Source organism: Patiria miniata, unplaced genomic scaffold, assembly GCF_015706575.1.
Source record: "Patiria miniata isolate m_02_andy unplaced genomic scaffold, ASM1570657v1 HiC_scaffold_7, whole genome shotgun sequence".
NCBI lineage: Eukaryota > Metazoa > Echinodermata > Asteroidea > Valvatida > Asterinidae > Patiria > Patiria miniata.
The window spans coordinates 42,451,881-42,512,828 of NW_024037074.1; the positions used below are offsets into that span (position 1 = coordinate 42,451,881).

Here is a 60,948-nt window from a genome sequence, read left to right on the forward strand (position 1 = left end):
CCCCCCCCCCCGTAGAACCGCGCCTGCTGTAGGGTTCGAGCTCTTCCGTGCCTTGCCAAGTATCACTTCTTTTTTTTATTATAGCGCGCATGTATTTGAGGTCGAGTAAGTTCATGTATGTATGTCAACTCTGCATTATATTTTGCGTTCCTGTTTTTTTTTATTCTGTTTTGAACAATTTTGTTATTTTATTGAACATATTTTTGTCTCTTTTTATCTCTGAGCTACAGTCCCCACATGGCTGTACCCTCCCCTGGTATCCAGCTGCCCCGGTCAATATTGTCATCTCCAGCTGTCACCTCTGCGCAATGAGAGACAACATTGGCCGGTGGCCGGGGGGACGGAAGGCCCAGCAAACTTTGGCCGGATTGTAGGCATATTTGCAAAGATTCAAGAGTGGACAAGAAAGTGCGTCACATAAGGGCTTAAAAAAGCCAGTGTACGGGTATACAAAACAATCATGAGTACAAAACAGCAAGACAGAGAATGACAAGCCAAAAATAGTCAACATTTAATCGTAAAACTGAAACTAATAATCTGCACTCAAAAGTCCCGGCCATTGAAGCCAAATATTGCACTTTTTCTTGGATAATGTTCTAAATACATGGGCTTGACGAAGTTCGTACAAGATTGGAATTGACTATGGTTTTACTAGATGCAATTCTGTATGCACAGAAATAAATATTACATATGGATAAGTGAAAAAAATAACGTTTTTAATATTTAACCCAACGAATAACAAATAACTTTTGAACAATTGTAAATTAGCCTAGCTTGTGGCGAAATAACACAATGAAAGTATGAAAAGAAACAAACGAAACCACAAAAAACAGACCCTGGAAGACTCCAAACTTGCAATAAAAATGTATGTATGGTAAACGTCACTCAAATCCCGCTTTATAGTTCCAATAATGTACCCCGAAAATATCAGAATTATCTGATTTCAGACAGTCATTATTTTGTTTAAATAATAACGGCATATTTTTTCTCAACAAAACATAAAGCCTGCGGCTCTTATAATGCAACACAAGGTTCGTATGCAAATTTTCTTTCATGTGCTTTTGTAATAGGACCTCAAAAACCTGCGAGAATTTACAAGAATGCAGCTCATCCGGGCACCACGTAGATTATGACCTACAACGTGTATATAACAACCTATTTTTGCATTTATTTTGTGTCCTGACTGGACCAATCCAATTGAGGGCAATAAATGGGTATTTCGAACGAAAAGAAAGTTACTGTATTACAATTTACGACATGATTGAAAACGTTGCGAATTGATGACTCTTACAAAATTAAAGTTGTTGACCTCAACTTCTCAATCAATCATGCGGACAACAAGTGGGTGAATTCAAACCCAGGAAACTGTGCCTAGACTAGCCAGTGTTTTGTACCAAGACGTTAACATACCAAGTGAACGTGGACTGGCGAGACTTGCACAGTCTATTCTTTTGCTATACATCTTGTGCCGTATAGCGCCAATACTGGGTATAGTCATGGGCGGATCCGGCACACTTTTGGGGGTTTTTTTTTGGGGGGGGGCCAAACAAATTTTTGGTCCCCGAAAAACTGGGTCCCAAAAATTACGGCGTGGGGTTCGGGGCCCGCTTTAGGACCCCCAAAATTCTGGCTACTAGATGCTTTGTGGTGCGATCTGAGGCTTTTTCTGACCTGACCACTTTAACCAAATCTTTTGGAGGAAACAATGGTGGTGTACGCAGTGCCTGCCTTTATTGCGACGCAACTTTAAAAAAAAATGGTTTCGTTTTTGGGGAAGGGGGGCCATGGCCCCCGTTGCCCCCTCTCTCGATCTGCCGTTTGGTATAGTCTGACACTAGGAGGCACTATTCAAAAAAGCATGTTTGCCAGAAAATTACACAAGAATTCTTTTTGAATGACAGGAGAATCCTAATTTTACGGTTCGTTTGCTGACTGAGAGTTTACATGCAGAGTAACCCCCTTTCGCTACCCTGACGATGGAACTTATGAAATCTCAAAAACAGGAACCTAAATGCATCTTGATGATACCCTGTTCGAACAAATTTACCAAGGTCTTGAACTCCGTGTCAAAACTGTGTAATGATTTCTTTCCTTTGATGTTATTGTGGTAGTGGTAGGGAACCTCACTTCCGTTGATTGCTGTCTCGTACGGCCAGAAACCGAAGACATTGACTTGATCACAGACATCGAAGAGGGATAAGATCAAGTACAAACCTGTTGGGCAGAATTGGAACAGAACACCGTTTTATTGCTAATACATGAAGTCATCTATTTTTTGAGAAAAGGGAGGGAAATTAAAGATCTTTTGAAGGGATTGTGAAGATTTACCTTGGGGGAAAAAATTAAGGCCTCACTGTGAATAGCATAAGTAATTGATAACGTATTCGGAAAGTTCACCCCTCTTTGCCAAGTTGAGATCCAAGAGGATATCTGGAATGCTGCTTACTGGGTTTTACAGCTACCTTCATGGAAGATTCCTTAAATTTGTGTTCTCAGGCAAAACCTCTAACTCATCACATATCAATTGATAAGTCCCGCAAGGCTTGATACTTGGTCCACTTTTGTCCTCTGTCTTCATTCATGATCTCGTTGATGTCTGTGAAAATGAGACGTACCTTTATGCCAATGACTCAATGCAGCCTCTTTGCACATAATGAGATCAACCACTGAAAGTGACCAAATGTCAGCCAACCTGAACAGAGACCTTGAAATGATGAAATCTTGGGCGGGTGCCTGGATGGCAACATTCCAACCAACAAAGTGCAAAGATGATGATATCTAGAAAGAGTTCATCTACCCCTGATTTGTACTATGGAAACTGCAAGCTGGCAGGAAAGAATAAGCTTGAGATCCTTGGTGTTAAATACCATTGAAAGCAAGCTGGTATGCATCTCCACAGTCTCCAAGAAAGCTGCTCCAAGTCCCGGACACTGCGGAAAGTTGCAAACAAATTGGACATCAAGGGTAGGCCGGGGCCACTGTCTATAAAGCGCGGGTGCGTAGCATCATTGAGTATGCCTGTTTAAACTGGATGAATACTTCACAGCCCATCCCCAGCCAACTCGTTTCCATTCAAAGAAAGGCTCTCAAAATTATTGGGTTTGATGAAGCCATTGCTCTTGAGAAGTTTGCTATAACTAGATTACATCACAGGAGACAGTTGATGTAGCTACAGTGTTGTACAGAAAGCACACCAGCCATAGCCCTTCAGATCTTCGAGCTATGCTACCACCACTTTACAAAAGGCGGCGTGCTACACGATCTAGCGCATCCATTCTGGCTCTTGTCATCTCCTTGCCTGATGCCAAAACTTACACCCTGGACAGAAGCATCCTGCAAAGAGCAATCAGAATTTGTGGTTGGGGGCACTTCTGATAGTGGTGTCCAATCTTTCAAGGGTCGCGTTCAAAAGCATCTTCTGTCAACTGCCTCTTCTTATTAAACATGTACCAAGTGCGCTGCTCGCTAGGCACGGTTGTTAGTAGGTAGGATAGATACCTGACTTACTAGAGCACTTGTTAATTATGTTCTGGCTGGACATGTACCCTATTCTGCGGGAGAACAGTGCATTAAGATCAGAATATGTTGTCTCTCTGTAGGGTTAGTCTGTAGGGTTCGAGCTCTTCCATGCCTTGCCAAGTATCATTTCTTTTATAACAGCGTGCATTGTATTTGAGGTCAAGTAAGTTCATACATGTATGTCACCTCTGCATCATATTTTTCGTTCCTGTTTTTTGCTTCTGTTTTAAACAATTTTGTAATTTTATTGTACATATTTTCGTCTATTTTTTTCTCTGAGCTACAGTGAACCATTTGATTGACCCATCAGATGACCTCTTCAGTCAATAACTGATGTGGCTGATGTTCACAGTTGCATATATATATTTGTTTAAATGTAATACAGATTCGCTACAGAGCCACCAGGATATCACCACAGTAAGCGCTAAACTGATTCAGAGGGAAAGCATTTACTTTGGTGCATTTCTCAAATCATTAATTATTATTGATATTGTGGCAAATGGAAAGCTCGAGAATTAATTCATTGTCCACACTGCGTTCAAGATGAAATTGTCAGTAGTTGGTCATTCCACTGAGGTCGTGGGTCAAGTAAAGAAAGGGAAAGATGCTGGTGACGGGCCGATCGTCTTTCCTTTTATTGCCCAATACAGGAATGTCACTAGCTCGCGAATTTCTCTCAAGAAATCCCAAGATTCTTGGCAGAATTTCTTTTCCGATATCACTCACAAATCCACGACATTATGATTTTAAAAAAACCACTGTCTCCCCGATTTTTAATCAACACGAGCAACTTTGCAATATCTTGCAAACAAAATTGCTGTATGTTTTGTCCCTTCTGGGCCACCATACTTACCCGTCGTTGGCCAGGCATACGACATTGCCATCTTTCGCCAAAGATTGGTGACAGAGAGGTAGTGTTCAGGATGCCCAAGTAGCGGCTGGACCATCTTGGAATCGAAGGCAGCAGCAGCGGTTAACTGTATGACAGGAAAGAATCCCGAAACACCAAACGCTGGTAGCCACAGTTTGCTGCCGTTGAACTGTTTAAGAACGGCGCCGAATTGCGAACGGTCGGCTTGCGTCTTTAACCCATTCAACCTGAAACAGAAAGGAGATTATCTGATAAAAGGGTTATCAGGAGATAACACAGGAGGTTTTTGTGTGCGAATAGAAGAAAGGGACGTGATGTTACTCTTGTGTCACCAACCATAGATACAGCCTAATTTTTGGAATTTGTGGCAAATTTTACAACAATGTTATTGTTGAGAACTTCAATACGTCAGCTTGCAAAGGAAACTTACATGGATCTTACATAGGTAGGATTCAAGGTGGTAAAATTTGTCTTGCTTCCAACGTCTGCCTCAAATCCCTCCACCGGGGCGACGTTGAACCTGCAGAAGATTCCATTGCATATCTTCAAAGTCATCTGTTTAAGCAATATGTACAGCATCTTCACAAGAAAGGCGTATGCACCGACAGGTAGGAGTCTTACCAAACGAATTTTTGATTTTTGCTCTCGGATGAGCGGCACAATGCAACAGTTACAAAAAGAAAACATCTCTCGAACGCAAAATTTCATCTTTCAAGATATCGATTGAGATCAAGAGGCGAACCGGCACACCAACCACGGCAAGCTCAGTAATCAAGTGGTGATGGCATCTTTACTTGGAGGTCGTGTGTTCGAGTCCCACCCGGCATCTGAAGTAAGTAACTAACTCTAAAGGAGAAATATGGTTCATAAAAGAAGCATTAAACTTGATGTTTTGGTTATTATGCTCTAACCGTCATCGGCAAAATGCAAAACCACTCGATACAGACAGGAGACTTCTTTAAGAGACGAAGAAGATCTAAGATGGATCGGTTGAAGAAAGAATACATCTTACCTGAAGACACTCTCCGATCTGTCGATCTCTTTGCCACACCCAGATCCTCTCAGGATGCCGCTTGATCCTACCACGCTGCATCGCTGAAACTGCCCTGATCTAAAGCTCGCATCCTTAGGAAAACAAACACAATCGTTCCAATTATACAGATCACAATACATGGGGAAAAAAAACACTTTCACGGGAAAACATTTCTCATTTTTTTAAATTCGGGTTGATAATGCAGATCCACTTACCTTTGGCAAGTGATTCCACAGGGCTTGAGAAATGTTGCGAGTGGCGCCAGCCATGTAAAAGCGCATCTCTTTTCCCACTTGGACGTTATTCTTAGTCAGCGAGAAAACATCGAGGTTCCCTGCTTTTCCCAACTCACTTCGAATGTCGAACCTAGGAGTGAAAACAAAACACATACTATAGGGGTATGCCCAGAATAGCAAGTGATCATGGTCTCTGTCCTGAAATGCGTATTTATATAGAGTACACGTATCCACCGGTATTATTGGTGCTCAAGGCGCTACATCATTATTACCCAGCTCCTTGACTAATGAAACATTCCAAAGACAATATCAGCTCCCTGGTATGGGGAGTATACAGCTCGATGCTGCCATTTCAACGCAAAGCAGCTAAACTCAACCACAATAGCCATCTCTGTCCTCACAGGTAAACACTTGCTCCTGGGTTGAGAGAAACAAAGAGTGACAAAGTGTCTTGCCCAAGGGCACACGCACTCCAGACCGCGATGCCATGCACGGCTTCCTAAATATTGAGCTGTTAGACAAACCAAAAACAAACAAAATCAAGGACATAGGCCTACATGAAAACCAAGACATAAGATTATGATGGAATACTTTAATTTCTTAGGCTATTTTGTGAGATTACCTGAATTCACGTTTTTTCTTCGCACTTGGTTTCCAGCCCCGGCCTTGTTCTATTATTCCTTTGAGGTGACGGAAAAACTCTGTAGCGTTGTTGCTGTAATTATGGCGGTATTTCTCAACAAAGGTTCTGAAACAAAAAGAAAACCAACAAAATCCATCAGAATATTGATTAACTGAAGATTTCGCCTTTTGCCGTTGAAACCAGGCTGCCCTTCAACATCTTGTGCAATACACATCTTTTGAATGTCATCCTTAAATATTGATACTCACACTAATGTCCAATTTAGCTTTGCGTTACAAGTCTCTGAGTTGCGTGTTTTAGGACTTAAATTTTTAATTTTCTTATTTTGTGCTATTAAAGACAGAGATATCATTATTTTTGAGGAAGAAGCCTCTTAGTTCCATATCTATTTGAAGCACAAAACGGAAGAATTCTCGTTTTTATCGCGATTAATTCTCTGTTGTGTGCATGTTTGTTCCTTTGTTGATTTTGTATTGGACACATGACAGCCGGTCGACCAAAATTTTTATAAAAATGTCGTTAGAAAGATATAGGATGTTCGATTCGCAAACAGAAAATGCCTCCACTTCAAGGGGTAATGGATTGGGTGCACAAGTATACGCCCTCAGCGGTACCAAAAAGGGAATTGACTGACGCTTAACGACGCAACGGACACAAAACGGTCTAAAAGCGCATAAAGAGCCCGAAAGTTGATTCCTGGTGGCACGCTTCCGGACTCTAACAGAAAAATTGACGTGTAGAAGTCGGAGTTTTAAAATCTGTTTTGATACATTGATTTCTTAAGATAATCGCCCTCGGAAAAGGCCTTTGTGAAATTGTTACAAGCATCTCAAATTATGAAAACTAACCAATTGCACTTTGTGAAAGAGAAATGTCGTGCAAAAGAATTGACCGTTCACTTCCGAAAATCTAAAATCCAGGTGGACTAGTGGAACTCAGAGCAGTCGATCGTACAAAGATGAAAATTTATGAAATAATTTTGTAGCTGTCATTGGGTAAAAACTGAAACTTAAATAGGAGACTAAAATCATGTGTCCCGGGACACACAATTTTTTTGAATAAACTTGAAGGACTTTTTCACATTTACAAACAAATCTAAAATGACCGTTGATAAGAACTGTATTCTAGAAAGCCTGACTAAATCTAGAATCCATCGGATGTAGGTAGGTAACTCTTCGCGTCGTTATAATTTTCGTTCTCACGCAAGTACGCGACGTAAAAACAAACGTGATCGAACAAGGAGACCTAGGTAGGAAAATCCGGATGTGAAAGGTGGTAAGAAAAATTCGTTTTTACCCATCTCCAACTAATTTCTCATCATTTTTTTCCTGTGGAATGCCAAGATAAAATTCTAACATGAATGTTTTTCGGTGGTGATTACGGTTTAAAATCATTCTCTCACAAATTTAGCGAGAGAAAGAAAGGGCAACTCCGTGTAAAATGACCATAGAAGGGTCGCGGAGGGGTCCGGAAGCTCAAAGACAAAATGGCGCACTCTCAGGTTCTGTTGGAAGGCAGACGCCTGACGTCATTTTGCCGGCTTACGTTCGCCCAGTGCCATGCGAATTCGCCAAAGCTTGTGCCGAGGAGGACTATAATCACCAGTCTGTTTACCCCTCATTCCCATCCGCCGAATACTTATAGGAAACGTCAGAGGTTCAGTCATTAAATTTGGAGCATGTGCTTTAACGGAAACACAATTAGAAATGCGTCCAATTCTGCTGATAATCCACATTTCAAATATAGTTTGGCCTTCAAAATCTTTCTCTATTTGGGCCAGGTGTCTGATCTGTATAGTGAGAGGACCATAATCAGCGGCGAGGCCGGGGGGGGGGGGGCGTGGGGCATATGGCGCACTCCCCTTCTAAAAAAATTGTCCGCCCCCCCCCCCAGTTCCCAACCCACTATACAGTTGTTAGTCAAAGAGACCACGGTTAACGGGTTTAACAGAAATTGCCCCCCCCCCCACTGTAACATCTAGCCCCCCCCCCCCCCCATTGGTGAAAACCCTATGAGTCATTTCTTTCGTATGGCAATCATCTTGGAGGGCAGGAGATGCTTCGTAATTATCATCGAAGGGAGATGTAACTATAACTTTATCCTTCGTTTCGGATTTTTTTTTGGGGGGGGGGGAAGATCAATATCATGAATTGCCCAAGACATGTGAACTGTGACTTAATGATAAAAAAATACACTACACAAGATCCATAAATGTTTCTAAAATAGCCTAATATAATCGCACCTCTTGGTCCTTGCTGTTGTCCAGTTAGCTGGTGTCCTCGTCGATTCCACATGCATGCTTACATGCTCCTTGGACTCCATATGCTGTGAATCTTGAAGTCTGCTAAAAGTAACAAGTGCTTCTTGTGTTAGTCGGAGCCCAAATACACCGATAAATCAATAAATCTCTCTTAATAAAAATAACTCAGGTTTTAAAGACACTTGCAAAAGTGCACTCAAATGTGGGAAGGTACTTGACGAGTGGAGTAGTACTGTAGATAATCGTCCAAAATGGAGAAAACTTGTAAATAATACATGTCAAAGTATAAATGACAAAAGACTTCAGCAAAACAAGAAGAAAAGAGCCAGAAGGCACATGAAGAAAGAATCTATGTTGAAACCCGTTTCGGGCAGATAGGCGATATATATTAACACAAGGGTTCAACCATTGCTGCATATGGATTTACTCCAACAATTGGAGAATGAAATAAGATATTTTTGTGTGAATCAGTCACATGTCACTACTGGTTACCCTTATCCGAATATATAGAACTCTCCTACTGTACGTATATTAATATTCTTAAAGTATTACTCTACTCTGCTCCAATCGGATCAGAAAAGGAATCAAAAGGCGACACGTGGAGACGAATTTCAAATTGGCAATTCCCATGGTGGCAGGGTATACGTGTAGGCGTAGAAGTCTGATTGGTTGAAAATCAGGGGAATATTCATATTCATATTATACCTTACAGTTTAGTCGTATTTGCACGTGCACGGTACTTAATTGTTCCGTGTGTGGTGAATGCATTAGTATATGCAACTCTCTTTCAAGGGCGGATCCAGGGGGGGCCAAAGGGGGCCATGCCCCCCCCCCCCCAAAACGAAATCAATTTTTTTTCTTTTTTTATGTGACATCGCAATAACGGCAGGCAATGAGTACACCACCATCTTTTCCTCAAAAAAAAACACCATTGGTTAAAGTGGTCAGAAATTGCCTCAGATCGCACCACAGAGCATCTAGAATCCAAAAAAAATTCGGGGCCCTTAAGCGGGCCCCGAACCCCACGCCGTAATTTTTTTGACCCACTTTTTGACATCGCAATAAAGGCAGGCAAATGAGTACACCACCATCTTTTCCTCAAAAAAAACATTGGTTAAAGTGGTCAGAAATCGCCTCAGATCACACCACAGAGCATCTAGAATCCAAATTTTTTTCGGGGCCCTTAAGCGGGCCCCGAACCCCACGCTGTAATTTTTTTGACCCACTTTTTGGGGGGAACCAAATTTTTTTTTGGCCCCCCCCAAAATTGTGTTCTGGATCCGCCCTTGCTCTCTTTATTGATATAGTTGCCAGAGACACTTTCGAATTCTGCGAAAATCGAAGATCATCACCACAAAAAGGGCACATTTAATAGTAGCCTGTTGCCATTTTGCAAAAGGGTGGTTCCGCGCAAAGATTATCGTTGTGATTTTTAAATCAGGATGTGGGAATCAGACCTATGCAAGTCCTGCATATAATTTGCATATATTCACTGCTAGCTACCTGTCCCTACATTCGAAGTCCGAAGGACAATTGAGGGACCGGGAACCAGTCTATTCCCCAAAATAGAGTACACCACCAAGCGTCTGTCTCCGTTTATAAGAAACCAGGGCTCCGTTTCATGGAGGTGCTTAGCCCATTTTATATGCTTAGCACGAATCAGCTGCGATCCATAACATTTAATTGCATGCAACCTTGTATTACTTAGCAAATCTTTTCTGTGGTTGGTAAATTAATGTGTATTGTGTTGCTCCATGTGACTGTGACCCCATCCACAGAAGAAAAAAAACCTCAACTAAAAACCCATAAACGTAAAAATACCGACTACTTATATTTCTGTATCTCTTTTCTCGTGAATTATTGATACATACTTACATATTAATATTAGATTTTGCCCTTCTGCCTCGACCCTCTGCTTTCTAGTGCAGATGTCTTTAATACCACTCGACCACCGACCTTGCGGGATCGGTTGGCTGGTTCGAATCTGATGTACATGGAGCATAACTAGCAGTGGGTGCCGCAATTAAACTATTCAAAAGATGGAATTTGCGTCTGGGTGATGTAAATCAATAGTAGGTTTTGCCCGTCAACGACGATTCACGTTGGCTTCTTCGTTGGCCCTTTAACCGGCATAGGCTGCTGTGTAATCTGAATCGTACAGAGTTTAACCCTAAAAGGGCCGGGTTATTTCGACCATCTCTCAGCCGGGGGGGGGCGGAATCCCTAAGATCTCGGCCATCGAGTGACAAACAATTTTGAAACTCCGTACATACATAGAACAACTCATCATGAACATTCCCAAGAAATTTTATGACTATAGGTTAAAGGGTTTTGCAATTATGGCTCATTAATTATTCATATGTACGAATGGTAATTCTGCTCTGTGTACACGACGTATATGGGAACATTCAGTTTTCACGGCGCCGTAGCGCCGGAATTTTTTTTCATGTTTTTGGTATTAAAAAGATGCGCAAGGCTCGAGGCTAAAAAGTCATAACAGTTTGGGTCGCGAATTTCTTTTTTAAAGCTATCGCGGAAAAAGTCGGGGGGGGGGAGGATTCTTCTCCCGGCCCTTTTAGGGTTAATGGGCTAATTGATGCGTGAGATGTAAAATGCCAAAATTTCCCACATTGGACGATATAGTTGGATTACATTAAACTCAATTAAAGTTGTTTTTATAATATGTTTTTAAAAACCCGTGACAGCTGCTTATCGAAATCGATCGTTCTTGCATCGCAGGTACACAAATCGGTTGCATAGGCGGGCTTCTATCGCACGCTGTTTCGTGAAATAGGCCCAGGTGGTATCTTGTTGATATAGCATTTTGTTTGTACACGGTGTCGTTTCCGTAGTGTAACTGCACTAGAAACCTACCTATTATTATTTCTATTTTACCACATCTTCTCCTTGCATGATAACTGTTATAATTGTTGGTTTTAATGGGGAAAGTAATAAATTCAATAATTATATTTCAATTTCAGTTTGCAATTTAAAGCAGGAATCCAGTTTCAATAATACCTGCAGTTAGTGTTTGCAGTTTTACGCTGGAGCGAAAGCCACTCACTGCTGTCTGACTAACAACAGACCCAAGGGCGGATCCAGGGGGGGGGGGCCAAAGGGGGCCATGGCCCCCCCCCCCCCCAAAAAAAAACGAAACCATTTTTTTTATTTTTTATGTGACATCGCAATAAAGGCAGGCAATGAGTACACCAACATCTTTTCCTCAAAAAACATTGGTTAAAGTGGTCAGAAATTGCCTCAGATCGCACCACAGAGCATCTAGAATCCTAAAAAAATTCGGGGCCCTTAAGCGGGCCCCGAACCCCACGCCGTAATTTTTTTGACCCACTTTTTGGGGGGACCAAAAAATTTTTGGCCCCCCCCCCCAAAAAAATTGTGTTCTGGATCCGCCCTTGAACGGACCACGTGTTCTGTGACGTCATACCAAGCGGGCAACCGACGGGCAGCCCAAACATTAAGCACCTTCTGCATGTGATTTTGTCCACGTTAAACAGTTTATGTCATCACTTTCACACCAATCACATTTCAAGAGATATACATGCAGTGCAGAAGAGAACGGGTTTAATTGGCATCACGTGACCACAACATCCAATTTGTAAATAAATATAACAACGGTCTATATAACTGAGTCATTGAGTGTACTGAGATAAAGTCATGCGACACTGCGAGTCCAGCAAGCCCAGTGTGTAACGATGCACTCGTGTCACAGTGGTTGATCATAAAATGTACCGTTGCACTTAGGGGTACACCCCAGTAGGCCAACAATCCGTCCGCCGAGTTCATGAATAAAAGCTATACAATCAAATATTCTATATTAGAGAGTTCTGAGAGCCATGGAATTGGGGAATTGAAGACATATGGCCATGGGCGTCGCGAGGGGGGGGCAAGGGGGGGCACTTGCCCCCCCCCCCTGGAAAAGCAAAAAAAAAAAAAAAAAAAAAAAGGAAGAAAAAAAAGGAAAAGAAAAAAAAAGAAAAAAAGGCGCGAAGACAAAGTGGTGTAAATTTAATGAGTTGGGGGGGGCAAAATGTCCCTGCCCCCCTCTAAAACCGATAAATCGAGAATGTGTTGAGAAATACAAGCATTTTTTGGCAAAAATTTTTTTGCCCCCCTCTAGAAAAAATCCTGGCGACGCCCATGCATATGGCAATGCACCTTTGGCCCGGACTTGAGGTTTCCAATTCCGAACATTTTGGATGCAATTGGACCCGAAAGTGGCGCTATTTAGCCATGTTGTGGAGGGATCGTTTTTCAAGAAGGCTACTTTTCCGTTTGCGAAACACTCGATCGTTTTAGGGGTCGTCTTCTTTTGGTGACAATTTCTATGAAAAAAGGCAATGGACAACCCACCAGAAATTGAAAAGGAAATGAAAGTTGACATGTTGATCATCATTTTTTTGTGCGGCATAAACATCTGTGGACTGTATTTTTAAATGAATTGAACTAAACGAAAGTATTGGCATTTAGCACTGGTGTCTATGGGAATTTTTATGCAGATTGCGCTAACCCTTAATCCATATCCCCGCTGGGCCGGGGTTAGCTCCTTCCGGGAGTTTGATATTTAATTTCCAGGAAACGATGTAGCGTCATCTGTCATCGAATTAAATTGTGAATTCTGCTGGTTAACAGTCGCATCGTAATTAATGCATAATGATATGTCAGCATTTTGTTCTTCACTTTGTCACCGAGGCAGTAGATCAACGAAGTGTTATGACTCTGTTGCAGCGCGGTACGGCATGGCGGCCCACGAACACAACGAACAGATAGACAATTTGTAGACAGATTTCCAGCACAAAACCAACTATCTTAAATTAAAACAACACAAACAATTTGACGACTTATTCTGATACAACTTCGTGGGCCCGAACAACCCGGCGTTCGGCACGTTGAGGGACACAGACACCGCTTGCCCGGAGCCAAGCCCTTAGTATCACAAAAGTAATTAGTGTTATAACCAAATATTTTAAAGCCTGAGCGAACTCGCATTATTACTCGCAAAAATGTGGGCCGTTGCAGGTAGCGCCGTAACAGGAGAAATAATGCAAATATACCGGAAAACCTCATGTAGAAATCGAGGTTATGGGAAATATTTAACATAAGACTCCAAAGATAATTAGGGATAACAATTTTATTTACGCATTCCTATTATTGCTTCATTTCTTTATGCCTTTCATTTTAATCAATATGAATATGAAAACGTACTGGTACATCAACAGCAATGTTCCCTATCCATCGCAGTACCCTTAATGTCCCCACCCCCTATAGGCTTTGTTTCCCACTTTTCCCCATTGTCTATCGCTCACTCGGCCTAACGAAGAAAACAACGATTCCGTTCTGATATTTACTTTTCAAGTACAAGAGCACGGGTTGTTTTCTCCCGATTATTTCTTAGTTTTTCTATTAAAGGCTTGTGGTGAAGGTATCAAAGTGTACTCCTTCCCATGTGAGTTTTAGTCTGCGATAGGCCTATTGGTTCTACAATGTCCGTGAACAATGAGGAAGAGTTTGGTTTATCATTGATGTCTGTAAACTTCTTATTGGTATCCCCGATTATGGCTTCGATTTCTACTAAATTTCCATTTTCATTTCTGCTTCATCTCTCTGAATGGAACACGGACCATCTTACCTCGATGTGTTACGATGAGAAGAGGATGTATTCACCATGGGTTGAGTAGGTCTACCGTTAGCTAGTCTCAACTCCTGACTGTAGACATGTTCCTGCCTGGTCTGAGTTGCGTGAAAACCGCCCAGAAAAAACAAAATGGTAGCAGCGAACGAAACCACAGATATCAGAAAAGCAAGTCCGCAGATACGACTCCGCGATGTCCGACTGCACCGGAAAATCCATCGCGAGAAGCCGCAATATCTACCCGTGCTGTCGGCGAGTACCATCCATCTCGCCATCGCTACTGTCGGGAATCGGTGACTTTCAACCGTCATATACCAGAATAACTTGGTGAAGGTTTGTTTTATCCTAACGTACACGGACTGGATGAGGTAATACACGTCGGTCGATACTGAAACTGATAGTAAATAGAATTTCCTGACATGGATATTTGCTCTGGAATAACGTTCACGACTCCAGTTGGATCCCTTTTCAAATTTGCGTTTCGTATTAACTGCAAGGGCGGATCCAGGGGGGGGGGGCCAAAGGGGGCCATGGCCCCCCCCCCCCCCCAAAACGAAACCAATTTTTTTTTTTTTTAATGTGACATCGCAATAAAGGCAGGCAATGAGTACACCACCATCTTTTCCTCAAAAAAAATGGTTAAAGTGGTCAGAAATTGCCTCAGATCGCACCACAGAGCATCTAGAATCCAAAAAATTTTCGGGGCCCTCACGGGCCCCGAACCCCACCCCGTAATTTTTTAGACCCACTTTTTTGGGGGGGACCAAAATTTTTTTTGGCCCCCCAAAAAATTGTGTTCTGGATCCGCCCTTGATTAACTGAGGGCAAGTTCGAGCTATATAGTTAACTATATAGCTATATAGTTAACCAGTGGTTAACTAGTGGTTGGTTCGTGACGTACCTAGCGCATGCGCACTATAGTTGAATTGCGGACGGCTCTAACGACTCTAGTCGAACTATTGGCCTGTCAACGACCGTCAGAAAATGGCGGTCGCGCAATTATTCAACACTAAGTCTTGTCGTTTCTCTTTATTTACAAAATAATAGTGATTGTATATAGTTTAGGACTCCTTACATAATCGTCAATATTATTGTACAATGGTGACAAAAGTGACATAATCGTAAACCAACATGGAAAAAAGTTGAAAATTAAATTGAGCGTTTCGACCCCGTTAAACTGCGCTGTTAAGGCATGGCCCAAAAATGGCGCCCGCGTTGTGCAGAAATTAAATTCGAAAAAGACCACACATGATTTCTTCATTTCGCAAACACTCGGAGGCCATTCGGCTTATGTTCCAAATACAGGGTGAGTAAAAATGTCGGGACCATTGTTTTATTGAAGTTCTGCATGTAGCACTTTTAAAATCTTGGAGAGGAAAGCCCAAGTCGGAAGCTTTTTTTTAGAACAAGAATCATTCAAATCACTCATGTACTTTTCAAGAACACAACCACCGCTTTAAAGTTCTGTCCACGGATCACAAAAAAAGTGTGCGTTCTTTCAGCAAAACGAAAACAATTCACACACATCCCTCTGTGATTTGTTTTCGTTTTGCTTAGAGAACACTGAACAAGTCTGCAGATACGACTCCGCGATGTCCGACTACATGCACGGAAAATCCTAGCCTTTAGTCAAGTCCCACGCGCCTATAACCGGACCATCCAGACACGTAACGCACCCCGGATGCTGGCACGTAAAAAGACAAGCATTTCCAATTTGCTCATATTAATATGAAATATGATACTGCATGTTGTCTTGATAAGATCGTAACAGTTTGATTTCAAAAATCGTGTTTTCGTAACTCACGCCGTGCTCGCGCTGCTACGAATTGACTCTGTTTTTACCCCAGACACCGCATACAAAAACAAACGCTAATGTGTAACGCATATCCAGGCACCAGACTGTTCCTCATTTGCATACGTGTTCAAAAATCTTGCACATGCAAATGATCCAATACCAGGGTGAGAGAGCAGGTAGTGGTGGGCGCGTACTGCTCGACACCCTGGGGACGAGGTTGGTGAGGGCCTTAACTATCTCGTGAAACTAATCACTTATTCATTTATTCACGTTATACAAATCAAGCAATATAAACCAATCATTTAACGGTGGTTTGCGGTTACCAGCAACAGCACGCGCGCCATGGCGCGCGTGCTGTCTGGCGCCAGACGACGGCTGATTTACGTTAGTAATTAACGTTAGTAAAAGTTCACAATTTATTTTTATTTTTTTTCAGATTTTTTAAAAGTTAAACATTTTCCGAAAATTTTGCCCAAAGTTTTTTGGCCACAGAAAAAAAATGGGGGGGGGGGGACTATTTTGACGTTGGTGGCGCCACTGACACCCCTATATGCTACTCGAAAAAAGGCCACGTACAAATCACCAAGGTCAAATCGTGGGAACTAAAACAAAATTGACAACCTCTTGGAGGGGGGGGGGGGCTCAAGCCCATCGAGCGCCACGATACTGCAGCGTGGGGAATTCGCTCGTATACCCACCTCCCTAAAAACAGGGCACTGGATGAGGTTCGCTCGTACCCCCGCCCTGCAAACAGGCCGATGGGATACGCTGCTGAGCAACCTCGTCTCCAGTGCTTACTATATTTCCAACCTCGTTTCCAATAAGCCCTGGATAGGAATATATCGTCCTGTATCCTGATTCGATACCGCAATTTGCTAGAACAACATGTACATGTAATGGATTTATATCGTGTAGTTGGTGTAGTTATTTCCAACGTGTATTACGTGTTTTCACGTCACGTTAATTGTAATTTTAACGTCCCACGCCTCAAAAATACTCCTTTCTTTTCCAGTTTGCTCATATCAATAGGAAATGTGATATTGCGTATTGGCGGGCCAGATTGTAACATTTTAACATCCCCCCAAAAAACGTGTTTTCATAACTCACGGCGCCACGACTTGATGTTGTTTTTACCCCAGACACCACATACAAAATCAAACGCTAATGTACCGCACAGCAAGGCACCAGACTATTCCTCATTTGCATACGTGTTCAAAAATCTTGCACATGCAAATGATCCAATACCAGGGTGAGAGAGCAGGTAGTGGTGGGTGCGTACTGCTCGACACCTTTGGGACGAGGTTGGCTGATGAGCTTCACAGAATCTTGTGAAGGAAGTGGGGATGGCATTCTGGGTAACTTATCATGACCTAAGTATAAAGCATCTGGCTGCAGCTGTTTCAGACCGCAGTAATGCTATCAAATGCTATCCGAAAACTTTCCCATAGAAACGCACACATTCCGTACCGAATGTGATTTCTTTTTCATTGCGGACCATGTGGACAAATTTTAGCGTCGCATTGCATGCAATTTATTGACCCAGCGTGAATCATAATAGAGCTGTATTATACAGCTCTATGTCGTGAATTTGAAACGGAGCCCGCGCAAGTGACGAGAATCGAAAATTTACAAAACAAATACATATGTTTTACAGATTTTCCTATATAATTGTGCTTTTCAACAAAAAAAAATTTATTAATGGGGATATAAAATAAGAGTGATGACTCAGTTTTAACGACCGTTTAAAACCTTGCAGGGTCGTGGCCGTGGTGACTTATTAAGTGTAGGTCACAGGTCTCGCAAAATCTTTCCAATCAAAGCGTCAATTCATCTGCGTATCCCCCAGCGTCCTGTTTGCGGGGCGGGGTACGAGCAAATGGATGAGGCAGTAACCTGCCCACAATGCTTTGCGCGCCAATGCTTCTGTCACAAAATTTTATGAAAGAGATTAGCCCTTCCCAGCGCCCTGATTGAGGGGTGGGTACGAGCGAACGAGGGATGGTTAATCGTCCTCGACCCCACAATGATTCGACATTTAAAGACCAGATTAAAGACTGATTTGTGGTCATAAATTCGCTGCAGAATCCATAGATGTAAAGGAGATGAGTACATCGATTTAAAATCACACAGCTTCTCTTCAGTCCTCTTCTAGTTTAATTATTTAAAAAAAACTTTACTTTATACACGCGTTGGTAACGTTCTTCTGAATTGTGACATCTGCAAACCTTCTTTTCTTTAAATGAATTCTACGACAAATAATCTTTAAAATCTTACGACAAGTTATGTCGTTTTTATTGCCCTTCTCCTCAAGCTTATATTAGTAACAGATGTTAAGTTTATTAAAATAAAATCATACACGGTGTCGTTATTTAGGGGTTAGGGGTTTGCTGTGGTTATGTTTTGCTTCGGTTCATTGTTGTTTCAGTAAATGACAGTAAGAAAACTTTATGCACAAATAAGCAGAATTGGGGTCTACAATTCGGACAGAAAAACCCCAATCTGAAGAGCGTGTTGATAAAGTGACATCACAGCAACAGCGACCTCAATTGTCAGGAAAAGCATGAGATATATTAAATGTTTTAAAAAGTGCACTTTGCAAAAACAAATACATAAAGGGATATACCTCATTTTTTTTGTTATATATTTCTGAGGAAAGACATTTACCACAATATGTTTCAGTATAAAATTAATTTCATTGACTCTTTAAACATGCACCTTATGGCCCAACAACCATTTTAAGTTAAAAAAATAATGCAAGTGAGACTTGCGCAATCCCCCTGGCATGCTGGCAGTGTTGATAAAGTCCCTCATCAAAATGGAAGACTTCTGTTGTTTTAGTAATAGTGACCTTGACCTTTGACCTGTCGGCCCCTAAAGCAATATGCTTAAGACTACCAAGAACAATCCACAAACCAAATTTCAAGTTCCTAAGTAAAGTATTCCTCAAGTTACCTCATTGACAAGATTTCTGTTGTTTTAGCAATATAGTTACCTTGACCTTTGAACTGCCGGCCCCAAAAGCAATAGGCCTTTTAGGACTAGCAAGAATAGGACTACCAAGAACAACCCACACAACCAAATTTCAAGTTCCTAAGTAAAGTATTTCTCAAGTTATCGCGTTGACACTTTGTTTCAGGAATAGTGACCTTGACCTTTGACCTGCAGGCACCAAAATCAATAGACTTCTTTAGACTATCAAGAACAATCTACAAACCAAATTTCAAGTTCCTAGGTAAAGTATGTCTCATAACACACACAGACACACACACACGTTTGTTTTACAAACGCTATGTGGACATTCCTTTGTTTTCGTGTAGTTAAGAAAACTCGGTACAAAAAAATAACTGTGAAAACTGTTTCAACCCCAATTTAGTTTTTTTTTATTTCCTTGAATGTTTCTCTTCATTCTGCGACTGATAACCCTAACCCGAAAATGTCTCTAAACCTGTTTTCCAATGAGGGCGAAACGTTATGTGGACACAACCTGCATTATGTGGACATCTTTTGTTCAAATGTCGACATTGTGACTGTAAGACAGACTCACACACACACGTTTGTTTATGGTGTAAATCGAGGATTTTCTTTTGTTCCTCTTCCCTTTTTAGCTGTTTCGGTGACACACCGAAACAGCTCTTGTTTTCGTTAAGATTTTTTTTTTCTTTTTTTTTTTTTTTTTAGCTGTTTCGGTGTACACACCGAAACAGCTCTTGTTTCTGTTATTAGCTGTTTCGGTGACACACCGAAACAGCTCTTGTTTTCGTTAAGATTTTTTTTTTTCTTTTTCTTTTTTTTTTTTTTTTTTTTCTCCTTTTTCAGACTTTTTCTCCATAGGTTTAACACACGTTTCTTCTACAAGTCCACTTTGCCACTTTTTTAAATCCGATTGATTTCAGACTTGGTACATACTTAGACCACCACCCATAGATGGTCCTAGAAGAAATTTGTGATCATGACGTCATCAGGTGTCAGGTTACATCAAATTAAAGATGCATTTTTCCCCATATGTTTTGTACACGTTTTAAAACACACCAGTTTGGCATCTTCGTAAATCCGATCGACTTTAAACTTAATTCATACTTAGACCACCACCCACAGATGGTTCTAGACGAAATTCGTGATCGTGACGTCATCAAGTGTCAGGTTACGTCACATTAAAGATGCATTTTTCCCCATAGGGTTTGTACATGTATTAAAACGCTCCATTTCGGCACTTTCGTAAATCCGATCGACGTTACACTTGGTACACACTTAGACCACCACCCACAGATGGTCCAAGAAGAAAATTTGTGATCGTGGCGTCATCAGGTGTTCGGTTACGTCACATTAAAGATGCGTTTTTCCCCATATGTTTTGTACACGTTTTAAAACACTCCACTTTGGCACCTTCGTAAATCCGATCGACCTCAGTCTTGATACATTTTTAGACCACCACCCAAAGATGGTCCTAGAAGAAATGCGCGATCGTGACGTCATCAGGTGTTGGGTTACATCACATTAAAGATGCATTTTTCCCCATAGGGTTTGTACACGTTTTAAAACACTCTACTTTGGCACTTTTGTAAATTATGCGATCGACGTTAGACCTGGTCCACACTTAGACTACCACCAACAGATGGTCCTAGAAGAAATTCGTGATCGTACCAATGCCGAGATGGGTTATAGATGAAAATTCATGTGATGTCATCATCAAATGTCATGTGACGTCCCTTAAAGGGGCATTTTGTTCTTTATAGGCCTATATTTACAGACCTATATGTTCGATTTGGTTATAACTTGACATGTACGTATAATGTGCTGTTATAGATGACATTTTTAGTGACTTCACTGATTGTTCATCACGTGCACAGAGTATTTTGAATATCCGAAACAGCTTGTGTTTGTCCACAAACACATCTCTAGTTTTTTTTTTTCTCTTTTATTTTTCAGACTTTTTTCTCATAGGATAACACGTGTTTTCGTTCTACAAGTCACTTTTGGCTTTTTTTCAAATCCGATCGACTTCAAACCTGGCACACACTTAGACCACCATCTGAAGATGTGTCCCGAAACTTTTCGTCATGCTGACGTCATCACGTGATTTATTATAGAATTTTGAATATTTAATTTTTCCCATAGACTTTGTACACAGAAATTAAAAAAAAAATGTCAATTTTCAGAGGGCATTTTCGACTCTTTGCCAGTAATTCATTTACACCAATCTTTGTCCAAGCAAAGACTCTAATTCAAACAACATTGTGTAATGATGACGTCATGATGACGTCATCCGGTGTTTATTTATAGGCAATTAAATTGTGACAATTTTAATATTTAAGAATGCATAAGAAATCAACCGTACGCGTCCGCAGCATTCTGTTGCCAGCAAGTGGTAGAGTAGGTTGAGGTCTTTATTTCATTCAGTGTGCGTAAAATCACGTGACCCTTGCTTCCGGTCGAAAAAGGCCAAAACCGGAAGTGGCTTATTATTTAAAAGTGGTAATAGATATGAACTTGCTTTTAACTGTGTTAGTCTCTTGGCTAATAGTATTCTTCAAATCATCTACCGATGACGTCATGCAATCTTCGAGCGCCCTCTAGCGACAGGTTGAAAATTTTCAAAAATGTATTTTGAATAGATGTCTGTGGCGAAGTTTGTCGGAATCGCCTAAATATTGGTGTATATGATGACCTTGACCCATTTAAGATGTGTGCGAAGTTTAAGGTGTATGACGTCATCAGACCGGAAGTTATAATGAAAAAACCCTTTTTCCTTAAAAAATTCCTGAAAAATCAACCATGGCAGTTTTTATATTAGTTTTTACTATAATTGTCTATTTAAGGGTAGGTCTAAAATATTTCAAAGCTTCGAGGCAATAAGCAAACTCGGACATGCCCTGCGCACGCTTAAAACTTCAGGTTGACAATAACTCTGCTTTAAAACATGCACAGTCCACAATGTACATGTACATGCACGTACGTTGTACATATCGTATGTCAGTCAGCCCGCGCGCAGCGCACGTGTTGCTGAGGTCAAATCCTGTCCACAGTGACCGTTTCAGCCGATGTCCGGCTAACGTTTTCATGCATAGTCAGGGACGTAGGATAGACACTTTTTGTATAGAATACGCATGTACATGTTCATTCGACCTGGATGAAACTCCTTTTACGGCAGTCATTAATAAAACGGTCGAAACAGCTCAGTGTTTGTCCACAAACACATTTCTAGTTAGCTGTTTCGGTAACACACCGAAACAGCTCTTGTTTTCGTTAAGATTTTTTTTTTTCTTTTTCTTTTTTTTTTTTTTTTTTTTTTTTTTTTTTTTCTCCTTTTTCAGACTTTTTCTCCATAGGTTTAACACACGTTTCTTCTACCAGTCCACTTTGCCACTTTTTAAAATCCGATTGATTTCAGACTTGGTACATACTTAGACCACCACCCACAGATGGTCCTAGAAGAAATTTGTGATCGTGACGTCATCAGGTGTCAGGTTACGTCACATTAAAGATGCATTTCTCCCCATATGTTTTGTACACGTTTTAAAACACTCCAGTTTGTCATCTTCGTAAATCCGATCGACTTTTAACTTAATTCATACATAGACCACCACCCAGAGATGGACCTAGAAGAAATTCGTGATCGTGACGTCATCAAGTGTCAGGTTACGTCACATTAAAGATGCATTTTTCCCCATAGGGTTTGTACATGTTTTTAAACACTCCATTTCGGCACTTTCGTAAATCCGATCAACCTTACACTTGGTACACACTTAGGCCATCACCCACAAGTGGTCCTTGAAGAAATTTGTGATCGTGACGTCATCAGGTGTCACGTTACTTTACATTAAAGATGCACATTTTCCCCATAGGTTTTGTACACGTTTTAAAACGCTCCACTTTGGCACTTTCGTAAATTTGATCGACTTTATACTTGGTACACACTGAGACCACTACCCATAGATGGTCCTAGAAGAAAGTCGTCATCGTGGCGTCATGAGGTGTCAGGTTACATCACATTAAAGATGCATTGTTTCCCTATTGGTTTTGTATACGTTTTTCTTTAAACTAAACTTCGGAAATACAAGTCTGATTGGGTTAAAACTTGGTATGCATATTCACATGGATGTGTTATAGATAGAAATTGAAGTGACATCATCATCAAATGTCATGTGAAGTCCCTTAAAGGGGCATTTTATTCTTTTATAGGTCTATATCTACAGAACTAAAATGTTCGATTTGGTTGTAACTTGAGATGTACATATATTATAATGTGCTGTTATAGATGACATTGATAGTGACGTCACTGATTGTTCATCCCGTGCTGAGAGTTTTTCAAATATCCGAAACAGCTTGTGTTTGTCCACAAACACATTTCTAGTTTTTTCTTTTTTTTTTCTCCTTTTTCAGACTTTTTCTCCATAGGTTTAACACACGTTTTTTCTACAAGTCCACTTTGCCACTTTTTTAAATCCGATTGATTTCAGACTTGGTACATACTTAGACCACCACCCATAGATGGTCCTAGAAGAAATTTGTGATCATGACGTCATCAGGTGTCAGGTTACATCAAATTAAAGATGTATTTTTCCCCATATGTTTTGTACACGTTTTAAAACACACCAGTTTGGCATCTTCGTAAATCCGATCGACTTAAAACTTAATTCATACTTAGACCACCACCCACAGATGGTTCTAGACGAAATTCGTGATCGTGACGTCATCAAGTGTCAGGTTACGTCACATTAAAGATGCATTTTTCCCCATAGGGTTTGTACATGTATTAAAACGCTCCATTTCGGCACTTTCGTAAATCCGATCGACGTTACACTTGGTACACACTTAGACCACCACCCACAGATGGTCCAAGAGGAAAATTTGTGATCGTGGCGTCATCAGGTGTTCGGTTACGTCACATTAAAGATGCGTTTTTCCCCATATGTTTTGTACACGTTTTAAAACACTGCACTTTGGCACCTTCGTAAATCCAATCGACCTCAGTCTTGATACATTTTTAGACCACCACCCAAAGATGGTCCTAGAAGAAATGCGCGATCGTGACGTCATCAGGTGTTGGGTTACATCACATTAAAGATGCATTTTTCCCCATAGGGTTTGTACACGTTTTAAAACACTCTACTTTGGCACTTTTGTAAATTATGCGATCGACGTTAGACCTGGTACACACTTAGACTACCACCTACAGATGGTCCTAGAAGAAATTCGTGATCGTACCAATGCCGAGATGGGTTATAGATGAAAATTCATGTGATGTCATCATCAAATGTCATGTGACGTCCCTTAAAGGGGCATTTTGTTCTTCATAGGCCTATATTTACAGACCTATATGTTCGATTGGTTATAACTTGACATGTACGTATAATGTGCTGTTATAGATGACATTTTTAGTGACGTCACTGATTGTTCATCACGTGCACAGAGTATTTTGAATATCCGAAACAGCTTGTGTTTGTCCACAAACACATCTCTAGTCATTTGTTTGCTACTAACTTTTTCGCAACAGCTCTCATTAGTTTTGTACACGTTTTCTAATCGAGGTCGTCCTCGATTTGGTTCCTGTCCTCAATTCATCGATGATGTTGTACGTGTGTGTCCTCGATTTACACCATAAACAAACGCACACACACAGAAGGAATACGCTATCGCAATATCCCCCTCCGGCTTAAAAAATGTTACGTCGTCGGTCATAACGCAGCAGCGCAGAAAATTACTTCTTATATGTGTATACATACCACAATTTCAACAATAAATGTTTTCGGAAGAAAGTCATAAATAGCAATATAAATTATTTTCGAGAGAACCAACAAAGGCAAAATATATTTTGCTTGTGAATTATCACAAACAGGAACCTAACTTCATATTTATTATACCCTGTTCATAGAGACTAACCAAACTTTTGAACTCCGTGTCAAAATCGTGGACGTCGTGCCTTCCTGTGATGTTATTGTGGTAATGGTAAGGGACTTGACTTCCGTTGATTGCTGTCTCGTACGGCCAGAAACCGAAGACATTGATTTGATCACAGGCATCGAAGAGGGATAAGATCAAGTACAGACCTGCGAAATGGGAATTAAAAAAATTGAAAAAATTATGCGAGTCGAGAACTTGTTCATCCTTGAATCTTAAATTGTAAAGGTTGGTCCATGCGAAGTGGCATGCCTCATCCCAGTATGATAGAGCAATTAGGGCACGCATTCAATCCTATCACGAAGGCCCCCTTCAATGGCAAATGCATCGTGCTAGCTATTGTTCAGATAATCCATCACATGGCAGTTGTTTTGTAAAAAGCGTGCACGATGGTTTCTTAATTGAAGGGGTCTATCGAGTGTACAGTGGTCGCGCCCAGATTCGTTGGGGGAACACGGATTGCAGTTTAAAACTTTCCATAATAAAACACATACAAGCAAGTGCATTGTTTTGTCTTGAAAGTCCCTCAAATTCTTAGGCCAAATTGGTTTTTGTTTTAGCTGCGGAGGAGCCCAACCAATCGTCGTGTCTCTCCTTTAGTTAGTTTCTTAGTAAGCAAAAAACGTTGACATTGTCTATTTCGACCAATTTCAACCGAACTTTGTCAAACTATCAGTAGCCCAGCCCCAACATGTCACATGGCCAAACTGGGGTCAAAGGTCATCATGCGGTCAATGTCAAATAAGCTCAAATGATAAAAGTAGCGCTGTCAGCATGTTGGCCTTGTCAAACATTGAAAAATGTCCCAGGTGACCTCTTCGTCTGACCTACCATTATGAGGTCAAAGGTCAAAGTAGGTTACATGGCACAATCACGTGACTCATGCATTGGCACAATCACGTGACTCATGCATGAACACAAATTCGTTGGCCGGCAGCTTCTGATATGTTTGCTCGGTTTCATCCTGGTGATTACACGAAGGGATAAAGATCGCAAGAAAGTCAATAATATTATTTGTTACCTGTTGTGGGCCATGTGCGTTCATTCATTGCAGTCTTCCGCCAGAGTTTGGACACGGAGAGAAAGTGTTCAGGATGCCCAAGTACCGGCCTGACCAGCTTAGAATTAAAGGCAGTTCGTGACATTCTGGTTATGACTGCAGTGTTGTCAAAGACAGCAAAAGCAGGCAGCCACAATTGACTGCCTTTGAACTGTTTGAGAATGGCGCCGAATTGATCAACGTCCTTCCTTAACTTCAAGTTGTTCAATCTGTCACAGAAATGGAATGGAAATACAGTATAATGGGCGCGGTTTCTTTCGAATTCAAACGTAATATTTGAAAACGTTCAAACAGTTTTCTTTCAGTCAAATACACACAATTTAAAGACAGTCCAATTGTGCTTTTCACGCAAGGCAACTATTGGACATACAACACTATAGTGCCATGCTGAGCTCACTGCAACATACATGCAGTATTAGTAGTGTGTAGGGTCTTGAAAGGACAAGACAAATGAATTGTATGCATAATGCACAAAAACAATAGACTCATTCGCATATCAATGAAACTAATTACCATATCAATGGATTATGTTAGCATAATAAAAGAGCGCATTGGCGTATTTAAGTTTTATCGGACAAAGAATGGGTCTGAAAATTTTATTGGACAAAGGGGGGACCCACCCCCTAGATGGAATATCGGACAGAGGAAGACTTGAACTGGAATATTGGACAAAGGAAGACTTGAAATGGAATATTGGACAAAGGAAGACTTGAAATAGAATATCGGACAAAGGGGGGACCCACCCCCTAGATGGAATATCGGACAGAGGAAGGCTTGAACCGGAATATTGGACAAAGGGGGGACCCACCCTCTGGATGGAATATCGGACAAAGGAAGATTTGAACTGGAATATTGGACAAAGGGGGAGACTTGAACTGGAAATCGGACAAAGGGGGGACCCACCCCCCTAGATGGAATGTCGGACAGAGGAAGACTTGAAGTGGAATATCGGACAAAAAGGGAGACGCTGGATGGAATATGGGACAAAGACGAGTGTTAAACGTTTGAAATGACCAAGAGTATCATTTGTATTCATTCAAGCAGTGTGCTAACAGTGAATAAAACAAAACAAAAATGGAGGCCACACCAACAGAGCACCAATTAAGCCAACTCGCTGGAAATCTTGTGAAAAAAAGAGTTTTTCTCTGGGGGAAATGGAGAGTGTGAACGACCTTGGGAGAAGCCAATGATGAATCTCGGTCTTTCAAGAGCCGCTATGTGTAGACATTTAGAGCAGATTTTGTGAATGGGGGCAATGTTTTAACGCACTCAGAGAGTGGAATGGACGCGAATATAAAAATGCCACAATTGAACGATTATTGAACGCCTGTCGAGTTTGCAGTCTTGATCATAACCTTCGATTTTTTGCTGCAGTGAACCATAACCCCCCCCCAAAAAAAAAAAAACACACACGTTAATCAGACCATCAGACACAGATTTCAATCTCTTTTTTGGAAATGTGTGGCCCTGAAAAGGGCCGGTTGTTGTTTTTTTTATACAGTAAAACTGAATGAACTCCTTTACTGTTTGTGGTAGCTCGAGGGCTGCCACAGAAGAATGTACAACATCGCTACGACGAAACGCCAAGTAGGCTGACATAGACATGCTGGTAGCTAAACTGCCACGGGCAGCCTCGGCCGCTAAGCCCTTCATTGTTGTCAGGTGGAACAGGTACTGGCTGTGTGGTCGTAACCATGGCATTCGTACGGGTAGGGCCCTTGCGTAGTGCATGGCGGTGGACACTGAGATGCGACGTCCGTGCTCAAGCCACTCTTCTCTCTGGAGTGTTTAACGATGTCTCGTTGAACTGCCATCGGTGCTCCTCAAGCAGTTCCACGGGTTCCAAGCAGTTCCGCGGAGTTCGTCAAGAAGATGAACAGCGTCCCCCACAGTGTAATCTTTAATGATGGATAATACCTATTTATTCACTGTTAGCACACTGCTTTGAATGAATACAAATGATACTCTTTGTCATTCCAAACGTTTAACACTCGTTTTTGTCCCATATTCCATCCAGCGTCTCCGGTTTTGTCCGATATTCCACTTCAAGTCTTCCTCTGTCCAACATTCCATCTAGGGGGGTGGGTCCACCCTTTGTCCGATATTCCACTTCAAGTCTTCCTCTGTCCGCTATTCCATCTAGGGGGTGGGCTCCCCCCTTTGTCCAATATTCGAGTTCAAATCCTCCTCTGTCCGATATTCCATCTAGGGGGTGCCCCCCCCCCTTGTCCGATATTCCATTTCAAGTCTCCCCTTTGTCCAATATTCCTGTTCAAATCTTCCTCTGTCCGATATTCCATCTAGGGGGTGGGGCCCCTGTCACAGCTGATTCTGATTAAACATAACTTTTCTAACTATTTTAAGTTTCCACAGCAGGACCATGATTGTCGTTGCACATTCTACAGTTAATCTGTTGTAATCTTAACTTAATCCTCTACACTGGCCAGTAGACTTTTGTTGTTCAGCCTGGGCTTGGTGCTGGAATTTAGTTGGCGTGCTTGAGTGCTTTCCAGTATGCGGTACATGTGGGTGTTGGCTGATTATAAGATGGAGCAAAGTGGGTGTGTGTGAGTATTGCTATACATGCTGTTGTTGGGTTAGCACTGTGTTTTGGAGTGCATGCTGGCGTAGCCATTTTTGGCAGCTTGTGCCGTCCCTCGGCCATCAGCATAGAAGTTTCAGTTCTGTGAGGTTCTTGGGAGTGGCTCGGACAAGCATAGGTCAGGGTGACAATTGGACAATCGTAAGTTACATTTCCTTTTGTTTTTTCTCCATTATTGCTTGAATTATTGGTTATTGAGTATTGGTTGTTGTTGCTTGAACAAGCCTTGAAATATGTGAATATAATTTCTTTGGAGAAAATACTGGCATCGAGTTGGTTAATTACTTTATTTATAGATGGTCCTTATATGGATGTACTGAAGTTGATGTACTTGTGATGTACTACCTGGCCCTACTGAAGTTGATGTACTTGTGATGTACTACCTGGCCCTACTAAGTGGTGAATTCTGAGGGTTGGTTCCATGACCGCCGACGTACAACGCCATGTCCCTCTGACTGGATTGGCCCATCTCTGACCTAGACGATGAGAGCGGGATACCTACCGCAGATTTGACAAGCCCTATCAGCAAAACTTCAACAGCATATTGATTTAGAATTGTATAATTTCTTAATAATACTTTTTGCACTTCGATCACCTGATATATTTACGCACATTTTGAGTGTACCATTTCTCATATGAATTAATAATTTGATGCAACTATTTGCCTGGATATTAAGATCATTATTTTGTGCATATACTCTGGTGTATTGCTGCACAGGTGCTGTTGTTTGGATGTACATGTATAATTTGTGAAAATTGTGTATTGATGTAACCTGTGGTGTCCAGCTACATGTAGCAGCTAGTGTTCTTTGACTTAAAAGGAATGGAGATTGTTGAATTGGTTTAGTTTAATATTTGTGAGAAAACCCCGAGAATTGTCATTCTATGTGATTTTGATTGAAACGTTGAATTGGATATTGAATTGTAGGTTTTGAATAGGAAAGTTTTAGGCAGCCAGTGATGTTTAGGTGAACATAGAACGGATTGTTAATAGTGTGGATTTATGGATTGAATTGTTTATAGTGTGGATTTATTATCCAGGTTGTTCATAGTGCAGATTTATTGATTGAATTGTTAATAGTATGGATTTATTGCTAGGCACGTAAATATAGATACTAGATGCTGATATTGACCGTAGATATTTGATTGTAGATATTGAATTGGAAGTTTGAATCGGTCAGTTGTATTTGCTGTGAACAACGGAAATTAGACTGCTAGATATTTTAAACAGTGAAATTTCTTACCTGCTATAATTCCATTGCATAAACTGAATTGATATTTTGAGGTGGTTTTATTTGTACCTATAAGCTGACTATTAATACGAGTTCATAACGAAGATTGCCCCTGGACATTTCTGAACGTACGATTTTGATGTTGTGTAAATTTGTCAAATAAATTTGTAAGAGTAATTTGTAAATATAAAGGATAGTTCATTTGTCTTATTGTGAGAGTCCCGGCAAATGTTACAGCCCCCCTTTGTCCAATAGAATTTTCAGACCCATCCTTTGTCCGATAAAACTTACCCGAGAAAATGCGCTCTTTAACTATGCTAACATAATCCATTGATATGGTAATTGGTTTCATTGATATGCAATGAGTCTATTGCTTTGTGCATTATGCATACGATTCTTTTGTCTTGTCTTATCAAAACCCTACACACTGCTTGTATTTAAACTTAAAACAAAATGGGGTGACATTCCTAAAAAGAATGTAGTCACTCGGAGCAAAAGAAGTAAAGGTTGGGCTTTTCCCCCAAATCCTTGATCTGTGCCTCATATGGTACATGCTTACAAACTTGGAAAACAACAAACGTACTTGGAAATTACAAAAGAAGGATTCAAGGTGGTCAAGTTTGTCTTGCTTCCAACGTCTGCCTCAAATCCCTCCACCGGGGCGATGTTGAACCTGCAGAAGATGAATGTTGTTATAATAATTCTGCAAATTTTTGTAGCATTGCTTGATCATGGGCTTCTAAAGCAGTGGCGCACCCAAGGAGGCGGGGTGAGGGGGGGGGGGCTTGAAATCCCCCCCCCCCCCAAGAGGTTGGCATTTTGTATTATTTTTTTTTCTAGTCCCACGATTTTACCATGGTGATATATCTGTGGCCTATTTTCACGTAGTATAATAGGGGTGTAAATGGCGCCACCAACGTAAAAATAGTTCTCCCCCAAAAACAAAAACAAATTCAAAACAATTTTTTTCTGGGGCCACAAATTTTGGGCAACATTTTTTTTTTAAATATTCAAATGTCAAAAAGCTCAATCTAAATCCTGGGTGCAAAACTGCTCTAAAACATGAACTTTCAATTTTTAAAAAGGTCCGTGCTTTTAATATGTAAGAACGAATGTCTACAGTTATTATATTGTAGGATAGAGGGTAAAACCTCTTTAATTCTGATTTTTTTAGTTCTATAAATTTTTATATAATTCATCACAGTCACTATAAAGTGATATTTTAAATATTGAGGAAGAACTGCAATGTCCCGCTTATTGCTTTTGTTAATCGAGTCACAGTTCGATCCATCGAACGATCCATATTGCGAAAAAAGTTCATAATTTGTGCTAGTTTGTGCCACGCATGTTCTGCTAGTGCTAGGGAGTCTAATCGATGTTAGGTCAGTAAATTGGCTCAATCAAAAGACTTGTGTATATGAAGTTATTAAGTGGCCTCCCTCATTCAAGTCAGCAAAAAGCATTACAGCTCCGGTATCTTTGACTGTGCGAAGGTTCGTTTCTTTGAATGAATTTTAAAGATATCAGTAACTAAACTCGATTCAAACGAGTAGGTTACAGTCTTTTCTGAGTCTCCTTCATGATATTTCAAATCCATCAAGAGGTTTGAGGGGATTTTGCAGGACCCACTTAATTTGTTCAAATCGGGCTTAAGTTGATGCCCGTGAATGAAATAACGGGACACTGATTTGGGCAACGCATTGGTGGATTTCGGAGGTAAAAAGAAGGTTGCTATGGCAGCAATGTCCAAAGGGAACGGCTGAATGACGTGTTGTGGGTGAAATGACGTCATGTGGGTGAAATGACGTCGTGTGGTTCAGTCTTGCTACGAGGCACACCCGGAATGACTAATCCTGGTGTTTCTCTCGTTCTTCTTTCCGAGCAAACCCTACCTGAAGACACTCTGCGATCTGTCGATCTCTTTGCCACACCCAGATCCTCTCAGGATGCCGCTTGATCCTACCACGCTGCAGCTCTGAAACTGCCCTGATTTAAATATCACATCCTTGGAATTGGGGGAAAAGAAACAATTATCTCAACGATATCAGGATATACAAAAAAAGAATTCGCACTCGTTTCAGTGGCGGAACGGGGGGGGGGGCGATGCAAACTCAATTCAGCCGCTGAGTTATGTAAAAAAAAAATGGGTAAAAAAAAACAATAAATGGAATGCTAAACTGCCTAAATTCATACTAAAACTGCCTTAGAATGCCGGAGAAAGCATCATATATTTTAAACTTTACCGGGAGCGTATGCGCTGGACCCCCATAAAATGCATGCCTTCACTCAAGCCCATTCAACCCCCCCCCCCCCCCCCCACCGAAAGCTAGATTCGCCCCTGCGTTCTCATTAGAATGTACTCTTATTGGTCTTCGTACTCGCAAGAAAAAGAATATCTGTACTCAGACATCATAATGTATATGCTCACATCATAATGTGAACATATTTGTGACCCACCCAACAAACAGAGCCATCAACCGTGTGAGTTGCACGCCCTTACAAAATCTACGACACTGTCTGAACCGGAAAACCTCAGATCATTATGGTAAATGATTTGCGACCGACCGAACAAAATGAGCCATCTACTGTGAGAGTTGCAAGCCCCGACAAAATAATCTAACACAATGAAACTGTCAGTTTTTCCATCACTTAATGTTCCCTATGCACGAGGATGTTAAACCGAGTGATTTTCGAAATAAGGAGCTGAGATTTTCAAGCGTACATGTTTATGAAAAATTGAAGTGGAATGTCCTCCTCGTTCAGTGGGCCCCATTATAAACTGGGTACAGTGTACTTTGATTTGTATTGTTTCAAACGCTCAAAACCTCAGTTTATTTCTCCAAGCATGCATCAAGGTAACTTAGAAATTAAATAATTCGTTTCTAATTTGGCCTACATTTGGGATGTTTTGCCAGAGGATGGAAGAAATCTTTCGAGGTTTTCCAGACATGTAAAAGCCCAACTTTTCTCCGCGTGGGGTGTTCTTTTTCGTCACAATGAAATTGTCCATACTGCCATTTTCCCCCAGCCCATGGCGAATGTCATCCCTATTGGGGAAAAATGGAACAAACAAGTAAATTGAGCTGAGGAAAACAGCTAACCCTAACAGTAAGTTCGATATACATTTCTAAGTTAATTTTTGCATACGGATGCTAATTTGAATCTTCACAATTTGTCCTAATCTTTACCAATGCCAGTGTTTATTAGGAGCAATGAATAACTCTAAAATAATATTAAAATACTGAAATTCTGAAGGTCATTTTCTAGAAATCAATTAGTGGTTTAAAACGGACATTGTGTATGTTTTCAGCCATTTAACTTCAACTTTGGTACATGACATGTTTTAGATTTCTTTCTATAATTCTGATGCAGTGAACGATAGTTTGTGCAATTTCCTTGACATTCTGTGTATAAGATTACCTGAATTGCTGTGTTCTACTTGTATGCGGTTTCCATTCCTGTTTGACAATTTCTTCTAGACGACTGAAAAACTCCTTCGTGTCGTTGACATAATGATGGCGGAATTTCTCAGAAAAGTTCCTGGATAATGTGCATTTGAATATCAACCAAACTCACAAGTGAAAGCAATTATTAATCTTGTACTGATTTCAATATTGGCCGTTTTGAACTCTCTGAAAAAAATTAGTTTTGGTTAGTTTGAGGTGGGAACCAACCTTCCCTGCTTCAACCAGTGGCGGCGCCAGACTCTATTTTTTTTGGGGGGGGGAGGAACATTGGTGCAAATTTTTTTTTTTTGGGGGGGGGGAGTCAAATTCTGGTTTTGTGTGCACAAAACCATCATTTTACTATATACTTTCAACTATAGTTCTGATATACAGCGAAGGAAATAAACATAATTAATCCCTATGTAGAAAACGTGTAGGGGGGCCCCACCCCACCACCACTACCACTACCGTAGCGCCGCCGCTGGCAACAACTGCATTTTTTTCGGCCCGCAAATAATTTAAAATTGGAGAAGTATTTTTTGTAATTAAACATGGGCCGATTTGTCCGTCTTATGTCTCATTCAAAAGTGAAACGTAAACAAATCTACAGGGTGGTCCCCAAAAAAAGGATACCCACATTTGACAGCAATTTTCACCTATTTTTAAAAATTATTTTTAACTGTCGATTAGTGGCTTTTAAAGTACTGGCCTTTAAGCAAATGTGACGAAAAATTCGTTGCATTTGCACATATTGTCGTTGAGCTATGCTAATTTGAACATTCCATGTGCGAAACCTGTTTGTCCATGGAGGTATACATTCCCTTCGCGAGACTGAGCTCAGCTATCGGAGCTTTATTTGAAAGGGCATGACATTTGATTGTTATGTTATGTAACGTTATGCAACAATGAACTTAAGCCGACAGCTCATTGAGTAGATGATCTTAACACTGACATGAATAATTGGACAGCTTCAAAAAAAGTTACCATGGCAAAATATATTTTGGTGGGAAGGTTTTTTTTAATTTTTATGAACTACGAAAACGTCAAATTTACATAGAATAACCCGTGGACAATACTGATTTTGGTGACTTGGATTCAAATTAGCATAATATCACTATTTTTGCGACTTTTACCAAGTTTTTTTTCACCATGCATAGTTAAAGGCCTATACTTTACTACTATGTGAAAAAAATATTGAAAATAAGTTCATTAAGTAGGTGAAAATTGCTGTCAAATGTGGGTGTCCTCTTTTTTTAACCACCCTGTACCTTCCGGGGTTAACCTCGAACATAACTAGGACAGCCCATTGTTACCACAGCACATATTTTATACACGGTTGATATATTTTCTCCTAGTTCGATTACCATAAACTTTTCAAAATATGGGCTTCAGAGGTATTTCTGTATTGGGATGGCGTGCATTTTCGCTATAGGGTAGGGAGTGGATGCTCACTAATGTTTTCATGCAACCAAATGTTCTCTAAATGTAATGAAACCGTGACGGCACTTCTATTTCAAGTACCCGGAAGTATTCAGAGTGGGTTATCACAATGTTGGCCTGCATGTCGACATCTGTTTCAGCTGAGGCCTGCAAAAAATTCGGTTTGTTATTAAATAACTTTTCGTATTTCCAATACCGACACCTGTTCACACAATGCCACATTTTGGCCGCTGGCATATCCTGTTGTCGTATCTCGTTATAGTCGTTTTAATTGACTTCGTGGACAACAAGGAATTTTAGATGACTCCATTCGATGCTTGGATTATTAAGGGCACAACAGTCAACTGCTTATTTACTGCGCCTCCATCCATCAAAAATGAGGAAAATCGACTCAAATAGAATTGAGAATCTCTCATTTTTCTGCTCGTTTCTAAAGCTTGTCAATGGAGTCACCCGGCCTAATTCCCGCCCACAAAGTCAAAAAGGTTTGAACTGTGTAGTTCCGAAACAACCCTCGACATTCATGACAGTTGGTCAATTGTTATGTGACCTTTAAAAAAAGACATAACAGATGTTCAGAAGGATATTGGGGTTATAAACATTTTGTAATCATGTACCTCTGTGTGACTGCTGGTGTGCCTGTGGGAGCTGGGCTGCTGGCTGGTTCCTCCTTGGATTCTCCGTTTCTGCTTAAATTCTGCCCCTCGGTTGGATCGTGCCTCGCAAGCACATCTTGGAGTCTGTCGAAAGAGATTGACGTACAGCGTGAAATGACAGAATGTGTTATGAATAATGCAGAGGTGTAGCAGACACCACGCAGTCCTGAAACCATCGATGGAGACCAAGGCCGACACGAACTTGGACAGTTCCAAGACCGAGACCGTAGTCCCCCACAGTATTTTGTAGACTGCGCCCTTTTCCATTCGAGCGCCCTTTTTCACCAGCGTTTAACCCCCCCCCCCCCATAATTGTAAAGAGAGCCCCCTTTTTTAACAAGTGCCTTCTTTTTTTCTTTTTTAAACAAGTGCCCTTATTTAACCAGCGGCCTAATCATACAGGAGCCCTTTTTGGAAATTCGCGCGACGGCCGACAATTGTGCAGCCCTGAAAAGCGCCATCTATTGCCCGATAGTGTGCATGATCGTCCGGTTTCAACAGCGCCCCCATTGGAAGATGGTACCAGCCGCAGTCCCAGTTTTTGAGGATTTAAAGAAAGCATAGTTTTTTTTGTATGTAGGTCACATAGATATTTGCACAAGAATGTTAAAAGTGTGTGACTTCATGATTACTTCATCAAAAATGCATTAAAAGCATATCAGGGAAGGTCCTATCGTCATGATATTGGTGGGAAGCTAGATGAAATCAATATGTAAAATCCGAAGTGACATCAACATTACGACATTAACTAATTTGTATTATTTTATAACTGTTGGCCACTAGCTCAATATTACTTTTCTTGAACATTGAAGAAAAAACCAATTATCATTTACATGACTGCGCACTGGCAAAGAAAGCATAAAGTCACATTTCTAGTTATTCTTTCTTCTTCTTTTTGTTCCCTGGCTAATCCCAACAACATTTTTGGCATTAATCTTTGTCATACATCATTAAAAGTAAGCATATGCATATGCCTCATAGCATAATTGTGTTCCGAAGGGTGACGTCAACATGACGTCATCATGGGTCACGTTATGTTACGTTAAAGATTAATATATTTAATGAGAGACCTGAACTTGACGTTTGCGGGAATTGATAGAATAATCAAGGATCTTCATTTCATCTCTGAGTGCTTAATCACGTGACCCTTCCTTCCTTTCCTAACAGGAAGTGCCTTATAATTTGAAAGTAGAAAAAAGATGTTAACTTGCTTTCAACAATGTTAGACTCTGGCTAGGTTCTACTTCCCCCCCCCCCAAAAAAAAAACCCGGTGACGAAATAAAATGTTAGAGCGCCCTCAAGCGGCAGGTTGAAAAATGTTTAAAACGAATTTTCAGTTGATGTGTGTGGCGAAGTTTGCTGAAATCACTTTATAATTGATGTATGTAATCAGATTCATCCTAAAAACACGTTGACGGGGAGAAAGATTGATGACGTCACCCTACCGGAAGTTACAATGAAAAGACCTTTAAATTAAGAAATTGCAGACAAATCAACCGCAAGATATATTATCCAGATTTTTGCTTCAAATAGCATAGTTAGCATAGCTCTCAAGCTTTTTGGTAATGACGTCACGATGACGTCATCAAGCATCAGATTAAATGCAACCAAAGATTTGTAGATTTACTCTTTGAGAATCAATATAAAATCAACTGTGAGAGATCTGAATTTGTTTTCATGGGAATTGAGAGAATAATCTAGGTCTCGATTTGGATATTACGTGCGAAATCACCGGACCCTTCCTTCCGGTTGAAAACGTAAGTGCCTTGTAATTTCAAATTGGTAAGAGAAGTGGACTAACTTTCAACGATGTTAGTCTGTGGCAAGTGTGGGTTTTACAAATATCTCAAGAACCACACGTCCTATTCGATTGAAACGTTGTACATGCATAGTCAGGGACGTGTTGATAAAAAGAACATAATGCGAAAAAGTCCTATGTTCGGTTGCGAACAGACATAGATCTCTAGTTTCATGTCATTGTGTTGTATTGTATTTGTAATGCATTGTAATTATTTGTACATGTGTGTATAATCATTAGTTGTGTATGCAGGCCCCAATGGAAACCAGTTATAAACTGTTTGGGGTAAAGAAAATAAATAAATAAATAAGTTGTCATGATGCCAGCTGACACAACATACAAAATGAAACAGTTGCAGCGTTTAAAGAAGGGGTATGAAACATTACAAAGCGGGCGAGAAATATTCTCTGTCTTTTTTTAACGCAAAAAAAAAAAACCAAATAATTTTTAGCTGTGTGTTGGATGAACTCAAGCGATAAGGACTCGTGCAACCTTAGACGATTTGTACATTGATGTTATTTCACTAGCAACTTGTGCACCACCTGTACAAATTGATGGAGAATGCTTTTAGAAGAATCATGATTGCAGATCCTATTTTGTGAAGCACATTTCTTTCATGTGGGTATTATTACCGTATTGTTATCCCTCTATCAATTACAATGGTGTAGTACTCGTACTCGTACTCGTACTGGTACTCGAGAACTTTTTTCCGTACTCGTACTCGTATTTGTACTCATGGAAATGTACTCGTACTCGTACTTGCAAGAAAACATGTCCTGTACTCGTACTCGTACTTATGCTCGCACTCATGGCACAGTACTCGTACTGGTACTCGAGTACTTTTTTTCCGTACTCGTACTCGTATTTGTACTCTTGAAAATGTACTCGTAATCGTACTTGCAAGAAAAAAATGTCCTGTACTCGTACTCGTACTCGTACTTACACTCGTACTCATGTCAAAGTACTCGTACTCGTACTTACACTCGTACCCATGTCAAAGTACTCGTACTCGTACTCATGGAAAAGTACTTGTACTCGTACTCATGGAAACAACTTTTAAAAAATACAGTACATAATAAAAATTGGGGAAAAGTGGACTTGAATGAAGCATAGATGAAGGCATGTTCAGCACACAGTCATTATCTCAACTGTGCACATCTACATAGTTAATAGCTCAATGCTGAATACAGTCCACCAGTACAGCGCTGCATTTTAGTGTATGAACAATGAGTTAATAGCCTGTAAAACCACACTTCTCGACATCTGTATACACAGAACTGTACTTTGTACAGAACTAAGTATGTACATTGCACATGACCTTCTTGAAGTGCAACAAACATGTTTAAGGACAAACTGACATGTGCTCCAAAGTGAACGTTATGTTTGTTAAATCATTCTCAATCCGGGGAGTTAGTAACAGAATCTGTAAGATTGAAATTGTTTTGGATGTGAAACAGGCTCACCCCTCCCCCTCCCCCGTTTGCCAATGAGTTAATTTTTTGTTCATTCACGTTCAGTTACAAATAAAAACATTACAAAACAAACTTTTTTGATTGTCGAAAGCTCAGAAATATTAGTGATTGACTCCTGACCAGCAAGATAAAACATTTAATGGTTTGTTTGGAAAATTAATGACTCATTGAAATCATAAACTACATGTATTAGAAAGCAAGTTTCAGCACCAACCGTCAGTAAATCATATTACTTCGAATCTTATCTCACGCTTGTCCTGAAACACTTGTTTTGGAATGCATGACACCAGTCATATCAAACTGTTTCATGGCCCCACTTGTTCCAGTTCTACTCTGTATGAAATACACGTGGCTACACTTCAGGGTTTAATAAGTTTTCCAACGTGTTAAAGTTGTTTGGGTTTAACAAAGGGTTCGCCTTCGTGTTACGTTCATGAACTATCTTGCTTTTTTCTTTTATGTCTGAAAATAATAGGGAATGATATTTGTACCCATGGAAATGTACTCGTTCTCGTATTCGTGGAAAAGCACCCGTACTCGTACTCATGGAAAAGTACTCGTACTCGTGAAATTGTACTCGTATTCGCACTCGTACTCATGAAAAGGTACTCGACTACAACATTACAGTGTTAGTCAATTCCCGGGCGCGGTTATCAATTCATCGGGACAAAAATGACCCCACCTTGCTTCACAAAATAGGCCCTAGAACAAAAACCACAGGACCGAATCGGGCGATCTTGGTTTTATTTTTCTTCTAAAAAGATTATCCATGTATTGGTATATGTGGTTTGAGTCTCAGGGTAGTGGAAGTACATGTGTACTGCCATTCAGTGTTTGTTTGTTTGTTGGGGTGTTTGTTTGTTTGTTTGTTTGGTGTTTTTTTTGGGGGGGGGGAGACCACTCTGTATAACATAAGCGGCGATCCGGGGTATATTCCTTCCCAATATCACCCCCTCCCCCCACCAGCTCCATCAAATTTATTTCGAGAAGGGGTTGCCTTTGCATGGGGAACGTATGTCTCAACGTCATTCTTTTCTGTTCGGTGTTGGATAGTTGCACCTTCAGCATTATACCTTAACTTGTCATCATGTAGCACAGAAATTAAAAGAGCCACAACTTTGTGCAGAGATTGCAAAGTGAAATGACTGCCAGTCGCATTTATATTGTCCCGTATTTAAAATATATCCGGTTCGTAAGTGTAACGTCGTTTCAACTGAAACCACGCCGCCCACTACACATGGAGAACGAGTAGCATTAAAAATCAATGGAACCAATGGAACCCAAAGTAGTGCGAAGTGGCTTAATTGTTTAGCCAATGGCCGCTAGTAATCATGCCGGTACGTGGCAAACATACAAACTGGCATCTGTTGCGCACCTAGGGTCAACTTCGGGAAGGGAGGGCGGACTTCAAGGGAGAAAATTTTCAAGATTTCAAGGGGGCACGGACATACGCTGTGCCCCCCCCCCCTCCCCCTCGTAGTTACGCCACAGATTGATGTTCTTTTACACTTAACATGTTTACCTTGAAGTGTTGTAATGATGAGTGGTGCCATCCACACTCGGTTGCGGCCAATCTGCAATCCTCAAATCGTGGACATTGACATTCTCCGGCTCTGTCTCAATCGTATGGATATGACCCAGTAAGCCAAGCATGGTAAAGGCGAACGAAATCAAACTCATCAGTAAAACAAGTCTGCAAATACGACTCCGTAGGCGTAGTGCCTTACTACACCGCATTGAACTCCACCGCGAGAAGCTGTTTTCGCTGGTGCCACCGGCGCGCTGCGCCCATCTCGCCGGCGACATCGACACCGTCCGAGACCCGTGCCTTGCGACCGTCATTTCATCCAGAAATCTGTTGCTGTATTTTTACTGTTTACATAATTCATCAGTTAACTGATTACTACACCGCCTCGACCATAGATTTGTTCTTTACGACTACGCATTTCATATAGTCATGGTTGAGCGGATTATACCATGCAGGTAGGATTGGACCACCTCGGACAGTAAACGACTGTGCATAAACTTCGCCATTTTGTGGTATTAGGCTATTCAGCAATCCAGTCACGGTGCAGCAGTTAAAGACGCGACGCATTCAATTTTTTCACAAACAACTCTCGGCAAAAGAATGACAAAAGCTTTCATGGCTTGTGTGACGTGAGGGTTTTTTATTATGCGACAGTTTTATTCTATAAAGGCACAACCTTGGATGCAAATCGTACACGCAATGTCCTGTTGACGATTCGGATTTAATTACTGATTGTGAGCGGCATGCAAGGCATAGGCTGTGCGCTCGGACGGAAGTTGAGATTAAATCGTATGCATGACCCACTAATCTTTGGCGATAAAACAAGAGAGAAATTCGTTCAGTTTTTCAACAGTAATTTTGTTGACTGTTAAAGTCCACTATAGGTTTTCTCGGCTATTTTATAACGTATCTCATTCAAATTAACCAACTCTAACACTTGATTTCGTCCCTGAAATATTTCACACGCTTTTACCCCAAAAGCAATTTGGTCATTTATCATTTACTTTACTTTACTTTACTTTACTTTATTCCACCTCATGGTACATGTAATGCAGAAATATAAATATAATTCTTCAAAATAATTAGAAATAATGTATAAGTATTAATACCAAGAGATGCAGGGGACCCACAAAAAAGCAAGCTTGTCGAGTGCGAGTCCCATGAACAACAAAAACAATAACACATTTAACAAGGTACATAATAACAACAAAAAAGACTCCGTATAAGGCCCCCCCCCCCCCCCAAAAAAAGGTCTCCGGTTTCTGGTATGCGCGCGCGTCGCCGTAGCCATGCGCGTCGGCATAATTTAAAAAAAAAAATTTCAATGTGAGATGATGTCTCAAACCGCCAAACTCACTGGTTTGACTGGAATCCTGCTGCACAATTTTAACGTGTTTTTTTTAAAGGGGTCACGATCGAGTATAAGCTTTATGTGGCCACCATGGGCGTCGCGAGGGGGGGGGGGGCAAGGGGGGGCACTTGCCCCCCCCCCCCCCTGGAAAAGCAAAAAAAAAAAAGCAAAAAAAAGAAAAAAAAAAGAGGCGCGAAGACAAAGTGGTGTAAATTTAATGAGTTGGGGGGGGGGGCAAAATGTCCCTGCCCCCCCTAAAACTGATAAATCGAAAATGTGTTGAGAAATACAAGCATTTCTTGGCAAAAAATTGTTTTGCCCCCCTCTAGAAAAATCCTGGCGCACGCCCATGGTGGCCACTCTGGGCTCCCATACATTTTGCACTAAATTTAGTCGGTCATCATTTGCAGTCATCAGCCGACATTTGAAGGGGAAAAAAGTCAACAACAAAAAGCCGCGTCGCCGCACCACTTTTGGGGCAAGCTCCATACCAGAAACCGGAGACTTTTTTGCCTAAACATAGACAATACGAAAATGTAAATGACAGGGACAATATTATTTAAGTTTGCTCACCCTCTTTGAACACTTGGTCGAGAATATTGGGGACGTCTCTATAGTACGAATACCATTGGTCTGACGTTCCATTGGTCCAAAGTCCCATTGGTCCGACGTCCCATTGGTCTGACGTCCCATTGGTCCGACGTCCCATTGGTCTGAAGTCCCATTGGTCCGAAGTCCCATTGGTTCGAAGTCCCATTGGTCAGAAGTCTCATTGGTCCGACGCCCCATAGGATTAGGGTTAGGGTCCATCAACCTGAACCAGTGGAACAATACATTATTATGTTTCTTCGGACCAATGGGACTTCGGACTATCGAGACGTAACCGAGAATATTCATCATTACTGCTCAAATGTTTCTAAGCATGCCGACGGAATATAGCAGCACTCGAATTCGTCTTATCTGCCGTCTTATCTGCTCTACATTCCATTGGTATATAAACGTCCCATTGGTCCGAAGTCCCATTGGTCCGAAGTACCATTGGTCCGAAGTCCCATTGGTCCGAAGTCCCATTGGTCCGAAGCCCCATTGGTCCGAAGTCCCATTGGTTCGAAGTCCCATTGGTCAGAAGTCTCATTGGTCCGACGCCCCATAGGATTAGGGTTAGGGTCCATCAACCTGAACCAGTGGAACAATACATTATTATGTTTCTTCGGACCAATGGGACTTCGGACTATCGAGACGTAACCGAGAATATTCATCATTACTGCTCAAATGTTTCTAAGCATGCCGACGGAATATAGCAGCACTCGAATTCGTCTTATCTGCCGTGCGGTTGCGAAGGGCGATTTCTAAAGGTTACGTAACAATTTATTTTGAATGAAACTGCATGCACATGTTCACGTTGGCGGGCGAAATCTTTGAAAATTAATTTCTCCCGTTGGAACTTGGAAGACCGTATCTTCATGGAACTTTCAGGGTTAATTCCCTTATAATGATCCAAATATGTGCTAAAAATCATTCTGACATGTTCATTACTTTTCGTTGAAATTGGAAAAGTTGAAAAAAAAAAAATTAAAAGTTGTAACACTGGTGTTTGCAACATATGTCAATCTTTTCAAGCATCACGAATATTAATAAGGTTCTTAAATCCATTATGGATATGCAGTGAAAAAAATTGTAGAAAAGCCTCCTTCACGAGTTATTAATTGATAAATATCACCCTCTTTGCCGGCTTCCATTGGTCGATACCAAGACCCACGCCAAGTCACGCCGAATGACGCTAATGAATATGCTAACTATTATGCGCTCCGCCATTGTGTTGCCGGGCCGATATCGGTCAACCATAGCGCCTATGGCGCTATATGATCTTTGCTGAAAACCATGCACGTGGGTTTGGTCGGGAAAAAATCCTAGTCGAAATTTTCTTTGGAGATAGTTTAAGGTATAACACAAGCGTTTGCAACAAAATTAAGCTAAAATTTGGAATATACTTATAGGTGAAATAAGTATTCAAATACTCTTGAAATAGCAACTTTCGGAAATTCCTAGGAATTGATATAAATACATAGATTTTGGGATTTTTTCCAGACTTGAAGGTCAGCTTTACCAGTAAGCAGTATTGAGGTTTCGGCATCGATGACGGCGATTTGTTTCACTGACATGAAGTTTAGAATTTCTTCTTCCATTATAACTTAAACAATTCAATCATACTGAACATATTTCCTGAGAAACAAAACGTTCAAAGGGCAATGATTTTTGGGAGGCATGAATTTCACTGCTCTGTAACTTAAAGCGTCTAAGTACGTAATCGGATTAACTTTGCTTACCAACGGGCTGCCCGCTTCGCCTTCGCAACCATAGTCATGGCTGTTATATCGATCAAGTTGTGTGAAGTAAATTAGTCTGGTGTGTGCTTGAGCTTTTCCTTGTGTCCCCAATTAAGCACAATTTGGCATATTAGCTCGCATGATTTTATTGGATCAAGTAGAGTATTGAACTCAAAGAACAGTTACCAACAAGCAGTGGCGTACGCAGGATTTTTTCAAGGGGGGCGTTTCAAACTTGGATGTCATCATTTATGACGCTAGAAATGAAGATGGTAAATTGTGTTGGCGCCCGAAATAAAAATAGTATCAGTGGGCTAAACTTAACGCTAAAATAAAAGTCGGGAGTTTGTGTTGGCGCCAAACATAGTAAATCGAAAAAAAAAAACATGTTCTGTGTCTTATGATGAACATATGAGTAAAGGGGTCAATGTGGGCAGTCCCCTCCCTCAACAGCATTTAAACAAAAAAAAGAAGAAATTCAAGACAAAAAGTGACACGGGCTGCGGAAGTGCTAGGATCTGGCTAAAATTACTCAGCTTCGTCCCCTGGATCTCATGATTCTCATCCGTTGGGAATCTAATTCTTTGTGTAAACCGCCCCCACCCCTAAGGCCAAACACCAGATACAGGATACAAATGCGCTCTGGTCACAGGGGCGGATTCAGACTGCCATTTGCCGGGGGGGGGCCTAGAATTGTAATGAAGGGTCCAGGACCTGCGAGCGCGCAGCGCGAAGCCCCTATACGGCGTGGGGTCCTGGGCCCGCTTAAGGGCCCCGGGAAAAAATTGGATCGTAGATGCTCTGTGGTGCAATCTGAGGCGTTTCCTGGCCACTTTTCCCCTGATTTTTCCCCTGATGTTTCAAATACATATAGGCCTATGTACTCTTGCTCTTATAAAGTGTCTTCTGTATTCAAAGCTTAAAGTTGAGAACATGCACATAATTTGTAATTGTTCCGCGCTCGGTCACATAACTCTCTTTTCCCTCCATATTTTTACATGGCAAAGGGGGGTGTTTAACAGCCAAAACACCCCCTTGCGTACGCGCCTGCCAACAAGTATAGATTACAGACATCAACAAAACAAAATAAGCTTAAATAAACAAACGAAAAGAGTAAGTGTTAAACTGAAAGAAAGAAATGTCAAAAGCCACGAATCGATAAATTCTTAAATCCCCTTTGTTTGGAAAATCTACTGATTCACAATTGCTTATTAGGCTACACCCATCTTATCCACTAATTCTCATATCACAGCAGGAGTGCTACAAGGCGACATCCTAGCACCCTTCCTGTTTATCATCGTTCTCGACTATGCCTTGGGTAGAGCCATCAATGGCAGAGAGTATCACTCCGAGAATATCGAGAAGGCAACCAGCGGTCACTGAAACGGATCTCGACTTTGCTGATGACATCGCGCTGATGTCTGATCTAGTCGAGCAGGCGCAAGTACTCCTACACCTTGTAGAAGCAGAGTGCTTGAAGGTAGGACTCGGGCTCAACGCAGAGAAAACTGAGTATTTCACCTACAACACGCCCGACCGAACACACTCCATTGAAGACGCTGGAGGGTAGAGAGCTGAATGAGGTCCCCGACTTTAAGTACCTTGGCGCATTGATCAATATTCTAGTGACCAGGACATCAAGGTCAGGAAAGGAAAGGCATGGAGGGCACTGGCTGACATGAAGAAAGTGTGGAGCTCCACCATTAGCCGCAACGTAAAAATCTCTTTCTTCTTGGCAACCATCGAGTCAGTGCTTCTGATGGCCGCGAAACATGGACTCTATAACTCCTACGATGGAGAAGTCGTTCAATGGATGCTACATACGCATGCTCCGAGTGGCGCTCAATGTATCCTGGGAGGACCACGTAACCAATGACGACCTATATGGCGACCTCCCTAGGGTCGGAGACAAAATCGCAGCCAGTCGGATGCAGTAATTAGCAGGCCACTGTTACCGGCACCCGGAGTTGGAGGCACACAAAGTCATTCTCTGGAAACCAACCCGCGGACACAGGAGACGAGGAAGATCGAAAATGTCTTACACCGGGGTGCTGCAAAAGAGTGTTACTTTTCTTCGAGTTTCGAGTTTCGAGTTAAGTTTTCGAGTTTCGAGTTAAGTTTTCGAGTTTCGAGTTAAGTTTTCAAGTTTCGAGTTGACTTTTCGAGTTTCGAGTTGACTTTTCGAGTTTCGAGTTAAGTTTTCGAGTTTCGAGTTGACTTTTCGAATCAGGGCCCTTGCAGTTTCTCCCATTCCATACATAGTTTACATGTAGATGTAAATTAATGGGCCCAACACATTATTTTAACACTAAAATGTTACACAATTCAAAAATACATGTTGCTGCTTAATTTCATTTACTGTCCTATAAATGGAGAGTTAGGGGAAACTTTGAAGCTCTTCCACTGTTCCTTCATCCCCTCCCTTTGAGCACACTGCAGCAACAGAATAGAAATATCCCTAAGGCAATAACCTAGTGGCCAAGCACCTGTGTTTGGAAAAGTGTTAATCAGTGTCAGCATGGAGCTATCTTTATTTATATTCTCACAAATCAGGGGAAAACTTAATCAGCATTCTTCAAGAACCTTACTTTAAACAGAAAAAAAGGCTTTACTGACTTGCAAATATTAACTTTGCATGTGACTAGGCCTATAAAAACTGTCAATTTTTAATCATGAACTTTTAATTGTCTCGCTAACCTGACAAACAGATTTAGCCATGTGTATGAACTCCATGGTGGAATATAAACACATTTAATCTTGTAATCAGTGGACAAGAGCCAGCTGCTTTTGGCATGAAGGAAAGTAGAGAGGTCAACATCCTTTCATAAAACTCAATTAGGGGAAATGAAGAGTAACCTTGTAAAGTGTTCAAAAATATATAACACTTTTTGGATAATTTAACTTTTAAAAACTCTAACCATTTTAAAGCAAACTTGCACAGATTGAGCTTGATAAATCAAGTGCGAGTATATAGCTCCAACTTTAGCTGGTGCTTAATCAACTTTAATTCATGCAGTTATTTATGTTATGCTGTATGGTATTGAATTAAAGGTAATTATGCCTACATGTACACAAACATCCCCAGTAAAGAAAGTTGACACTCATTGGAGGTGTCATAATTTTGAATGTGATTGGGGACGTCATTTATACACCTGTGGGGAATCATATCAGCTGCATTTTGATACCTTGTTTGCTACCAAAGACTTTAAATTTTTCAAGATTGACTACGGTTTGTGACAAATTATGCAGTTTAAAAAGTTGCAAATTTAAAGAGTATGCGAGTTGAGAAGAAATTGCTGCGTGACAATGTGACACTGCCCAAAACGAACAGCAAGGAATATCTATCGCACAGTGCTTGCCTGCATGACAGCATGTGAAATCGAATAACCCCGCTTTGTACAGGCACTGTACAGTCCATATGGGGACAATTACAGGCATTTATTTTGGGTTACGCTGAGGAATTTCTCCAAGCGTATCTCTTAAATTGCAACTTTTTAAATTGCATCGTTGGTCATAAACTGTTGTCAATCTTGGACCATTTGCTGTCTTTGGTAGCAAACGGGGTATCAAAATCTGATAAAATTACACAAAGATGCTTTGTTCATTGTATTGAATTAATATCATGTAAGCATAGAGCAAGGTATATTTAATTAACTTGTATGCATTCCAATGAGCCTAATTGTGTGCTACATGTGCACATGTACAATGTACACCAAGATATGGTCCCTTATTTAACACTACAACTGCAAAATACATGTATAGGTATGGGGTGCTGCTTAATTTTACGTCCATGATTAACGGAGAGGGAAAACTTTGAAGCTTCTACTGTTTCTTCATCCTTTGAGCACACTGCAGTGCAAAGAATAGAAAAATCCCTAAGACATTTACCTAGTGGCCAAGCACTTTTGATTTCCAGTGTTTAGAAAATAATATTGATCATGGAACTACATGTACAGGTACATGTATCTTTATTTATACTCTCACAAGTCAGGTGAAAAATCAATTGGTGTTTTTGAAGAATCTCACTGTAAAACAAAAAAGGCTTTTATTACTGAGTTGTGCAAATGTAAGCCTTGAAACTGTTATATTTTTTATTATGAAGATTTAATTATTGTAATTGCTTATTTTAACCATGTGTATGACTATTAACTCAGTGGTGGATAAACCATGCCTACTCTTACCTCCATGGATAAATCTTGTAACCAGAGCTAGAAGTACAAGAGCCAGCTGCTTTGGGCATTAAGTAGAGAGGTCAACTCGAAACTCGAAAAGTCAACTCGAAACTCGAAAAGTCAACTCGAAACTCGAAAAGTCAACTCGAAACTCGAAAACTTAACTCGAAACTCGAAAAGTCAACTCGAAACTCGAAAAGTCAACTCGAAACTCGAAAAGTCAACTCGAAACTCGAAAAATGAACTCGAAACTCGAAAAGTCAACTCGAAACTCGAAAAGTCAACTCGAAACTCGAAAAGTCAACTCGAAACTCGAAAAGTCAACTCGAAACTCGAAAACTTAACTCGAAACTCGAAAATCCAACTCGAAACTCGAAAAGTTAACTCGAAACTCGAAACTCGAAAAGTTGACTCGAAACTCGAAAACTTAACTCGAAACTCGAAAACTTAACTCGAAACTCGAAAAGTCAACTCGAAACTCGAAAACTTAACTCGAAACTCGAAAAGTCAACTCGAAACTCGAAACTCGAAAAGTCAACTCGAAACTCGAGAAGTCAACTCGAAACTCGAAAACTTAACTCGAAACTCGAAAATCCAACTCGAAACTCGAAAAGTTAACTCGAAACTCGAAAAGTTGACTCGAAACTCGAAAACTTAACTCGAAACTCGAAAACTTAACTCGAAACTCGAAAAGTCAACTCGAAACTCGAAAACTTAACTCGAAACTCGAAAAGTCAACTCGAAACTCGAAACTCGAAGAAAAGAAACCCTCGCTGCAAAAGGACACCGGTGTAGAATCGACAGACGAACTGGCCACCCTGCAAGATCGAATTACTTCGAAAAGCCATACTCGAGCCCGCCTGTGGGCGACCGAGTGAGTGAGTGTAGACAACCCACTTCCAATACTGTAAACGATACAAAACAGTCATCTCCGGGCCCACCTTTCGCGCAGCACCCGTTAGTACTATGAACGAATTCCCGAAAATCGTCTTGTCGTTATATAGCTACAGTCTAACCGGAATGATCCTCCAAAGAGATCCTATACGCCTTTTGTGGAGAGCAACTCATCGGAAGACTCTGGTCCTTACTTATGCGTGGAGCTCCAAAACACACTGAATTGGAAATAGAATAATAAAACACAGCTTGCTGCAGCCGAAGCCCAGAAAGTCATGGGAGTCATCAGGCGGAATGTGTGGAGCTGCCCAGAAGATGTAAAATCCACGGCATAGGGGCCTACCTATCTCAGGTGCGTCCGCACCTGGAGTATGATATGACTGCGTGGGACCCACACACAGAGTGTAACGTCAAAATACTGGACAGAGTCCAAAGACAGTCAGCAATATTCTGCGCAAAGAATTACAGTAGGGAAGGGGCCGTATCATAAGTCCGACGCCTCATAGGTCCGACGCCTCATAAGTCCGAAATTTCGGACTTATGAGGCGTCGGACCTATGAGGCATAACATTTATTTATTCCGCCTCATAGGTCCGACGCCTCATAAGTCCGACGCCTCATAAGTCCGACGTCGGAAAAACGAGGCGTTTATTTGTCGGACTTACGAGGCGTCGGAGCTATGGCGTCAGAGCTATGAGGCATCGGACTTATGAGGCGTCGGAGCTAAAAGGCGTCAGACGTATGGGCCTTTATTTGGTTAGGGGATGCGATTTTGTCGGACCTATGAGGCGTCGGACTTATGACGGACCCTGTAGGCACGGGGGGGAACAGTCACTGGAATCCTGGAGCACCTCAAGTGGGGAGACCCGAAAGAGCGTCGGAAGACTATCAATGCTCTACAAAATCAAGCACGAACTGGTTGCCATATCACAAGGAGAGCACCTCACCTTAAACACAAGAAATACCAGGGGGCACCAACACACTTTTACAAATGACATGCAACCAAGGAAGCCTACTGGAACTCTTTCTTCCCGAGAACCATTACAGAATGGAACAATAATTAAGTTGCCAGCCAACGTCATCAACTCTAGGACACATTCAAGGATAGTGCATCCAATCATGGACAACTAAAAAAGGCAATTTACTAAGGTCATCTCCACACCCATGCGAATTAATATAAGGTCAAACGTTGGTGTGATCCTTGAGTGAATTTTACCGTTTCAAATAACCAGAACCAGAACCAGAGTGGATTGTACTCTTTGTAATTGCCAAATTGCCTTTCGTTCCAAGTCTATGAGGCGCCCTTTATGACTTTATTGCGGAACAAATAAATATAGGATGAAACAAATAAATAGAGGACGTAACAAGCTTCGTTCTATTTATGTTGCAACTCTTCGTCCTATATTTATTTGTTTCGTCCCATATTTATCTGTTTCATCCTATATTGTTTTTGTTCCGTCCTATATTTATTTGTTTCGTCTATATTAACGGGTTCGTAGTCCTACTGTATTTATTTGTGTCGTCCTATATTTATGTTTCACAATGAAGTCGTAAAGGAAGCCTCATACAAGTCGCGAAACGGGGGACAAACTCGCCTATGCTGAATCAACAATGGAGTAAATTTAATGGAGAGAAGTTTGCAAAAGGTGGGGGGGGGGGGCCGCTGGGGGGGGGGGGCCTGGAACATTTCATGGGGGGGGGGGGGGCGTCATGTAGATCAGTGATAATTTTTTTAGAAACTCAAAATCTCAGTGGGGGGGGGGGGGCGACAGCCCCCCCCCCCCCCCTGACGTCCCCCCCCCCCCACCCCCCGTGGCTACGCCACTGCATGGGGGGATGAAGGGGGGAGCAACATTTGATAGTCGCATAGGTAATTGGCGACGGTCTTAATGATTAGTTGGCCTCGCTTTTTATAGAAGAAAATGTCCTCAGATTTACTTCTCACTTTAATAATGTGACTTTCTATATTCTATTTAGTGTAACCTGTTTCAAAAATACAAACAAAAGAACTAAATCTTCAAGCACGTTTGATGAGTTTGCTCTTTATTGTAGAAGCCGCCATCAACTTAACAATAACCGACTTGGGGCAAGTCTATGCCTAAGCTATCCCAGAAACCCTTTGTGATGATGTCATTCAGAGGATCGGGAAATTCCCGTAGCAGTTGATGCTGCGTTATTGATGATTGTGTGTTGTGGCGTTGTTTGCAGATGGTAAGATTACTAAGAAGTGAGAAATTACGTAGCGATTTAGTCTTTACAAACCTGGGAATGGTGCAGTATATAGCTGCTGTTTATCTCTGCACTGTTAGACATCGTATTAAGTATCTTACATGGGAAAAATGGCACGAAACATATGTGGATCAATGAACATGAGTAGTCTATTAAAAGTACTAAGTACTTAGCTGGAGTTACCCAGCCCTGAGTTTTATCATTGGGTAGACAACCCAATGATAAAACTCAGGGCTGGGTAACTCCAGCTACTAAGTACTAGTACGGCCCTAGTTATAGTCTATGGGCGATAGTGTGTCTACGGGCCCGGTTCCTAAGGGAACAAAATCCACTTTTAAATTATTTGACCTACATTGTATCATTATCAAACTAGTTGGCGACATTAAGAACATGCAGGTATGTCATACCACTCATAGATTATAGATAAAGGGCAGGGTTTTGAATTTTTGAGGGAAATTTGGGCATGTTGTTGGGGGTAAAATAACAATGGCAAAACGCAACACGACAAAACGCAACACGAAAATAAAGATGGCGATCACCGCGTGATGTCCATGACGTACCGTGAAGGCGCAAGGCGCACTGAATCGCACGGCACCAACCATAAACCGCGTAGGAAAATCGTAATTTTTAGATAGTGGATATTTTGCCGGAGGTAATGACGGCAACTAACGTTTACTAAAGGTTTGCCGGCGGCAATCCATATCAACAGAGGGCACCATTATAAGAAGTATTAAATCCCACCAAAAATTGAGTAGCACGTTTGGTGTAGTAGATAAGCAACAGCTTTAGTGGGCGGGACGACCCGGGTTCGATCCTGATCCCTGCCACATTTTAAAGGTTTTTTTTCTCATCCCCAAATAAATAAGAATATTCTTCTTTTATTATTTTAACATGTCTTGAACATTTTATTGCAGAGTATTACATTTTCTTTTTCAGATTTGTGGCTCTGGAGGATTTTTTTTTAAGGGAAATAAAGTCCGAAATTATAAAATGGTCTGAATCCCATCTTGTGAATACGAGGTTACAACGATCATATTGACATGGAGCCATACTAAAATTTGTCACCGGAAAATGTTTTTAAGTAAAAAAAAAACAGTAACTGCGCATGTTCAGTGCATATCCAGCAAACTAACGTTTACTAAAGGTTTGCCGTCTCCGGCAAAATATCCACTGCATAATTTTTACCCCAAGAAACTGTTCAAAAGGTTGAAAAGGTCATTTTTGAGTAATAAAAAACACTCTTGACTCTAATTTGATCAAAATTTATACAGGGGCCCTACACTACACGATCGCCAGGCTATGGCCTGTACTGGAGTAGTCTTCGGTCAAGGTGCCAGTGATCGATAGTGGACAGTGCATTGTGCGCCCTCTAATGGCGCAACAATTAGACCAGCATGCATGCTCGCACTATAGCATCTTGGCCATTTCGTATCAGCGGTTTAACTGTTTCTTTACTATCTCCGTAGGCTTTCCTACGGACCAATCAGCGATCGAGAAATAGTTAGAAGGCTCGCCTGCCGGTTGTAAACATACACATCCCATGCTACTTTATCGGGAACCATTCAACGGTCGAGATACTGCGGTGATGATGCACGGAGCTATAGTACAGACGGTCTAATTGACTCAAAATGGCCATGCCCCCATTGCTACGAAATGACCAAGACGTTAGGCCAAAAAAAAAAGTCTCCGGTTTCTGGTATGGAGCTTGCCCAAAAAGTGGTGCGGCGACACGGCTTTTTTTTTTTTTTACCCGACTTTTTTGCTTCAAATGTCGGCTGATGACTGCAAATGGTGCCCGACTAAACTTAGTACAAATAGGCCTATATGGGATTGGGAGTCCAGAGAGGCCACATAAAGCTTATTCTCGACCATAACTCCATCTAAAAACACGTTAAAAATGTGCAGCAGCAGGATTCCAGTCAAACCAGTGAGTTTGGCGGTTTTGAGACATCATCTTTCATTGAAAAAAAACTTTTTCATTTTGCCGACGCGCATGGCTACAGCGACGCGCGCGCACACCAGAAACCGGAGACTTTTTTTTTTGGCCTTAGTGAGAGAATGTTAAAAATCAATTATGCAAAGGCGCTACAGAACATTGCAACTATCGCTCTTGATCACTGACGTCTTGGGTCAAGACTAGCACTGGAGTAGACTCTGCATGCATGCAGAGTACTCCAATGCGGGCCATAGACTAGGGCTAGTCCGCCACATACATGATCATGTGTTAAAATTGTTCGGATATGTTGGATCTATAGTGCATATTTGCACAACCGTAGTCACATGAGTGTTAGGTCGGTATTGTGTAGTTTAGGACACCTTTTTCTTTTTTAAGTTCTTACAGTGTTTTTATCGTTCCAAAGTGACTTTTGCAACCTCAAGCAATCTTCTTTAAGCTCTATAATAAGCCTGGTTTCATAATTTTTAACTGTGGTTCGGTTGCAAATGTGACTTTTTTACTTGTCGTGCTTGTCTGAACTGAGACCCGTGAACGTTACACGCCACGTTCACAGGTCTAGTCTGAACTGTGCGCATCATCGCAGTCCAGCAAAGTCACGGTGCCCTGCAGCCTGCACTGAACATGCTGAAGCCATTGTTATTTTGCATGATTTCGCATTGTCATGATTGTGCGTTTATCGTCGTGTTTTACCCCGTAATTTCGCTCCAAAATCAAAACACTGCCCTCTCTCCACCAAATTAATCCTGCTTCATGATGTCGTCAGCTATTTAGGTGAGTCCAAAAACTAAAAAAGTGTATTTTCGTTCTCTTATACTCTTCTTTTCTTTTTTATAGTCATAGGAACGGGATCCTAAACTACACAATCGCCAGTTATAGGCCAACTTTACTCACACCATGGAGGTACGTGCGTGCTCATCTGCTCATTGTCATAGATTACCGAGCAGAACAATGTTTGAGTAGTGATTTGTATCAAATTGTATGAAGCCTTTACCAGTGGTGTGCATTTATCCCGGGTACCCGTAAAAGAAACCCATCCACAAAATTCAAATCCCGGAAGTTGTCTGAAGGGCTTTGTGGCTTTGCAGTGTGAACTGCAACTTTTGCGAGCGTCAACTGTTGCCTATTAAAATGCACATAAACATGAAATCTGTTTTGGTTTTTCACTCAGCCAGGTTTTCATTTTAAAAAAATCCCCACAAATGGCATTCAAAAACTTATCAATTGTCTTTGTAGTTACTAAGTAATTTGTAAAGTTAATTACGGGTACCCGATCCCAAAATCTGGAACCGGTTCCTGACATCAGTGGTCGGGTACACGGATACCCGGTTCTGATGCACAGCCCTAGCATAAACTATAGGATTACTGAGGCATGCCCTATAAAGATGAGATGTTCAGAAACCTGTCAGCATAACACTTGAGTCAGATAGAAATGTGTTTAAAGAGAGACTTCAATTTGGTATGGTTGCAGTTGTTCATATAAACATACTTTGAAAACCAGTGAAAGACTGGATAACTTGGTGGTGATGTATCATCTTGTCTTGTATGGCTTCAATTTTATTAAAGGGAATATACATCATTTGCTTTTGCTGTAATTTTCAGAAATGGATGGAATTGGGGGGTTGGAAATATATAGCAAATATAGTTACACTGACTTTTTTGAGGTTTTGGGTTCGAAAATGCTATAAAAACCAAGAAAAACAATCATTTTCCTGTAGTCTGGTTCCCTGACTCCATTTAAGAAGAAACAGAGCAGTTTACATATATTGGGGAATTGTAAGGTCAGGGAACCAGTCTAGCTGGCTTGTACCCGTTCATAGGTGTGTAATCGATTGCAAACAAGTGCGATGGTCAACTGGGGCCAGTATTTGGAAAAAAGCCAGTTTTTTCCAACGCTGATCGGCCGATCAGCGTTGGAAATTGATACAAAAATACCACTTTTCTTGAAAATGACAGTATACCAGGTGCATATGATTTTACAGGATGCTTTACACTGTCATTCATGAACAGTCCAGCAAGGTATTTCAAAATGATTTGGTAGTTTTATTTTTTGATGTTTGCAAATGTTGTATTTTCCCTTTAAGAGTAAGTTTTTGGACTCTCAATTTGCAGTGTTGAGAGCCCCCATTGTTTGACTTTGTGAACTCCACAGAAGTGCAAGTCCCACTATAGTCTAATGCGGATTAATGAAGTTAATGTCTCGAAAATGTTTCAATCCTTGCGGTATTGATATTCCCACCATACAGACCTGAATGAAGTCCGACGCCATCATGGAGACATCGATGACACCAAATCTTACCATCAATGAGAAAGACGTCAACAAAGTGGATCTTGGACCTGGACTGCTTGAGACTAAGGAAGAAATCGTGTCAGGTAACATGGAATCAACTGAATCCTAACCCCACACATCCCTAGATGAGACTTTTGAAGCCATCAGCATAAAGACTCTTGTGCTTTAGGAAACCTACCGACAAAGATTTGAATCCAGCAATTTGTGAATGTTTTTGCGATCAATTATTTTCTAGTTGGGAGATATGTAAATTAAACTGTTGGGTTTTGCCCTACACCAACTGTATAACATGCCTAGGGGCTGGTGTATGATCCCATGACACTACTCACTGATCCCTTCTGCTATATTGGAAATGTCATTGGTTGATTGGTTTAGACATGTACATTTTAAAGCAGATGGGCAAAAGGTACGAATCCAACCCATGCAAGCATGTGAACTTTTTCGCACAAGCTGTTGGACAGCACTGAGTAAAATTACGTCCATGAAGGGCTGAACACAGTTCTAAAAAACTTTGTTCATTCCAATGTAATGCAACGGTTGTAATGAGTAAAGTGAAAGGTCCATTTCCTGAATATAAGTTTCTTCTACTTACAGTGAGCAAAACAATTGCTGAAGATACTCCAAGCAGTATCCTGAGCAATGAGTTCCCTAGGGTCATCAGTTTTGATCACGGTAACCTCAACACCAACAAGTTTGGTAAGTATCTCCTCTCCCCCCCCCCCCCTCCCCCCTTCCCTTTCCCCCTCCTGCCATGAAATGATTATATAACACCTTAATAGATTTCTGTCATTTGATTGGTGGAGTTTAGTCACATGACATTGAATCATTTGCCCCATTTCTTTGACAAATATTCCATTGTATGATTTATGTCATACATCATACAATTTGTTTCTATTTACCGTGCATTTTGGCTCCAGTTGTTTTGCTCCATTGCACCCGGGCCTCAATATCGATCGCGGAGCATGAACTTTGCTACTGCTGTGAGATCGCAGCATTAAGCTTTAACCATACATGTACATGGCCACTGTGTCGATCGCAGCCTTTGACACGAACCCATGACAAGAACACTAAACAGTGTTTTGACAGTTAAACTGTTCCACCAGTTATAGACTGATTTTGTTTTTACAATTTTGGACTCAGCTAATGAACTTCTCAAGTTTTACAGTTGCTGACACGCACAGGGGAGTGTGGCCTAGTGGTTAGGTTTTGGGACTCATGATCAGAGGGTCAGGGGTTTCGGGCTGCTGGCCATATGTTGTGTTCTTGGGCAAGCCTCTTCACCCCCACTTGCCTCCCTCTATCCAGGAGTATATATGGGTATAGGCATTAGCTGGGGAGTAACCTGCGATGGACTGGCATCCCATCCAGAGGGAATAGAAATACGTGTATTCTCAGTTGTTTCATGCCAAGGAAGCCAGAGATAAACGCCAGCCTGATGCGTCATCTTGTCTTGTGACAGACTTGACCCTTACTAACACACATATGCAGTTTTGAAAACAAGTTAAAAGATATGAAATCACACTGCAATGCTGTGTTTTCATTATCATCATTTTTCTTTAAAGGTATGTCGACAAAATGCCACATTGTGAAAGAGGGCACAGAGCTCAAAGATCTGACGAGAAGTGCGTTTCGTCTGATGCACGAGAAAGTGAGGCAATTCGGACACTCTCACCTTGCTAGTATCTACAGTCCTTGCAACGCATTGATCGACCGGGTCCAACTGGGATGCGTCAAGTTTGTGCTGCGCTTTAATACCAAGGAGGGCCTGCAGAAGTTCTGGGAGATGTATTCCTCAGGGGAACTGGCACAGAAAATGACAGAGGTTTTCATTACCGATGAACTGGTACCAGGCGACAAGACTGACATATCTGTTCTGCCGACTATTGAACAGAAAGATTTTGAGGCAGGCATGAAGTACTTTGAGGATCTGGAAGAAGCTGAGAAAGAAGGTGACGCACCCAAAACACTTGCAGTTTCAAGATGGAGACATTTTGAGACACAAATTCTACCTTCTCATTTCAATACTCGTTTTCTTTTTGTTAAAGGTAGAGTAGATCATTTGTCATTTGTTTTGTTGAAGCAACAGAAGTGCTCAAAAACTGGGGGTGCTTATACCTGATGAAGTTTTAGCATTGTAAATGCTGTATATTCTAAGAAAACAGTATTCTAGGATCTCAATTTCAATTCAAAGTTGCCGAGTCACATTTTGAGTCACATTTTGAATTGCGCCCGAAATCAGCATCCACAACACATTCTCATTCAGCTGATTGCCGCTACGCGATGACACTTACTGAACCAATGAATAATAGCAACCGCATGCGCTAGTGCATCGTGTCAACGCTTGCGTGCACCCATTCATGGATTTGACTAATTACACAATTTCCAAAAATGTGTCACTTGATGCATCTTTGGATATGACCTTCTTTTATTGCTTTCTTCAAAATTACATCATCCCAGAAGGAATAATTTCGCAGGGTGTTTAGTGCCATTACTATCTTTAAATCAAGTAAGCTTTTTAACAATAATTTGGTCAGTTACTTTTTGGATAGCTGCAAATGATCTACTCTACCTTTAACTAAAGAATCTTTGTACTGAATTAAAACAGCAAAAACAGCTGAACATCACCAAGTCTACCTGTTGGTAAATTTTGCACTATGACTTTTTAACCGGTAAATCTGGTATCAAGATTAAAGTCTTAGTTCCAGGTTCTTATTTCAGGCCCCAGCCTGAAGACTCGAGAAACTTTGAGAGCTGAAACCTTGTTATGAATATTGATTCAAAATCTAACTAAGGTATTCATTCAATTCCAGCTGAAGAGAGACGCCGATTGCGAAAGGAGAAGAAAGCGATGTCTGGAGAGCAGAGTTCAGGACAGGACCAAGAGCAGCCTGGTACCTCAGAGATGAGCGACGAAGAAGAAAGTCCCGACACATCTGAGTATGAAGGTAATTTGATTTTAGATTTGTCATCATGAATTTGTGGAAGCTGAGTGTTTCAGCTAGCAGGACAGATTTAAAGGGACTTTTGGTCAAGAATCTGGTTAATATGTTTATGATGAAACTATGCTCATGCTTTCTCATCTTTCTCATAATGACTCTTTAAGTATGTGTTGGGGTGTTTGTTTGTTTGATTGTTGTGGCAACAAAAGACTTTGGGAAAAAGCCCTTACTGTGCATTATGGGTTCATTGTCTGTAACAGGTTGCTAAAAACTGGCCATTTAGAACACTTGACCTGCTGTTACAAAAAAATAACAATAAATAAAACAAAAAAGTAAACAACCCAACACCCAAACAAACCGACAAACGAAAAATTTATCCTCTCAAGACAACAAAATGACAAGATATAAAAATAGAACTAGAACAACAATCTTTTTATCATATATGGTGATAATATATATTTCAGGAATTGGACTAAAAATCTAAGACTTGATGGCAAATGTTCAAAAAGAGGTTTGTCTAATTAGCTTTCACAAATATTTTTGCAAAGCCTACAGAAACAAATATTGTCTCCTTGACAAGCCTACTTTTAGTCAGAGCTCTTCTCAAACTAGAGCTCAATCATGAGTACACATTTATTTTTCATGATTTCATTGTCCTATGGTTTTACTGAATTATTTTTGATTATTTTTTATAGATTCCATGGAATATTCTGATGAGGAGAAATGATTTGCATATTTCATGCTCGATCTTCACACTAATAAGATGAACCAACAAATTGAAGCTACAAACAGGTTTAATGACACTATTTGTGTACTGAGATAGTTCAGATGTTTGGTGTTTTTTCCTTGTTGTAATAGGCATGTAAATGGTTTTATTTGCAGAAATTCCAGCATTTTAATAAAAGACAATTTTAATACACTGTTTCGGTTTTTGTAAATTTCGCTAAGCCTATAGTCTTAAAACAATGGGAAAATATCAACAATCAGTTTTTATATTGGACAGACATGAAATGCTTATTTCGGTGAAGGTGAACATGCCTATTAACGTGTAAACTTTCATTTTTGCCACAACAAAATTCGACCGGAAATATGTAAACACAAACTACTACTATGATACGTATGTATAGCTTATTTGGTTTGTGGATACTTTTTAAGTCATCCTTATCATTTTGGTGTGTGTGAATTTTGAAAAAAAATTAATGGCTCCGCTAACCACAGAATTCCCTGCTTACGATCACCATTCTGTGCCAACAGCGGTAGCAGAAAAATTCCGTGCTAACCCTGTTATCACAGAATCCTTAGTACCGATGTATGGATGTATGCATGCGCGTAAGCCAAAATTCCTTGCTAACCCGTGAAATGCGTTTGCCTTAAGCATGGAATTTTATGGTACAGTAAGCAGGGATTTTTCGCTAACAGTAAGCAGAGCATTGGAATTGAGCCCTGTGTACTTGAAGAAGCGAGTAATTCCTTTGAGTTGTGAATTGATTCCCTGGCCCCGTTTCAATAGCTTATATAAATTATATACATCATGTCAAATAAGGGTGTTTCTTGTCAAATAAGGCTTTTTGTTAATTATGCATAATTTATCTCATTTTGAATTGTACTCACTTTCTGTACTCTTTACACTGCACCTTTTCGGTTCATTGTTTTTGTGGGTTAATTAAGATTGGATTTATTGCATTATTGTTATCACATCAGTTGGGTTCAAACTATATTTTACAGTACTGAAATAGTTTTATTCCAAAGTTGTGTCGTTGTAAGGTCTTTGTAAAGTACCGCCGCAGTCTTCTCAATCTTGATCGCAATCTTAAAGGCACAAGATCATTCATTAATTTTGAAAGCATAAGAAATTTGAAGATGCGAATACCTATCACCAGCACTCCACACTGGTGAAACAAGAATTTAAAACTTGCCTCTAAACAGATATCCCAGAAACTGTAAATGATTTATAACCCAGATAGTTCTCTACCTAGCCAACGAGGAGGTGGAACTAAATAAAATTCTGCTTCTATTTTCATAAATTGGTATGTACATGTATAGGGTTAGTTGTAACTTGCAAAGTAGTACTACTTTTTTATTACGTTTTTTTTCTAGTAATTTTATTCAAGTACTCATCAATAGTACTTCAAAACAATGAAGCACATAATAGCATGATTCTTACTAATATGCAGGCAAATTAGCAAGGCTATGTTAATGAAGACAACTAAAATTAGATCAGGCAAATTAAAATTGGATTTATTTGTCCTGTGTACCGTGAGTTCATATGTTACGGGCCTTCTATCTGATCCTCCAATCGTTGCACTGGCTCCCCATTTCACAGCGAATTGAGTTTAAAATTCTGCTCCTCACCTTCAAAGCCAAACATGGTCTTGCATTGCCCCGACATACCTTAGTCAGGGGCGGATCCATGGATTTTTGCAGGGGGTTCAGGCCCGTCAGATTTTTAAAAATCTGTTCTGAAATGTTGACTTTTTTTTTTCTCCGGACACTTGGCCTTCGCAAAATCATGACCGCGCCTTCTCCTCAGCAGCGCCCCAACTTTGGAACAGCCGCCCCGGCACTAAAGTTCATGATGCTTCATCACTAAACGCATTTAAGTGTAGATTGTATAAAGACCTACATGTACCTGTTCGCATCAAATAGTACTAAA

The 60,948-nt window shown here is 40.8% G+C and overlaps 3 protein-coding genes and 1 long non-coding RNA gene across 4 annotated transcripts; 2 read left to right on the forward strand and 2 right to left on the reverse strand.

Moving 5' to 3' along the window:
* Positions 1–1,993: 1,993 nt before the first annotated feature.
* On the reverse strand, positions 1,994–14,683 carry LOC119745201 (CMP-N-acetylneuraminate-poly-alpha-2,8-sialyltransferase-like). Its single transcript, XM_038221423.1, has 8 exons — positions 14,210–14,683; positions 8,545–8,643; positions 6,282–6,407; positions 5,639–5,789; positions 5,403–5,515; positions 4,821–4,910; positions 4,373–4,617; positions 1,994–2,214 (listed from the first exon to the last, which is right to left on the reverse strand). The coding sequence occupies exons 1-8, from the start codon at positions 14,521–14,523 to the stop codon at positions 1,994–1,996; spliced, it is 1,359 nt and encodes a 452-aa protein (XP_038077351.1). The 5' UTR covers positions 14,524–14,683.
* A 9,902-nt stretch (positions 14,684–24,585) lies between these two features.
* Positions 24,586–40,782, reverse strand: LOC119746151 (alpha-2,8-sialyltransferase 8E-like). The gene is made up of 8 exons (XM_038222957.1): positions 40,135–40,782; positions 35,303–35,425; positions 33,220–33,339; positions 32,696–32,846; positions 31,692–31,804; positions 30,383–30,472; positions 25,927–26,174; positions 24,586–25,054 (listed from the first exon to the last, which is right to left on the reverse strand). The coding sequence occupies exons 1-8, from the start codon at positions 40,452–40,454 to the stop codon at positions 24,834–24,836; spliced, it is 1,386 nt and encodes a 461-aa protein (XP_038078885.1). The 5' UTR covers positions 40,455–40,782; the 3' UTR covers positions 24,586–24,833.
* LOC119746152 lies at positions 28,515–29,990 on the forward strand. The gene is made up of 2 exons (XR_005273696.1): positions 28,515–28,708; positions 28,864–29,990. It is a non-coding gene; the product is annotated as an uncharacterized LOC119746152 (long non-coding RNA).
* A 10,209-nt stretch (positions 40,783–50,991) lies between the features above and the next one.
* LOC119746051 lies at positions 50,992–59,478 on the forward strand. The gene is made up of 7 exons (XM_038222816.1): positions 50,992–51,094; positions 53,904–53,969; positions 55,313–55,439; positions 55,951–56,052; positions 56,919–57,305; positions 58,167–58,301; positions 58,991–59,478. The coding sequence occupies exons 3-7, from the start codon at positions 55,319–55,321 to the stop codon at positions 59,020–59,022; spliced, it is 777 nt and encodes a 258-aa protein (XP_038078744.1). The 5' UTR covers positions 50,992–51,094; positions 53,904–53,969; positions 55,313–55,318; the 3' UTR covers positions 59,023–59,478.
* The last annotated feature ends 1,470 nt before the right edge of the window (positions 59,479–60,948 follow it).

Excerpts from the sequence above, each read along its gene's own strand:
- LOC119746051 (XM_038222816.1), top strand. The coding sequence starts at position 55,319 with ATGAAGTCCGACGCCATCATGGAGACATCGATGACACCAAATCTTACC. Across the intron at positions 56,053-56,918 it reads CCTCAACACCAACAAGTTTG|GTATGTCGACAAAATGCCAC; the intron begins GTAAGTATCTCC and ends TTTTCTTTAAAG. Across the intron at positions 58,302-58,990 it reads CGACACATCTGAGTATGAAG|ATTCCATGGAATATTCTGAT; the intron begins GTAATTTGATTT and ends TATTTTTTATAG.
- LOC119746151 (XM_038222957.1), bottom strand. The coding sequence starts at position 40,454 with ATGACGGTCGCAAGGCACGGGTCTCGGACGGTGTCGATGTCGCCGGCG. Across the intron at positions 32,847-33,219 it reads AGTAGAACACAGCAATTCAG|GGATGACATTCGCCATGGGC; the intron begins GTAATCTTATAC and ends TTTCCCCAATAG. Across the intron at positions 25,055-25,926 it reads ACGCACATGGCCCACAACAG|GTCTGTACTTGATCTTATCC; the intron begins GTAACAAATAAT and ends CCCATTTCGCAG.
- LOC119745201 (XM_038221423.1), bottom strand. The coding sequence starts at position 14,523 with ATGACGGTTGAAAGTCACCGATTCCCGACAGTAGCGATGGCGAGATGG. Across the intron at positions 6,408-8,544 it reads ACAACAGCAAGGACCAAGAG|AACCTTTGTTGAGAAATACC; the intron begins GTGCGATTATAT and ends TTTTTGTTTCAG. Across the intron at positions 4,618-4,820 it reads CCTACCTATGTAAGATCCAT|GTTGAATGGGTTAAAGACGC; the intron begins GTAAGTTTCCTT and ends TTTCTGTTTCAG.